Below are 72,089 nucleotides of genomic sequence, written 5' to 3'. Positions count from 1 at the left end.
TTGAATTTTGTAAATGAATTGATAAATTAATAAAGTGTTATTTGGCATTATTCATCATTTCATCTTCAAATGAACTCTTATATGATGAAGTCCTTAGGACTTATGTTATGATAAAGGAGGATTTATCTTTGAGTCCTTAAACTTGTTCGCGACCAAATGATATGTTGTTACTAGGATGACAGCATTATCGAGATTAGGTCGTTGTGTGACATATACGTTGGTTGTCCTCTTAACCAAGGAGTGTGGAGACACTGGTATGCCACACAGGTGAAGTGTAGGAATACATTTCACTGAACGTGACAATTCCGGAACGCTCTACTGTCGAGAGCTATTCCGAGTGGATATGGGTATAAGTTTGGCCCTCTGACCTGAGACCGCAACCTGTGACTAGCAAGCAACTCACTGTACTTTGGTACCGGACTACCTGAATGTCTAATTCAGTGACGGAAGGTCACTGGGTGCAGTCAAGTACTTGCGTAGTCAGTTGTGAGTCAAGATGGAATTGACCCCTCCTGAAAACAGGAGATAATGTCTTGTGATTAATTTAGCAAAACCTTGACCAAGGTAATCCCAGTGAGGAGTCACGGGATATCTAAAGTTAATCACATAATGGATGTACTAATTATAGGGTTGACAGTGAGCTCTAAGTCATCCTGGCATTAGGAGTCAAAGGGATTGAATTATACAATAACCATAGTTCAGGGTTCCAGAATATTTGCTTCGCATATATTCGGCCTATCCGCACGTTGGGTACCATTGCTAGATGGTCACATCAATTAGTGTAGGAAATTGTTCCTATACTACCGGCTTAGGTTCGAACCTATGAGGTCAAACGCATAGAAGATTTCTGATTGATCAAGAAAGCTGATGAATGATTAAAAATCATTCAGGGATAATTTGGTCAATTTGATTGGCAAATTATCTTATAAAATAATTAAAGTAATTATTAAAGGATTAATTAGTAATTAAATTACTAATAAACTCAATTTGATTGAGTAATTGTGCTAAGGATGAGCCAAATTGAATTGGATTCAAGTTTGGGCTCAATCAGGATTTTGATCTGATTGGATTAGGTTAGAACCAAAAAGGACTTAAGCTGATCAAATTAATTTTAAATTAATTTGTTCTTAATTGGGGATTGACCTAATTGGATTAGGTCCAACACAAAGTAATTAATTCAATTTGATTGAGTTTGCATGAGCCAAAATTGAATTGGATTCAATTTGAGCTCAATCAGGGTCTGACCTAATTAGATTGGGTTCAACCAAATTGCTTTATTTTAATTCGGGTTTGACCAAATTTGATTAGGTGCAACCCAAGGGGATTAGGCTCAGATGATGTGGCAATTATTGGTGACATAGAATTGGATTTCATGAATTTTAAATAAACCAAAATTATTGCATGGCACATGGACCCATTGCTTGACACATGGCGACATTGTTTGTTATTTGAATTTAAATTCAAACATTAAGCAATGTGTTAAATGATTTTAATCACTCAAACCATCAGCCAAGGTGGCGTATGAGTTTTTGAATGGATTAAATTCGAATTTCAAGAGGTGATTTCGAAATTATGAAGTGTTTTACCTTGCCGCATGGATTTCAAATTCCTTCCCTCTTGCACATGTGTTTAAAATTTGAATTTAAATTAGATTTGGTTGAGATCTGATTTGGGTTGTTCCTATTTCTTTGCATGTGCCAACTAAAAGAGGCTTTCTGAAAATAAATTTCGAATTTTGAATGAAAATTCGGAGGCCATTAAAAGGGGTCAAACATGGGCACCAAAAAGACATCCATTGCAGCCTTCCACCTCACCCGCCTCCTCTTCCTCTTCTTCTCCATTTTAGATAGAGTTTTCAGGGTGAATATCTAGAAGATTCAAGATCAGATCTGAGTCCTCTACTTTCTTTACAAACCTCATCTCCATCTGCTTCAAGACGATTGATCAAGAGTTGATTGAATCCCGACGGGCAGATTTCAGCTTTCAAGGTTCTGCAACTGCTAGCACTGTTGCGGAAGAAGATCCTTCAGAACTTCGCGTGTACTTCTCGTAGAGGCCATTCGTGTGCGTGGCTGCGAAGTCAAGAATCAGATTCACAACTTTCATCCATCATAAAAGATATTAATCTAGCATTAATCATTTATTATGGTGTCAAGGTCTAGGTCCGATTTCCCGAGGTTTTACCCTCTTTTGGGGCTCCTCACGGAGATATCTCCAGAATCCATTCGATGGATATTCGGAGATTAATTGGAATAGAGTTCTTAAGTTTCAGATCTGATAGTTAATCATGCATAAAAGTTTTAGCATAATTGTTTAAACGATTCCGGCATAATCCTATGTGTTCTTAATGTGCTGATTTCTAGATTTGATCTTGTAAGCATGCATGAATTAAATTGTTTGATTCATTTTTTTGCTGTATTTTTGAAATTTTCAAAGAACTACGTGTGGCTTGATTCCCCTTGTGAAGGGGTACGTAGGCAACCCGATCAGGTTCAGCCATGGTTTTCAAAAAAAAAAAAAATTCAGCATGCTAAACACCGAAGAACCTAGGAATAACTTTCATGGACATCACTTCGTCTCCTCAGTTCAATTTGTATTTCATTTTATTTATCAATAAAATAATATAATAGGTTTCATTAATTTGCTTAAAAATATAATGATATTTGTAATGTAGGATTTGAAGTTTGAGATTCAACTATATAGTCATACATGACCATAGTAATGGAGAAGCACCGATATTTGCTAATGAATTGATAGATAAACTTTTTTGTTGAAAGGAAAAGAGTTTAACAATCTGAGCTTGAAAATTTGCTAAAAAAGAAAATTGAGCTTGCAAAACTAAATAAAAGTTTGGGTTCAGACTGATAACATACTGGTCAATTAAACAAACAAGCCAAGTTTGGATTTCTATATATATAGCTAGGTAGATGTATAGATGGATAGAAAGATGGATAGGTATATTTAAATATATGTGTGTGTGTGTATACAAACCTAAGCAGTTTACTAATTTACTACTACTTGACTCATTTATATTTCTTCTCCCCAACCATCCAAGTTAGCTCTTGACCAAGGAAAAGACAACCATTGCTTAGAAGGTGGCACTCCTACCATATTTCCTTAATGAAAAATAAAATGAAAAAAAAGAACAATGCAGAAAGAATGTTGTATTATACTCAAGTAATTGCACAAAATCTCTTGTAGAAATCATAGTTAATAAAATTACAATGCACCAATAGTAATACTCAAGTTGTATTAAAATTAGAAAGAATACTAGTAAAAACACAATCCTATTACAGCTTTAAAGTGTCGCCAAATCATAATTAACGATGCTTTAAAGCATCGCTACGTCGTTGCTAATTAGCGATGCTACAATGCATCGCTAATTGCTGACGCTAATTAGCGTCGCTAATTAGCGATGCTTAAAAGCGTCGGTAAAGCGTCGCTAATTGCCGATGCTTTTAAAAGCGTCGGCAAAGCGTTGCTAATTGCCGATGCTTTTAAAAGCGTCGGAAATTATTTTTTCTACTCTTATATAGGTGACACTTTGTCGGAAAGCTTTTTACCAACGTTTATAAGCGTCCGTAAAGACCTAAAAAAGCGTCGCTAATGCCCCTTTTTCTTGTAGTGCATGATGTCTCTTTTGTTGTGGTGGTTGCCTTTGTGAGGGGGAGGGTGGAGGCAGGAGGAGGCTTGAGGGGTATTTAATTTTGTTAACCAATCCATAGTTTAGTTGGTAAGGCCCTACCTCTTTATGAGGCATGTCCTGTATCCCGATCACTATGATGCTAGGATATCCAATAATAAGTTTTGCATGAACTAGGAATGATTGTTGACTTCAAGATTTTAGTTTGGTCATACTCTGAGGTGGGCATGAGTTTGCAATGCACAAATTGAGTTAAATGGTGCAGTCCGGCTTCAGCTAGTGTGCCTAGACACATTCCATGTATATGGCTTGGAATGTGACCTTGTAATGGGATTTAAAAAGAAAAAATAGTCTCCTCATCTGAACTATATATTCAATAACAGAGCATAAACAATATATTCAACTATTGGCTCTTGATGATTAAAACTCTATAGGAAAATAGATAAAAATTATAAAACTTGTAAACATGAATTAAAATAATGAAAATTTTGAACTTGGAGATTAATATAGCATAAACTATCACAAGCCTTAGGAATGTGTATAAATATCTCACAAAATTTTATAGATAATACTATAACTTGAATATGATTTCGGAACTTAATATGTATATTAAGAAATAATTGATATCAAAGGGACAATGAGAATAAATTCAAATTGAGTGAACATTTGATAATGAATGTTTAACCAAAAAGGAATTGGAGCAAATAGCTAAATGTTAAAAATTTTTGTAGCATAAAAAGAAGAGGCAAGTGACAGGCCTAAGGTCGGGACTTGCCATCAAAAGGCATCTCAGGTTATTGGTCCCTTTGGCTGACAGGTGATTGGCATAACCTTTCAACCTTCTTAATGCAAGGCAGTTTATTGGCTGACAATTTTTGGACATCAGATCACAGGTTGACTGATTAGTGCATCCCGAAGCTTAAGCCACAGGATGGTGCAAGGTGAGAGCTCATTGAGGGTCTTGGGTAGCCGAAGATGCATGATACTTTTTGGTTGGCACTAGGGATAGGGAGGTCAGCAATGGCGGAATGCTGATGCTTGGAAATGGGTCAAATGGAAGATGTAGGAGATGATTTGCATACAATACTCAAGGATGGTATGTCGTACCGGCTCGAACTGGATAGTACCGGCGTACCATACCATATTAGTTCGGTACTGGTATCCGGTACAGGTAGCGTACCGACACTTGGTATGCCAAAAAAAATTTCATACTGTACTGTACCGACACCGTGCTAGTGTGGCACCGGTACGAGATCCGGTATCGAGACGACGAACCTTGCTTAAGACTTTGATATTGTGAAATGTGAAGAGCCTTATTAGATTCTGTGAGTTATTTTATTATAGCTGAGTCAAAACCAATATGCACATCATATGTGTTGGCACTTGTGAATGAAGAAACCACACCAAATTTATTGAACTCTAATATAAGACAATATATAGAATGTTGTGGTTCAAATTTGGCCCAAGTGTGACCATGCCGGAGGAGTCGGGGGAGTCGCCGGTGGTTGGAAGAAGACGGGGGCCACCTCCTACGTGGCAGCGGCGGGAGACCTGCACAAAGCCTCACCGGTGTTTCCGGTGAGGGCCCTCTGACAATCAAGTTAGTGTGGGGTAAATTTGGTCCAGCCAAAAGTTCCTTAGAAGTTACCTGACCGAGCTATTTATAGTTCCGGTGGAGAGGCGCAGGTGGCAGAGGTATCGTCCGCCCTCATCATGAGAGGGGGCATGGCTCTAAGCCGAGTGGCTCATAGCTAAGGCTGGCCGGTGGCGTGTGGTGCTATCCGTTCTCGAGAACGGTAAGGTATCGACAGTCGTAGCAGGGTATGGCCGGAGTAGTCATGGTGCTGTCCTTTGACTGTCGAGGGCCAGCTATCGAAGCGTGGTGTGGTGGTGTTGTAATGTACGACCACGTAGGAGGGCGTGGGCGCACACATGGGTGCGGTTGCTGGCGAGGTCGAACCCATTGAAAGGTCACATCATGCGTTTGGCGAGGTCGGCTAGACGGGTGCTGAGGACGGCTCGGCTTCTCGAGTTTTGAGGTGTGCTCGGTGGGGCGCCCTGAGCTTGGTCGGGCGAGTCGGCGAATATCCGAGGCCGATGGAGCTTTTGACGGAGTCCGAGGCCGAGCTGATTCTGAGCCGGTCCAGAGATTTAACTGGTCGCTGTTGGCATTTATTGGGCTAAAATTGGGCGGCCTTTTAGCTGTGGATTGGATGATCCATTTCGCCCCCTATCATTTTCCCCCCACTTCCGAGGTCGAGTTCCCCTTCAGCTCGGACGAAGGAAGTGGCCGGAGCTTTTGATCGTCTGGCTCTCTAGTCAAGCACTTATATAGATATGCGCTTTTCAAGGGCCAGTTACCTCTGGCCGCACTTCGAGAGACGAGCTTGCCACATGAGTTAGGTTGCCACATCAGCTGAAGAGGAAGTGGCTACAGGAGCTCTTTTAATGCATTGCGTGCGCGCTTCCTCTTCGAAGCGTCGCTGGGCAGAATGCGAGGGGCCTCATCAATGCCCCTCTTTTCGAAAGTGCCCGCCATAATGACTGGCCTTTAGTGCTACAATCTGGGGAGATTTACTGAGACGGTTCTGAGGCTTTGACAACTGTCGGGATCAGGCCCAGAAATTATGCCCCGGAGTTGACTTCAGCGGCTTATGCCCGTGTTTGGATGGTGACGCCGAGGTGGAGGTCGGAGCTGGAGCCGAGGTGGGCGAGTCAGTGGAAACGCATGAGTCCGCTGTCGGGACGGTGGACCTTGTTGAAACCACTTCAGAGGTCAAGGCGACGACTGCTGCTGAGGTTGAAGATGAAAGCCGCCCCCGAAGTTGAGCCCAAAGTGGAACAGGCCGGTTAAGCCTTTGGCTTATCACTTTTTCTTTTTCTTTATAAAGTTGGCCACTTGGGGGCCCTTTGTATTTTGTCCGAACTCGAGGTCGGCTTTTCTTGTACTCGGCCCTAGGCCTTTTGATATTAATGAAGTATACTCTTCCTTCTTCATTACCTTGTGTCTTTTGTCAAGTTTTTGAGCTCATGCTACCTTGCCTTTAGAAATCTAGCCGCGCATTTGAGCTCGTTCCATCTCATGCTCGGTTACCAAAAATCGAACCGCGCAGCTCAGGTCCATGCCTGGCTTGCACAGCATGAACTGCGTAGAATGTCCCCCGAAGTTTTTGTGATCGGCATTTGCTTTTAATTTTGTAGTCCGCTACTTCTGAGCTCGTCCGTTGGCGCACCCTAGGCGCCTGGATCGAGTTTTAGCCCTATTTTACCTTTCGTATTGTATCTTAGGGCACTTTCAACATAGGTAACCATCGCGAACTTTGACAATTCTCAGCTTTCAAAATTTCTGTAAGTCCTGTGGGGCATTTAGAACCAGGTCAGCCCGCATTCAGACTTTCTACCCCCCACTTAGATCGAGGGTTATTTATAGAAAACCTGCGGATGGGGGTGCTCTTCCTCGGCTCCCCGCTGACACCGCAGGGCATCCCGAGCCGAGCTCAAGGGATGACTTTGTAGATGCCCCCCACTCAGATCAGGGGCTTACTGACAGATTTCTGCAGATGGGGGTGCTCTTTCTTGGCTCCCGTTGACGCCGCAGGGCACCCCGAGCCGAGCTCAAGGGGTGACTTTGTAGATGCCCCCTACTCAGATCAGGGGCTTTCTCGTAGGATCCTGCAGACGGGGGTGTTCTTCCTTGGCTCCCCGTTGACGCCGTAGGGCACCCCGAGCCGAGCTCAAGGGGTGACTTTCTAGATGCCCCCCACTCAGATCAGGGGCTTACTTGTAGAATCCTACGGACAGGGGTGCTCTTCCTTGGCTCTCTGTTGATGCCGCAGGGTACCCCGAGCCGAGCTCAAGGAGTGACTTTGTAGATGCCCCCCATTCAGATCATGGGCTTGCTCGTAGGATCCAGCGGATGGAGGTGCTCTTCCTTGGCTCTCCATTGATGCCGCAGGCCACCCCGAGCTAAGCTCAAGGGGGGACTTTGTAGATGCCCCCCACTCAGATCAGGAGCTTACTCATAGAGTCCTACGGATGGGGGTTCTCTTTCTTGGCTCCCTATTGACGCCGTAGGGCACCCCGAGCCGAGCTCAAGGGGTGACTTTGTAGATGCCCCCCACTCAGATCAGGGGCTTACTCGTAGAGTCCTGCAGATGGGGGTGCTCTTCCTTGGCTCTCCGTTGACACCGCATGGCACCCCGAGCCGAGCTCAAGGGGTGACTTTGTAGATGCCCCCCACTCAGATCAGGAGTTTACTCGTAGAGTCCTGCGGACGGGGGTGCTCTTCCTTGGCTCCCTATTGATGCTGCAGGGCACCCCGAGCCGAGCTCAAGGGGTGACTTTGTAGATGCCCCTCACTCAGATCAGGGGCTTGCTTTGCTTCCGCAGTCGACTCTGTGGAGCGTCCTGGGCCGTCTTTATACTATAACTATGAATTCGCCATAAAGATGGCTACAATATGCTGAACTAGTCGGAGCATTCTGAAAATGCTTGGCAACTTTTTAAAGCCGCCTTTATTGATAATATATTCGGAGATTTTCAGAATGCAAAATCCGAGGAATTGAATTGCCGTCTAAGGATTCCAGCTTGTAAGCTCCCGGCCGCTGGATCCGGATAACTCGGTATGGCCCTTCCCAGTTTGGGGTGAGCTCCCTTACTCCAGAGGTCGGAAGGCTTCGGCCCACCTCAAGACAAGGTCGTCGACCTTGAATGACTTGGGTTTGACCTTGGAGTTGTAGTATTGCGCCGCTTTTCGCTGGTATCTCGCCATGTGAATCTGGGTGGCTTTTCTTATTTTCTCGAGTAGGTCTAGGTTTCCTTGAAGTCGTGCCGAGTTTGTGGTAGCGTCAAAGCTCTCGACTCGAGGCGAGGGCAACTCGACCTCAAGGGGGATGACCGCCTCCATGCCATAAGACAAGTTGAAGGGGGTCTCTCCGGTGGAAACTCGGAAGGTCGTCCGGTACGCCCAGAGGACGTTGTAGAGGTCCTTCGCCCACTGTCCCTTTGCCCGGTCCAACCTGGCTTTGAGCCCTTGTACGATGGTCTGGTTGGTAACTTCTGCTTCCCCGTTGGCTTATGGATGGGCCACTGACGTATAGTGGTGATCGATGCCAAGCTCGAAACAGAACTCGTCAAATTGGGTATGTCGAGTTGGCGGCCATTATCGGATATGATGATCCGGGGAAGCCCGAACCAGCAGATAATCATCTTTCAGACAAAGTTCTATACTTTTTGTTCGGTGATTTGGGCGACAGGTTCCGTCTCGACCCACTTGGTGAAGTAGTTGATGGCGACAATGAGGAATTTTCGTTGTCCCGTAGCCGGGGGGAAGGGTCCTAGGATGTCAATTCCCCATTGGGCAAAAGGCCAAGGGGCGCCAATCGGTGTTAACGGTGCCGAAGGTCTGCGTTGGATACTGGCGTAGCGTTGGCATCTGTCGTACTTTTGGACGAACTCTACCGTGTCTTTCTGCATAGTGGGCCAGTAATATCCCTGCCGCAGAATTTTGTGTGACAAGGCTCGGCCGCCTTGGTGACTCTCGCAAATTCCCTCGTGTACCTTTCGCATCGCATAATCCACCTCCGAGGGTCGGAGACACTTGAGAAGTGGCGATGTAAAAGACTGGCGGTACAGCTTGCCCTCGTACAAGATATAATGAGCGGAGGAGCGCTCAGGTCGTCGAGTCGCAGGCTTGTCCGTGAGGAGGATTACATCCCGTAGGAAGTTTATCAGGGGATCCATCCAGCTAGGCTCGATTTTTGTGCATAGCTCCGGGTCAGGCTCTAACGTGCTTGGCGCCTTCAAGCACTCAAAAAAGGTGCTCTTTGGGAGCTCGGCCGAGGTGGACGTCGCCAGCTTCGATAGCAGGTCGGCTCTTGCATTTTCTAACCTGAGAATATGCTGGATGTCGAAGTTGCTTAAGGTTGAAGTGATGGCCCGTACCTTTTGTAGGTATTTCATCATTGATGGCTCTCGAGCTTCGAAATCTCCCAGAACTTGGCTCACCACGAGCTGGGAGTCACTGAAGACCTTTAGGCTGGGGGCGTTGAGTTCTTTAGCCAATTTGAGCCCAACAATCAGGGCTTCATACTCCGCCTCGTTGTTGGAAGTGGAGAATTCGAAGCGTAAGGCTTGCTCTGCCACCGCTCCTTCTGGGCTGGTGAGGATGAGGCCCGCGCCGCTGCCCCCCGATGTCGAGGAACCGTCAACGTGTAGAATCCACGGCTGCTCGGGGGCGTCTTCTCCTATCTGGTTGAGCTCAGCTGGAGAGTCGTCTGGCAAAGTAGACTCCACCAGGAAGTCGGCGAGCACTTGGGCTTTGATCACCGGTCTGGGATGGTACTCTAGACCGAACTCTCCGAGCTCAATCGTCCACTTCGCAATTCTTTCAGCACGATCAGACCGCTGCAAAATTTGCTTTATGGGTTAATCAGTCAGCACGGCTATGGTGTGCGCCTGAAAGTATGGTTGAAGCCTGTGGGCCGAGGTGACGAGCGCGTAGACAGTTTTCTCTAACTTGGAATATCTGGTCTCCGCATCTTGCAGAATCCGGCTAGTATAGAATATGGGCTTCTGGCTTTTATCTTCTTCTCGGACCAGCACCGAGCTTACTACGTCTGGAGAGACCGCAAGGTACAGGAAGAGAATCTTCCCACACTTGGGCTTTGTAAGCAAAGGGGGAGTATCGAGGTATTGTCGGAGTTCTGTAAAGGCTTGCTGGCACTCCTCAGACCATACGAAGTCCTTGGGCTTCTTGAGGATTTTGAAGAAGGAGAGGCACCACTCGGCTGATTGAGCGACGAATCTTCCAAGAGCTGTCACCCGACCAGCGAGCTGCCGCACTTCATGGACTGTCCTTGGCGGTGTCATCTCTTGCAATGCCCGAATCTTCCCGGGATTAGCTTCAATCCCCCGTTGCGTCACCACGAAGCCGAGAAATTTTTCTGAGGTGACCCCGAAGGCGCACTTCGCGGGGTTGAGCTTCATTTGGTATCTCCGGAGAGCGGAGAACGCTTCACCCAAGTCGGCTACCGCCTGGCTTTTCACTAGCATATCGTCGACGTAGACCTTCATATTTTGCCCGATTTGGTTTTTAAAGATCTTGCTGACAAGCCATTGATAGGTCGCACCGGCATTCTTCAGCCCAAAAGGCATGATCCTGTAACAGTAGAGGCCATTGTCAGTAATGAAGGCAGTTTTCTCTTCATCTTCGGGTGCCTCCGGATCTGATTATATCCGAAAAAGGCATCCATGAAGGTTAAGAGCTAATGTCCAGAGGTGGCATCGACGAGTTGGTCGATCCTTGGGAGAGGAAAGCTGTCCTTCGGGCAAGCTTTATTCAGGTCGGTGTAGTCCATGCACATGCGCCACTTTTCGTTGGTTTTCTTCATAAGGACAACATTGGCGAGCCAATCGGGGTAGGTGACTTCCCTGATAAAGCCAGCTTTAAGGAGGCTGTCGACTTCTTAGGCTACCGCCTGTTGCCAGTCAGTAGCCAGGCTTCGCTTCTTTTGTCTGACCGGCTTGTGGGTCGGCTGTACTTTGAGGTGGTGGGCCATCAACTCGAGGTCTATTCCCCGCATATCGGCGGACGACCAGGCGAGCATGTCCGCATTAGCCTGGAGGAACTCGATCATATAAGCTTGAGTCTTTGGGCTCAAGCCAGATCCGATCTGTATAGTCTGCTTGGGTCTGTCATCCCTCAGGGGGATGCGAAGGAGGGGCTCGCCTGGCTCGCTCCGTTGCTGCCTTGGTTCATCCCACACTTCCATTCCCTCAATGGGTAGTGCTTGAGAGGGGAGCTTGGTTGGCCGCTTTCCTTTAAGCACAGTCATGTAACACTATCTTGCGGCCATCTGATCTCCTCGGACCTCGCCGACCCCTCGACTTATGGGAAACCGCATCAAGAGGTGGTAGGTTGACACCACTGCTCGGAAGGCATTCAGTCCCGGTCGGCCAAGAATGGCGTTGTAGGCCGAAGCGACTCGAACCACAAGAAAGTTTAACTTCATGGTGTTTTTCCGGGGCGCGCTACCGGCCGTGACTAGCAAGCTGATAGCCCCTTCGTCATAGAGTCTCCTGTAAACCCGACCAGGGGAGTGCTCATTCTTTCAAGTTGCTCTCGGCCATTTCCATCCTTTGAAAAGCATCATAAAATAAGACATCTGCAGAGCTTCCATTATCCATGAAAACTTTTTTTACATCGTTGTTTGCAATGGTAAGGAAAATCACTACAGCGTCATCATGGAGGATTTCAACACCCTTCAAGTCTTCATCGGAGAAGGAGATAGCCTCCGCGGTGCGCTGACGTTTTGAAGGGCTTTCTTCTCTTCAACCCGATGCCTCAGGCACTTTGGGTTGTCCCCTGCCAATGGTGTGAATAACACTTGCAACAGGCCGGCTGTTGTTTTGCTCCTCCGGTGGTTCACGGTTCTGCTCTTCGGGCGTCCTCCTTTTCGGTTGGCCGATAATGCTTTGTGTTCAATTTAGCAAAACCTTGGCCAGAGTAATCCTTATGATGAGTCACGGAATTTTTAAAGTTGATCACATAGTGGATGTACTGATTAGAGAGTTGACAGAACTCTGAGGTCATCCTAGCATTAGGAGTCAAAGAGATGAATTATACAGTAACCATAGTCCAGGATTCCAGAATATTTGCTTCGCATATATTCGGCCTATCTGGATGTTAGGTACTATTGCTAGATGGTCACATCGATTAGTGCAGGAAGTCGTTTCTGTACTACCGGCTTAGGTTCGAACCTATGAGGTCACACGCATAGAAGTTTTCTAATTGATCAAGATTGCTGATGGATGATTGAGAATCATTCAGGAATAATTTGGTCAATTCGATTGGCAAATTATCCTATAAAATAATTAAAGTAATTATTGAAGGATTAATTATTAATTAGATTACTAATAAACTCAATTTGATTGAGTAATTAGACTAAGGATGAGCCAAATTGAATTGGATTCAATTTTGGGTTCAATCAGAATTTTTGACCTGATTGGGGTCTACTCGAAGTAAAGAGGGGTCGACTCTAGATGGGCTGGGGTGGACTCAAGCTTGGCTGGGATCGACTCTCTTAGAGAATCCAGAGAACGTCTTTTTTCTGTTTTCCCAGGTGGGGTCGACTCGAGTTTCCTTGGGATCGACTTGAGCAAGTTGGGGTCGACTCGAGCTCTGAAGGGATCGACTCGCTGGGCATATCAGGGGAAGAAGCTCTCTGTTGTCTTAGCCCGTGTTGACCTGCGAAGCTCTGGGGTTGACTCGGGTGGACTTTGGAGTCGACTTGAAGGGGAAGGAGTCGACTCGAGGCGACTTGGAGTCGACTCGAGATCGGAAAGGTCGACTCCTTCTGAAAATCCTGGAACTCTCAGACGGGCTGAATTCGAGGGATTCGATCCGGACGTGGATTTTCAATAAAAAGTGATGGGATTTGGATCGTGGGACATGTGGGAGAATGGCTAGATGATGATGGAATATCAGCACCATTCATTGCGATCTTATCTCACTCGCATGAACCATATATTGTTTGAATTTTGAATTCAAACAAGATAGGATCTATCTTGTTACAACCAACCCCTTCATGCGCCAACAAGATCCTAGATTTTCATTTGAATCTCGAATTCAAATGATCAGATGGCGTGCCTTTAAAAGGATGATCTCCTTGTGTCACCAAAACAATGAAAGACCATGAATGAAAATCAGCCTTGTCCATCTCGCCATTTCATTCTCCTCTAAGTCCATCTCGCCATAGCTGATAGGGATCCCTGAAAAGAGCCTTTAGATCAGATCTACATCCTCTTTAATCCCTACAAACCATTCCTCCAAATTCTTCCAAGAAAGCAAATCAAAAGTTGATAGTGTCGGAAAGATCGAATTTCAGCAACAAAGGATCCTGCGCAAGCTAGCACTTTCGTGGGATTAGATCTCTCCAAGATCTTTGTGTGGATTACTCGTAGAGGCTAGACGACTGTGTAGCTACGGAGCTCGAGCATCGGATCTATTACCTTCTGATTTCATAAAGGTATGAATCTAGATCTAGAGTTAAATCTTATAGGATCCAATCTTTGAGGGTTAAACCTCTTTTGGGGCTTCTCACAGAGTAATCTTCAGAGCCTATTCGATGGGCATTCGGAGATTAGTTGGATCATAGATTAGTTAAATTTAGAATTTAATTTCATTTCAGATCTGATATTAATCATGCAAGTTTTTAGCATAATCGTTTAAACAATCCCGGCATATTGATCATGAGTTCTTGTAGTGGTATTTTGAGATTTGATTTCTTATGCATGCTAGAATTAAAATGTTTAATACGATTTTTTCGCTGCGATTTTCAAAATTAAAAGAACTACGTATGGCTTGATCCTCCTTATGAAGGGGTACGTAGGCAACCCGAACATGTACAACCATTGATTTTGAAAAATTTAAATTTCGGCATGCTATCACTACTAGACTGCACGGTTCGATTCACTTTCAGTGGTATCAGAGCCAGGTTGATTGTTTAAACTTTTATGTTTTAAACATTGCAATTAAATCTAAAATTATGAATATGTTTAGATTAGATCTAAAATAGATTTATGAATGATTTAATTGCTGATTATGCATGATTAACTAGATCTGAAATTTGGATGCATGTGATGCATGTTTATGTTAATATATGTAACATGAGTAAATCTGGAATCATAAAAAATTTTTTTAGATTAGATCTAAATAAAATTTATGATTCATTTAATCTCTGATTTTGAAAGAAATATCAGATCTAAAAATAAATGCAAAAGTTGTATAATGTTTAAACTAATTCATGACAGTTTATATATAGGATATATGAACATAAATCGTAATGATTTAAACATGAATTAAAAGGTGAATTGCACATGATTAATTATCAAACTCAGATCTAAAAAATATTTTAAGAACTGAAAGTTTATAATTAATGTGTAATTAAAAAGATTATGCAATGATCTAAACTTTCATAAGCTTACACTTATTTAAGAATTAAGTGATATGAAAATCTAGATCTAAAATTGTAACTCAATTAAATGACAATTGCATAAGTCTTTGGGCATTTGGGTTAGCTTGTATCAAGTTCTTAAGATTGGGTTAGACCTAAGGTTAAAATCAAACATGGTCTAATTAGAGTTAATTGATCAAATCTAATTAAGTAGTAACTAGATTAGATCAAAAAAACTCTAGGTCAAATACAATAGTTGTAGTTGATCAAATTTCATGTCTTTGATTAGACCAAGATGGAACTTGATTGAGGCTTAGAGGTAGAGCCCGAGTCATTTGAGTAATCAAATCGAAATTGATTAACTAGTCGGTGTCTAAGGTAAGTTTGGCAGACTTGACCAGTGGTTTTTAATTGGGAGCTACTCGCACTGATTCGTCTTTGTCGAGTTAATGACATATCCTTTTCATCGATCTCACTTATCTGGCTGACATGGTCAATCACATTTTGATTGGATCACTTAATGATTTGAGTTGACCCATGCCTTTAAGAAAAATCAGTATGACTGATTTAGGTGCCTCCTTAATCGGATTGAATCTAGTTCTTATTAATCTGACTTGATGAAGTCAGTGGGAAGATCTAGATTAACCGGTTCTTCTCATCTATTCTCAATTAAAACAAATCCTCTAAAATTATTAGGTTCTTAAAATAAAATAGTTATGGAGATAACTAGGTCATAGCCTCCCATTAAGTTGGGTGATAATGGGTCCAATGGCTAGATAATCATTGGAGGCGCCACACGCTTGGTGATTATTTGACCATTGGGATTGTCATTCAATATATGATGAGTCGAGTGTACCTTCAATAGGTGATTAGGTGGGCCGAGCCATACTCAGGCTTGGTCATCTATTAGTAGATTACACAGAACCCTGTCATTTAATGGTTGGACCTAACCAGAATTTTCGGTGGAGGCGCCACACGTCTGCCGAAGAGACTGGGGCAAAATTATCACTAAAAATTGTTTGGTGAAACAATTGGTTCAGAACCTACCAATAGGTGCATATGGGTTGGCCGAGCCACACTTGGGCCCATATGCGATCTATTGGGTTCTAGTGCCTACTAAAGAGTTAAGTGTAATTCTTTGAATTGGAGGTAGAGGCTACCAATTTGTATAAAATAGTGGAAAAACCTTTAGACTAAAGTTCAAGTCTTTAGGGTATTGTCAATTCATATACTGATAGTCGATTTTCTTTTTATGCAGAAATGGCCACTAGTTTATCATTTCGTTCATTGTTGGATAATGACAAGTTGACTGGACCCAATTTCAACAACTAGCTTAGAAAACTTAAGATTGTGCTAGAGCATGAACAGTTTCTTTATGTGATAACAGATCCGACACCTGAGCAGCCCGCTGCTAATGCACGGGGTACAGTCAGAGACACTTATCAGAAGTGGCTCAGTGACCGTATCACTGTCTGTTGCATTATGCTCGCTGCAATGAATGATGAGTTCAGTCGTAGGTTTGAGAATGCCTAGCCTGAAGAGATCGTTCAAGTGTTGAACGAATCTTTTGGCACTCCTGACGACGTTGAAAGGCACAAGACTAGTTGTGCTATTTTCAGCGCACGGATGAAGGATGGGGCGTTGGTGACCCATCATGTATTGTACATGATTGGGTTGATCAAGCGCCTGAGCACTCTCGGTTTTTTCCTTCATGATCAATTAGGGAAAGATGCTATACTGAACCCTCTTCCTGGTTCTACCGCCCATTTCTCACCAACTTTCGTATGACGAAACCGATAGTAAATTATCACCAATTGTTGGGTTTACTACAAACTTTTGAGAAGGATCACCAACTCCTAAAAAGGTCGGTGAATTTAGTGGGAGGTTCATCCAGGGGTCGTCGTCCCTTTAAGAAAGGGAAGAAGAAAAATAAAACTCAAAAGAAAAAGGTGCATCATGCTGAGCCGAGTCAGACAAAGAAAATAAAGGCTGATAAAAGTAAGGCAGAGTGCTTCTACTGTAAGAAGCAAGAACATTGGAAGAGAAACTGTCCTCAGTATATTGCCTCTCTTGACCCAAACAGGCAAAAGAGAAAGATGCAGTCAGTTGCTGATCAAGGTACTTATATTATAACACTTTGTAATTTCTCAATATGTGATAATTCAACCTGGGTATTAGATACTTTAAGCCCATTTAATATTTGCCATTCGTTGCAGGAACTTCAGGTCAATAAGAGATTTGGAGAAAGCGAAAGATTTCTGAATGTTGGAGATGGAAGATCAGTTCTAGTTCTAGCTTTAGGAAGTCTGAAACTTGTATTCAATTCTCAAGAAATTTTCTTAGATGATTGTCATTTTTGTCCTTCTTTCCTATTGAACATAATTTATGTAGGCCTTTTGGCCATTAAAGTTATGAGATTTCAATAAAAAGAAATTATTGTGATATCATTATGAATGGTGTTACTATAATGCATGGACATTTGAGCAATGAAATTTATATATTGTCACAGCCTGTTAATGTAATGTACAAGTCAAGTAAGCGTCTTAGAATAGATAATGTCACACATGTCTACCTTTGGCATTATAGGCTAGGACATATTAACAAGAACAGGATGAACAGGTTAAGTAAAGAGAAAATCCTCAATGTTAATGATTGTGAATCATTGACAACCTGCGAGTCATGTCTTCTTGAAAAAATGACCAAATCACCTTTTATTGAAAAAGGTGAACGAGCCAGTGATTTATTGACCCTTGTACATTCTGATGTATGTGGGCCAATGAGCACAAATGCTAGAGGTTGATATTCATATTTCATTACGTTCACAGACGATCTTTCGAGGTATGGTTATGTCTATTTAATGAGATATAAATCTGAATCATTTGAAATGTTCAAATTATATCGTATTGAAGTAGAAAAACAAACTGGAAAGAGTATTAAAACTCTTCGGTCAGACCGAGAAGGAGAATATCTCTCCAGTGAGTTTCTGACATATCTAGAAGAAAATGAGATTCTCTCCCAATGGACTCCTCCTGGTATACCGCAATACAACGGAGTATCAGAAAGAAGAAATCGAACACTGTTAGACATGGTTCGATCCATAATGGGGTTTGCAAGTTTGCCCATATCCTTTTGGGGATATGCACTTGAGTCAGCCTGTTATATTCTTAATAAGGTTCCAAGTAAATCTGTGAATAAAACACCACATGAAATGGGGACGGGATGGAAACTGGTGCTTTCTCACCTTAGGATTTGGGTTGTCCGGCTTATGTCAAATGTTTGAAAGTAGACAAACTTGAAGCCAAGTCTGACAAATGTTTCTTTGTCGGTTATCCTAAAGAGACTAAAGGATATTGTTTCTTCCTTGCTGAAAAACAAAAGCTGTTCGTAAGCAATAGAGTTGTTTTCCTGGAGAAGAAATTTCTTGGAGAAGGAAGTAGTAGCTCTAATGTAGAACTTAGGAAAATTCAACATATAGAAGACCCAACACCATCCACTGAACCAATTGAGTCAGATTTGATTAGATCAGATTTCGAACCCATCTTAGATGCGCCATTAAGGCGATCAAGTAGAGTACCACGTCAGCTAGACAGATACTACGGTTTCTTGGTCCGGGACGGGGATCCTGTCGAACTTGACGAAAATGATGAGGATCCGATCACCTATATGGATGCAATGCAGAGGTATGACTCTGATAAATGGCTTGGAGCCATGCAATCCGAAATAAAACTATGAAGGTCATGATGTATGGACATTAGTTGACCCACCCAAAGGGATTAAATCCATATGGTGTAAGTGGATTTTCATAAGAAAACGGAGCGCAGACGGAAAGGTGGAGACCTATAAAGTCCGTCTGGTTGCCAAAGAATATCGTTAGCATTATGGTATTGACTATGACGAGACATTTTTTTTTGTGGCAATGCTCAAGTCCATTCGGATTGTGCTTGCAATAGCAGCACATTTAGATTATGAGATCTGGCAGATGGATATTAAAACCGCCTTTCTAAATGGAGATTTAGAAGAGGAAGTGTATATGATACAACCTGAAGGTTTTACATCTGCAGATGAGTTTAAAGTGTGCAAGCTTCAAAAATCTATTTATGGATTAAAGCAAGCTTCACGAAGTTGGAATATACGTTTTGATAAGGTGATCAGAACATATGGCTTCATTAAGAATGAAGAAGAACCCTACATTTATAAGTGGGTCAATGGTTCAGTAATTATGTTTCTAGTTTTGTATGTGGATGACATTCTATTAATTAGGAATGATGTCCCTACATTACAAGGAATAAAGGTCTGGTTATCATCTCAATTTGCCATGAAAAATTTGGATGAAGCATTTTACATCCTTGGGATGAAGATCTATAGAGATAGATCTAAAAGATTGCTTGGATTATCTCAATGAGATCTATAATATACGCCATGACATGTACTAGACCAGACGTGGCATACTCACTAGGAGTAGTAAGTAGATACCAGTCTGATTCAGGTAGCAACCACTGGAAGGTTGTAAAAACCATCCTTAAATATTTGAGAAATACTAAGGACCAGTGGCTTGTCTACGGTGATTCTGACTTAAAACTTGAGGGATATACTGATTCCAGTTTTTAGTCAGATTGAGATGATAGCAAGAGCGTGTCGGGTTATATCTTTACTCTTAAGGGTGGTGCTATCTGCTGGAAGAGTTCCAAGCAGCACACAGTGGCAGATTCTACAGAAAATTGATACAGAAGAAAATCTGGCTAACCCATTTACCAAAGTCCTCGGCATCAAAGAGTTCAACGAATACAAGTCGAAGATGGGTATTAGATACTGTTCCGATTGGCTTTAGGCTAAGTGGGAGTTGTTGGGAATTGTATCCTAAGTGTCAATCGTCAGTATGTTGATGATCGAATTTTGTAAATGAATTGACAAATTAATAAAGTGTTATTTGGCATTATTCATCATTTCATTATACATCTTCAAATGAACTCTTATATGATGAAGTCCTTAGGATTTATTTTATGATAAAAGAAAATTTATCTTCAAGTCCTTTAACCTGTTCGTGATCAAATGATATGTTGTTACTAGGACGACAACATTATTGAGATTAGGTCATTGTGTGACATATACGTTGGTTGTCCTCTTAATCAAGGAGTATGGAGACACTGATATGTCACACAGGTGAAGTGTAGAAGTACATTTCACTGAACGTGACCGATTTCGAAATGTTCTACTATCAAGAGATGTTTCGAGTGGATATGGGTGTAAGTATCCCTCAGACCTGAGATCACTACAGTGATTAGTAAGCAACTCCTTGTACTTTAGTACCGAACTAGCAGAATTTTTAATTCTAGGATGGAAGGTTACTGGGTGCAGTCAAGTACTTGCAAAATCACTGCGTGAGTCAAGATGGAATTGACCCCCCCTGAAAACAGGAGATAATGCTTTGTGTTCAATTTAGCAAAACCTTGGCCAGGGTAATCCTTATGATGAGTCATAGAATTTTTAAAGTTGATCACATAGTGGATGTACTGATTAGAGAGTTGACAGAACTCTGAGGTCATCCTAGCATTAGGAGTCAAAGGGATGAATTATACAGTAACCATAGTCCAGAGTTCCAGAATATTTGCTTCGCATATATTCGGCCTATCTAGACATCGGGTACCATTGCTAGATAGTCACATCGATTAGTGCAGGAAGTCGTTTCTGTACTACCGGCTTACGTTCGAACCTATGAGGTCACACACATAGAAGTTTTCTGATTGATCAAGATTGCTGATGGATGATTGAGAATCATTTAGGAATAATTTGGTCAATTCGATTGGCAAATTATCCTATAAAATAATTAAAGTAATTATTGGGGGATTAATTAGTAATTAGATTACTAATAAACTCAATTTGATTGAGTAATTGGACTAAGTATGAGCCAAATTGAATTGGATTCAATTTTGGGTTCAATCAAGATTTTTGACCTGATTGGGGTCGACTCAAGATGGGCTCGGGTCGACTCTCTCAGAGAATTCAGAGAACGTCTTTTTTCTGTTTTTCCAGGTGGGGTTGACTCGAGTTTCCTTGGGGTTGACTCGAGCAAGTTGGGGTCGACTCGAGCTCTGAAGGGGTCGACTCACTGGGCGTATCAGGGGAAGAAGCTCTCTGTCATCTCAGCCCATGTTGACCTGCGAAGCTCTGGGGTTGACTCGGGTGGACTTTGGAGTCGACTCAAAGGGGAAGGAGTCGACTCGAGGCGACTTGAAGTCGACTCGAGATCGGAAAGGTCGACTCCTTCTGAAAATTCTGGAACTCTCGGACGGGCTGAATTCGAGGGATTCGATCCGGACGTGGATTTTCAATAAAAAGTGATGGGATTTGGATCGTGGGACATGTGGGCGAATGGCTAGATGATGATGGAATATCAGCACCATTCATTTCGATTTTATCTCACTCACATGAACCATATCTTGTTTGAATTTTGAACTCAAACAAGATAGGATCTATCTTGTTACAACCAACCCCTTCATGCGCCAACAAGATACCAGATTTCTATTTGAATTTCGAATTCAAATGATCAGATGGCGTGCCTTTAAAAGGATGATCTCCTTGTGTCGCCAAAACAATGAAAGACCATGAATGAAAATTCAGCCTTGTCCATCTCGCCATTTCATTCTCCTCTAAATCCATCTCGCCATAGCTGATAGAGATTCCTGAAAAGAGCCTTTAGATCAGATCTAAGTCCTATTTAATCCCTACAAACCATTCCTCCAAATTCTTCCAAGAAGGCAAATCAAAAGTTGATAGTGTCGGAAAGATCGAATTTCAGCAACAAAGGATCTTGCGCAAGCTAGCACTTCCGTAGGATTGGATCTCTTCAGGAGCTTTGCGTGGATTACTCGTAGAGGCTAGACGACTATGTGGCTATGGAGCTCGAGCATCGGATCTATTACCTTCTGATTTCATAAAGGTATGAATCTAGATCCAGAGTTAAATCTTATAGGATCCAATCTCCGAGGGTTAAACCTCTTTTGGGGCTTCTCATAGAGTAATCTTCAGAGCCTATTCGATGGGCATTCGGAGATTAGTTGGATCATAGATTAGTTAAGTTTAGAACTTAATTTCATTTCAGATCTGATATTAATCATGCAAGTTTTTAGAATAATCGTTTAAACGATCCCGACATATTGATCATGAGTTCTTGTAGTGGTATTTTGAGATTTGATTTCTTATGCATGTTAGAATTAAAATATTTAATTCGATTTTTTCGCTGCGATTTTTAAAATTAAAAGAACTACGTATGGCTTGATCCCCCATATGAAGGGGTACGTAGGCAACCCGAATAGGTACAACCATTGATTTTGAAAAATTTAAATTTCGGCATGCTATCACTACTAGACTGTACGGATCGATTCGCTTTCATTTCTCACGCCGGGAGGATCGGCTCCTTGGACAGGAGTGCTCCTCGAGGTGCTTCTTCTGCATTTTGGCTGGCTGCTCGGCCGCCTCACGCCGAGAGGCCCTGGCTTCTTCAGCCTTGGCATACTTCCGAGCTTGGATCAACATTTTTGCAAAGTTGGTAGAGAAGCTTTTCTCGATGGAGAAGAGAAATTTGTAGGACCGAGCTTCAGTCTTTAGCGTCGACATGGCGATAGACTGATCGAGATCGCGGACCTCTCATGTAGCTGAGGTAAAGCGATCGATGTAATCTTTCAGAGGCTCCCCTTCCCTCTGCTTGATAGCAAAAAGAAAGTCTGAGGTCCGGCACTGACGCCGGCTGGCAGCAAAGTAGGTGGCGAGTTGCCTTTCCAACTGTTCGAAGGAGAAGATCGAGCTAGGTTTCAGCCTGAAAACCAGAGGCGAGCTATTTTGCGGAGGGTTACTGGAAAGACCCTACAAAGTAGGGCATCTGTGGATCCTTGGAGAGCCATGAGAGCCTTGTAGCTCTCCAGGTGGTCCAAAGGATCGGACGAGCCGTCATATGGCTCCATTTGTGGCATCTTGAATCTCTGGGGGATCGGCTCATCTGTAACCGACCGAGAGAATGGAGACTCGGTCGTGAAGTCGACGTCCACGTCGCGCCTGGGAGCTTGGTCTCGGAGCGTTTGGATCTGTCGTTCTAGCTCCTCGACCTTTCTGTTTAGTCTCGGTCGGGATGCCATCGCCTGTAGTCGGCGGGGCCTCTCCGGCTCTTGGTCAACACTGCAGGCGCCTCGACACGGAGCATACCCCGCCTCCGACGGTTGCTCCCGTGATCGGGGCGTCAGACTTCGGCGCCGGCTCCCAGGATAACGACGGTGCGGCGAGCTCTCCCGACTTGGGGACCGCACTCGATGGGGGCTTCGATGACGGCAGGGCTTCCTTTCGCCCGCCGTACGCTGCCTGGTAGGGGAACGACGCCATGGGTGGCATCCGGTGGACTCACACCTACGGAGAGGGGGCGCAGATTGGGCCTCGCTTCATTGTAGACCCTGGACAGCCGCGGTCAGTGTTTGGACCTGCTGAAAAAGCAGGTCAAATCGCTCTGGCTGGACTTGTGGGACCTGGTCCGCTGGTGCAGGTGCTGCGGAGAGTGGATTTTGTCAAGAGCGGCCGGGTGGCGATACCCGGCTGCTCGACACATTCGGAGCTCCGTGACTCCTTAGCCTCATGATCATGACTCAGGCCCTCTCTCTAGCGCCAGAAATATTGTGGTTCGAATTTGGCCCGAGGGTGACCATGCCGGAGGAGTCGGGGGAGCCGCCGGTGGTTGGAAGAAGATGGGGGCCACCTCCTGCATGGCAGTGGCGGGAGACTTGCACAAAGCCTCACCGGTGTTTCCAGTGAGGGCCCTCCGACGATCAAGTTAGTATGGGGTAAATTTGGTCCAGCCAAAAGTCTCTTAGAAGTTACCTGACCGGGCTATTTATAGTCTCGATGGAGAAGCCCAGGTGGCAGAGGCATCGTCCGCCCTCATCATGAGAGGGGGCGTGGTGCTATCCGTTTTCGAGAACGGTAAGGTATCGACCGTCATAGCAGGGTATGGCCGGAGTAGTCATGGTGCTGTCCTTTGACTGTCGAGGGCCAGCTATTGAAGCGTGGCTCGGTAGTGTTGTGATGTATGACCATGTAGGAGGGTGTGGGCGCACACATGGGTACGGTTGCTGGCGAGGTCGGACCCGTTGAAAGGTCGCATCATGCGTTTGGCGAGGTCGGCTAGACGGGTGCTGAGGACGGCTTGGCTCTCCGAGTTTCGAGGTGTACTCGGTGGGGCGCCCCGAGCTTGGTTGGGCGAGTCGGCGAATATTCGAGGCCGATGGAGCTTTTGGTGGAGTCCGAGGCCGAGCTGATTCTGGGCCGATTCGGGGATTCAACTGGTCGGTGTTGGCGTTTATTGGGTTAAAATTGGGCAGCCTTTTAGCCGTGGGCTGGACGATCCATTTCGCCCCCCATCATAGAACATGCATATTTCATATATTTACTATGATGGTTTTCTATTCCTTTCTGTTCTAGGAATCCTGAAGAAGTATTCAGTGACTTTTGTGTTTATGCTGGTTAGTTTATAGCCATTATGTTCTTATGAATGAAAATTTACAAGATGTTTAATGAATATTTGACCTATTTTGCTTTTAATTATATAGGATATTTCTTCTTCTCTAGCTCATAAGGATGATTCACTTCCTCTCATGGTGCGATAGTAAATGGATGCCAGATTTGCAGTCAAAAAAATGGTAAACATTATCTCCACAATCACAACAATGCATTTTACTTTCCTCCTCCCTCTTTATATTCTTAATTACCATGGTTTTGCATTTTTATGGATAATGAAAAATAAGTATTAACAATGAGTATTGGGTTTTTGAGTATTTGCAATTGACAATAGTTGTCTTATATTTTGTTTTAGAACACCAAAAGATGGCCCTATGCATTCTTATCCTTTTTCTCAAATGACATGATCATAAAACTTACATGTAAACAGAAAATTTAATCTTACAAGGGACAGATAAATATCTCCTAGTACATTTCAAATAGTAGAACTTTGTATAAGAAGAAATAAAGGAGGGATAACAACATCATACACCACTTCCTCCAAGAGACATGATTTATCATCTAACCAACTGATAAATAGCCTCCTTATATGCTTGGCATTTTGGATCTAATAGTCATCAAGGGAATGACTGTTGAAATTATAAAGATTGTTTTGGTCCTTACGACTCCCTTTGATAATGAACAATAGATGTGGATGACAATTATCAGTCGTAGCATCCAGCTGAATGACTTTGGGACAAGCTCTAACCCTAGAATAAGGATTTTCAACTTGGTCTCTTTCTACAGAAAGCCTTGAGGCCCTTGACCAGATTACATGCTCTTGCCCTAATCTGTCTCTTCATACCTGTATGGTCTTGGGACCAAACTAAAGCCCAAACTAAATTGCAAATCATAAACCAACCAAAGTTGGCATTAACTGCTGGCTTTCAAAAATTTTTGAATATATTGATGAGCATGGTCCTAGACAAGGATTTAAGTACCACATCATACCACCAAGGTACCGATTACAATCCCTGTACCAGTGCCTTGCCAATACCTGTAGTAACCTGATCTTTGCCATGCCAACACATGGAGGCATTAACATGAATTGGAACACTACCACACTGTAGCATACCAATCAATACCATATAAATAAGGTACCCGGAATATAGATATCTATGCTGGTGCTCGTAACTACAAACCTTGATCCTTTATTTAATGGTACAGTGGAAGTTAAGTTTCAATTGGTAAGTTTTGCAGGTATCATGTGTAAATATCGGGCCAGATGGGCCGACAGAGACCATAGTTGACGGCCCATCTGGAGTAGCCTGCGAGGCGGTTATAACCGCCTAACAGCTGCGGATACGGCCGATCTCCCTCCCCTCTTCCCTAAAGCAGGCTATAAAAGTCGAAGGAGTTCTTCACTGAGGCATCTTTCCCTCCTCAATGCCTCTTTTCTTCATGCTTTTCCTTGGATCCACCGCTGAGCCGCTGGAGGAGGCGACACAAGCTACCGGAAGAAGCTCCCCATCTCCTTCTCAGCTAGGTAAGCCCTTAATCCTTTTATTCATGCTCTGTTAGATTAGATCTAGCCTAGCTATGAAACAAAAAAAAAAAAGGAAAAGGAAAGAATGAAAACAAAAGAAAAAGAATAGGAAGAATAAGAATAAGAAGAAGAAGAAGAAGAAGAAGAGGGAAGGGGAAGAGTTTACCTGGTATACTCAGCCGCAGCTGTCGACGGCCGGAGGCTCTTCCTCCCCTCCTTTGGTCGCAGCGAGCTCGGCCGCTGCCGTGGCCGCATCGATGGCCACGGCCGTGGGTTATTTCTCCTACCCCAATGGGAACGAGGGATGAGTCCCCGGCTCCAACTGCAGGCTCCATCGACCCTCGGTCGGAATTGCGGCGGGCCGGAGGCCCCTTCCTTTCGAGAGGGTGGTCTCGACACCCCATTTCCATCAAGGAACAGAGGGGGCCGGCCGCCGCGGGCGCGGCCACGGGTTTGGCCGCGGGCGCCGCCGGTCGCGGTCGACCTCTTCCGTGAGGGGGAGCCACCCTTATCCCTTCTCAAGAGAAGAAGGATGATGAAGAAGGGGGGATGGGCCGCTACAAGCCGAGCAGCGGGCGATGTTGGCCGGCCACCGGCACCATCGACCTTGGACCCGGCTCCTCCGAGCGCTCCACGAGCCTCCTCGCTTCAAGTGAGGAGGAGAAGAGGAGGGGGAGGAGATCGGGACGGAAAGAAGAAGGAAGGAGAAGAGAGGAAGAAATGGAAAAAAAAAAGAAGAGAAAAAGAAGGTTCGGGAAGAAAGGAAGGAAAAGAAAAGAAGAAAGAAGAAAGGAAAAGAAAAGAAGAAAGAAGAAAAGAAAAGAAAAGAAAAGAAAAAGGTTGTGCGCCGATTTGGGCCTGATTTCGGGGTGGGCTTCAAATAAATTGGCTTTAGAAGCCCGAGGTCGGGCTAGGCCCTGGTTCGAGCCCAACATTCTTAAACCCATAATTAACTGAACCAGTATACAATTGACCCAGACTTGAACCAGTAATTGGATCAGATCTCAACCAGTATGCAATTGACCCAGGCCTAAACCAGTAATTGGGTCAGACCTGAACCGGTATGCAATGAACCCAGACCTGAACCAGAAATGGAATCAAATCCGAACTAGGAATTTGCTTAGACCAGAGCCAGAAATTGAATTAGGCTATGAACCCGAAAATGAAATTGAGTCCTATGAATGGGCTGTAAATGACTTTAAGATTATAAATAAATAGAAATTAAATGTGCAAGTGACATGTAATTTAATGATCTTGCTAGGTATTGGAGAATTGGCATTTGGTGAGCAAATTAAGGTAAGTAACCTATCTTAATCTTATTATGGATCATGTATCACATTTTATATGATGAAAAAGTATTATTTATGGAATTGAAATTGTGGAAGATATAAGTAACCCTGATATAATCTTATGTTTTATCAAATACTTGTAACTATTTGATTATGAAATTATATATGATTATTTATATTTTCACAAAATTAGGATCAAGCATGTGTTAGCAAATGATTGCATGATTTTGGATAAATAGCATCCATCATGATTATTATATTATTTACACATGATTATGATGATGTAGAAAGATGCATGGAAAGAAAAATAAAGTTTTCAGTATGATCATAAATTTTATTCAGCATGATGCCATTATTCACTTTTCAATGTATCTATGAGAAAAGATTTATGAAAAGCATGATATGTTTTAAAGAACTCTCAGATTACTATGTACGACCCCCGCCAGTGGGTAACAGTAACTAGGCATACGACCCCAGCTAGTGGAAAAAAATAACTTGGCTTTACGACCCCCGCCAATAGGTAATAGTAACTGGAAGATGACCCTGCAGTGGTAAAGGCCTTGCCATGAGAATAAGAGCGGCCATAGCTACACTACCATCTGAGAGTATGAATTTCAAAGTATGGAATAATGGCAAAAGTTTTACGATGCATAAATGGCAAAAGTTTTACGATGCATAAATGACAAAAGTTTTATGATGCATAATCATACTTATGAAGTTGCATGAATGGACTTGCATAGTTTTATGACTGGTTGGATTATATGAAATGTTTACTTTATTACAAGCACAGATTTCAAAGCATGAATAATAACAGTACAGATTTCAAAGCATGAATAATGATAAGTACGGCTTTCAAAGCAAGAATAATGACGAGTACGGATTTCAAAGCATGAAATAAAGACAAAAGGTTTACGTCTGGTTTGATTATAGAAAATGCTTTCTTTATTACAATCGTTAGTTTCTTAAAATAATGCACTAGTATGAAAAATATTATGCTTGATCTGATAAGATTATGCATGGTTACTTACTGAGCTTTATAGCTCACCCATTTATTTATGTTCTTACAGATGAATAGGAAATGTTAGGAACAAGGAGCATGACATATATGCTTCGGGATTATGGAAAAAGTAGAACATTAAATGCTGATATTTTTAGAAGCTCTGTAACAATTCTTAATAATGAAACATTTGATTTCATTCATTGAATGAAATTGTTTATAATTGATTTGAAGTTTTAAAGTGGCTGCGTGTTATTGCGGGCTAAGATTTGCAATAGCACGGCCATGTCATGATCCGAATTTGGAGCGTGACATCATGTCTATCTTAACTTATACTTTCTTGGTTGCCAAGAAAATCATCAAAGCCCTCTCAGGATTATTACCTTTAAGAAGCCATATACTTGCTTCAACACATGAGGATCACACTTGCTTATTGCATTTGGATATACTTGCTTCAACACATGAGGATCACACTTGCTTATTTCATTTGGATGTATCTTTTTCCAAACACAATATTCATGAACTTGCTTTTTGTAGCTCTTGGATATTCTGCTTTGTCCACTAAATAGATGAGACAATCCAATCTGGTCCATATATCAATAGAAGTCGCTTTAGGAACTGTCTGATGATCGGTTACTTCCTTTAAGATAAAATGGGCAAATCTAATCTGTTTATTTAGTAGAGAAACCTTTTGTCTACTAATATGGACAAAGTGTGCTGATCTAACCTGTTTATTTATTAGAAAGGCTTTTTTTTTTTGCAGCCATTGGGTAGTCGGATTTGTCTATTAAATAGATGAAACATGCCATTCTAGTGCATTTATCTATTTGAAGGACTTGTAGCAGTTGGATGATCAAATCTGTGCATAAAAAGAGAAAGTAGCCAGATCTGGTCCATCTATCCATTATCGAAAGGAGGAAAAGGGTTGATCACACCCGTTTGTTTACTGGAAACTATTATAAAGACTTACGACCATTAGATTTCTGGCTTGTTTATGATTTATGGTGATCAAATCACCCCAAACACATATGCTACTAAGACTTACAGTTACATTATGATATTTACACACTACATGAGAGGGTCAGTTATTTGCATTTAGGATTATTGGATCTTCAATGAATTATTTCATTTACTTACAGCTCAAGTAGCCTTGCAAATTAAGTTCCATGCTATTGCAGTGTTGGATCATCTTTCCAAAACCAGCACAATAACTTTGGAGATGCTTCTAGATGAGCAATATATGAGAGAAAATATAAAGAAGGTAGTAGTGGAAGCGTGGAACATCAAATGATATTATTATCTGCCTACTCAGCTCAACTGTGGGTGCATAGATCTAGCACTGTGGTAACAAAAAAAATTAAACTGAGTGACTAATTGGCCCTCTAAATATAGTGAAGATTGCATAGTATAGCGATATAGTGAGCAGTCAAGGAGCATTATGACGCAATTGTACATCAATTATCTAGAAATCAATCTTTAAAAAAAAAACCATGATTAAACATTTTCATAAGTTCACAGTCATCTACATATATTTATGAAGCCATGCATTATAATTTCAACACTGGATTCAGAAAATTGTTTCTTATAGGTTTCTATCCTAAAATGGATCGCACATCCTGGTCCCACTTATTGCACTATTGAACATTGTGATAACCCATAGTGATTGGACTGATGCAAAAAATCGCTTCTTTTTTCCGGTTTCGGAACTTGGTCGAAATGGGGTTCTACCGTCACCTGTAATCCGCGCAGGTGTGTCCGCACCTCCTGGAGTGGACGAGAAAGAAAGGATTTCTCGAAAAATATGGAAAGTACTTCTGCAAGCGAATCCCTTCTTTCTTTGGCTTGCTTCTGAAGCCAATAAGTCCTGTGCCTGGTAGGTGCTTTTTCGTGATGATTTCGAAATATACAATCCCTGGATCTCTTACTTTCAAATTCAAAGGAAAGATTAAGTCGAACCGCTGTCACCATATTCCCTCACTGCCGCGTACCTTAACCGCTGCTTTTATTTCATTAAATTTTGATAATAGAAAAAAAATGAGAAAGAAAAAAAGAAGAAAATTCGTAAAAGAAGGGCTTGCATGCCATCTAGCGAAAATATGTTTTGCAGCGAGGGTCTTGACATCTTTCTTAAGGATTTTTTTCAATGCCTTACAATCTGTTCTAGTATTATTTTTTGAGTTTAAGTGCCACATTTAAACTATTGCATGAAGAACTTGGTGCCTCCCTGCCAATTTTACTGCTTTTAAAAGGGAATGCTTGGCATTGACAACATAGGGAAGGAGATTCTCTTCTAAGTGCAAAGCCCTTGATGATTAAACACTCTAATGAGCCTAGGAACTATGCATGGCAGAGATACTTTAAAATACAAAAACTCAGCTTTAACTATACATAATTCAAGTAGAGTAAACAAATCCTCCCTATGGTGTAGCTTGAAACTCATTGTTCATTTTAACCAATAGAAGATGTAGTTCCTTTCACAACTCAAGGCCATTTTTCAGTATCTTTTTATAACAACATGAAAGCATATCCATAAAACCAATTTTGAAATGAAATGTTATATTGTGTGTTTGATGCAAATGGTTTTTAGGCATGGATTCCAACATTAACATATAAATCTGATTAAATGGATAAGACTGCATTGGATATTCTCTAATAAATAAAATTGAGGTAAATATAACCTAGATATTTGTGGCAGAACATATAATAAATGATATTTTGTGATATTCATGCTATTTAAATCCTAGGATTTTTTCCCAATAAATGGAAATTATTTTGTCCTTTGAGATATTCTTTTGCACTTAAAAATGAGATTATTTTATATAAATTCTAGAGCTTGATGCAATATTAATCTTTTTATTATCTTCAGTGGCTTCTTTGGGTTGTTCTTGCCGACCATTTTCTACCTTAGTTCCTTTTGTGAGATTGTTCTTATGTACATTATGTATGCTCTGGACACATCTTGCACTATCAACATATTCTTCATCACATGGACTGCAATCTTGGTTAAAGTAATGGTGATTGTATCACTACATTCTAAGGTATGCACCATGGAAAATTTTCAACAGCACTGTTTTCTATATTTCTGTAGACACGATGTTGTTATTTAATCCCTTACTTTCTTCAAGATAGGTAGTTTATTTAAGAATGATTGCATTCTTGAGCCAAATTTTGTATTAACTTGAATTTTATTTATTTAAAAATGGTGAATCTCAATCCAGATATGAAATTCCAGGCTTCAAACCTAGGTAAGAATTTCCTCTCACACTTAGTAGGGATATGATCTGGCACATGACATAAATCCTAGGCAGCTATAGAATAGTAAATAAGCACTTAAAGAACTTTTCAACACTAGTTACATGCTTCTACGAACATTCTCTTTATCACTTCATTTATATGAACTGTGAACTGCAGCAGGAATTTCTTTTACTGCTAACACCCAAAGATCAAATATGCTTACGATTCACTCATTAGCTAAATAAGATTTCCAAGATACGTGATAATTCTTATATCTCCTAAGCCATATCACTGGACTTCAATATAGGAAGGGTGTTGAAAGTGGAAACCATCATATCCTTAATTAAAGGGTGGTGATGATGTCAAAGCTAGTTTTGTTGTTTCTATAGCAACAAACTACTATCTGACTCTTATACCTTTTAGTGCAACATTAGCATTCAGTAGTGAGGGGCATAAGAGTCAATCCATAGTTTATTTCTCCAAAACTAACAGAACTAGCTGAAGCATATACTGCCTTAACTAAGTAGTAGTTATGATGCATAACCTACTACACATGTCAGCACCATTCTATTGCTTTCGTAGAATAACGTAGTAACACTAAATCAGTTATATGCTTATACGTATGTTTGAATACATAAATTCACATTGAAGTGCTACATAATAGTTGATTAATCAGAATGGTAAAAAGTAATGATTCAAAATTTATATGCTTATAGGTATGCAACAAGTTAATCAGGGCCTTTTATCTTCTGGAATCATGGGTTCATACATTGTTTTCCTTTGCTGGTCTGCAATTCAAAGGTATGCTTTCATTTTATAGACTTAGTTCATGCCCTTAATTTTGCAGTATCTTTTAACTTATTATACTATTTAGCTGTCATCATCTCCTAAAGCGTCATGTTAATGCCTCAGAAGACCATATGGTCATCTTAGTACTTCAGAAGACTAGAGTTCATAGAGGATGCTTCTTAACTGTAAAAGATTATCCAAGTAATATACCATGATAAAAGTATAGCAGATCGGGCCTTCGCTCAAAGATATCTAACATGCCATGATCTGCTATGAAAACCCTTTACTGATATAGGACATTTTAGTTGCTTTAAGATGGCAAATTGTCATGTTCTAGAGAGAAATCGAGGGCTTTAAGTATTCAAGATAAACTTGACATTTATTGTCATTAATAATACAGTATTGATACTTGATGCTAATACCAGATCTTAAACTATGTGGTAAGACCTTTCGTATATATATTTATATATAATATATTCATGCGTGTCCTAGTAAGACAGTAGCAATTTATTTTGTATAATGCACTAAAGTACTTGACAACGTGACTTGCACCATTACAGTGAACCTCACACTCAGAAATGCAGCAAAAAAAAGATGATGGCTGAGGATGGCGACTGGACTACCATACTGGTAAGAAGGATAGATACTTATCTTTGCTTTTGTTTGATTGTATAATGAGGCCGTTGATGGCCATGGTATGTCACAGTTATTGGATATTTACTCTTTAGAGATCTTGTAAGACCTCCATTATTGCTTGCTCCCACTGCATTGTGCCTCGGTCTACTGCTGCTTGTGATCAACTCATCATGTAACTCCTAAGTAACATCATCTACTTTAGTCCCTCTCCTTCATGCTGACGCTCTCCATTCACTCACTAGCATCATTTTTCCTTCCTGACACATAGTCTCCATCAGTGAATCCTCCTGTTTATGATCCCTGCTCCATTAAAACATGCTTCCATATATCAGCATCCCATTATTAGTATCCTTCATCAGATAACCTTAATCACATCTTCCTTGCCCCTGTAACTGATTCCGTGCATGTTGAACAGGTTAATTCCTGGAAATTTTTAAACGTTGCTAGTTTCTGACGCATCAGTATCCTCCCAAGATGATAAGTCTTATTACTGTGACTCGATCTTCATTTCTCTGATATACTACTACCTTAGAACAATTCCTAGCATCAGCCACTTATAATTTATCAACCCATTTAAAACAGAAGTTGATATCCAATGAAACCTTAAAACAGTAGTTGCAGCGTCAATGTTCAATTAGTGACGAGGACGGATCTGAAGTTTTCTTTACAACTGCTATTTTTGATTTTCAAGAATGTGAGAAAAGAAGGAACTGTTATCTTTTTATCTAAGATTAAGCATCAAATTTGAAATCATTTAGTAAACAAACAAAAGTTACGAGCTCTAGCTAGACTTTGAACTACTTCTGTAGAAATCACTACTCCAAAAGCATCATTACGGGAATTTGATCCTATGATGAAAAAAGATGGCTTTATATCTAATGAAGAAGGTCAATACTGCTATAGAAGGAATCTGGCTTTCTAACTCCGACGGGCATTGCGACAAAATTTGAATGTAATATAAGGAATGAATGATTAAATATTCGAGAACATATTAAACAAGAGATTTGATGTATGTTTCATTGTACTGGCTGCGATATCAATTTGATCTGGGAAGGAAAAATGGAAAACCAATTTATGCTTCTATAGTTTATGTATATCAATATTTAAAGAAATTGTAAACTAAGGAACTTAGTGGGGTGCATCATTGCAGGATATTGAATATAATTATGATTCGTGCTCAATCAATCTTTCTTTTGAATTAATTCTAATATATGATTATCTGGACAAATTTCATCATTCGGGATGATAGATGTTGTAGTTAATTAAATGTTTTGTCTTTCAACTGTTGAAACTCACGCTGAGTGTAATACTTTTTCCATGATTCTTATCCTGTAGTGCTTTCTAATTGCTATCCGTGCAATTGTAATGGCAACATTTTCAACTGGGATTGATACAAAATCTTTTCAGGTGAGTATGACCATCCAATTTCCCGAGCAGTATTATGCTATTGCATATAATATCCAAGTGCAAGAAACTGTGAAGTAATTATCTTTAGTTTAATTAATTATTCGATGGATTTTTAACAATTCGCTATTCAGTTTCGTAAGGATGACATTCAATCAGAAGACGATGATCCATATGGTTATGGGATCCATATAGACGATGTATTTTGCAATGCTATTCATTAGCTGGGAATTGGATCAACCAACTAGAAAGTAAGATATCCTTTACCGAGATGTGCTTTCAATGTATCCTAATATGTTTGAAGATTGGCTTCGCTTCATTTGGATTTTTGGCATCATTGTCATTGTATCAGATGGAGCATCGATGTTGGTTGGGCAAGTACATGGGTAAAAATTATCAGAGCCGAGGACGACTCTTGTCTGATGGTGGGAAGGGTGTGAGGCCCAATAGTCCCACATCGGAAAGACTCGTTCTAGAGCCTGGGCATATGAGGCGGGTGCCTCCTAATCCTGCAGACGCGTTTTGGATGGAAATCAAAACCGGGAAGGGGTGAAGGACGCTTGCGTGAAGCCCCGGAACCGAACAATATCTGGCAGGGGAGCCCCGTATTTGTTAAAAAAAAAAAAAAACTTAAATGCGCACGCGGCCAAAATCTCGGGCCGCGTGCGCGTTTGAGAAAAGGTAACGCCCAGCGGGCGTTACGCATTTGAAAACGGACGCGTTTGAAAACGCGTCCGCAAATGACCAAACGGCCCCTGTAAAAACCCCTATTTAAACCCCTTGATTTTATCTCTTTGGAAACACGAAAAATTTCAGAAAAATAGTGAAAAAATTCTGGAAAAATTCTTCTTCCTCTTAGCCACTTCCAAATTTTATTTTTACATTTTTTATTCAGTTTATTTAGTTCTTTTCATTCCGTTCTTTGCTGGATCTGCAAGTCCGATCGGGTTCGCTTTGACTTCTTCCGAGACGTGCCGAAGAAGAGGTTGTAGGGTCGTCGTATCTCCGAGAAGGATTGCCGGGTGACCCGTACGTGGGGGCAAATACTTCTTTGGGACAGCGTCTACGCGCTTCGACCTGCTTTCAATCAGGCTACTTTCTTCTACCTTTATTTTTAATTTAATATTAGTAGATTGGTAGGATTTGAAATTCTATGATATAAACTTATTAAATGCATAGATTTACTTTGTGCTAGAATAGATTTATTTTGTATTAAAATAGAATTATTTGGATGCCGAATGATATGCATGTATATTATTTCCTTTAAGATTTTTTATTAATTGAATTTATAGATTTATTTATTTAGTTAGGAGATATATTGCTAACAATCCAAAGAAGTATTTATTTTTGTTAGTAATATATAATTAATTAAATTCTTTATTACAATTGTGGCATATTAGATTTTAATTGCAATAATTGTTTTTGCTAGCACATCATCAATAATAAATTATTCTAAAGAGTTAATAATTTGGTTAACCTCCAAGAGGTTTATTATACCTCCATTTGGACTTCTCAAGGAGTAATTTCCAGATCCCATTCAAACGGGTAATTCGGAAATTGGTTGATACATAATAGTTAATCTATTGAATTGACTTATTAGATCTCAATAAATTATTCTAATAAAGAAATAAATATTTTAATTCGCTGAATTGACATTTTAGATCTTAATTACAATAATTGATTTGCCATAAAATTAGTAATCAATTATTTCAATAAGGCAATAATTCAAATCTAACATATAATTCATTAAATTGATATTTTAGATCTCAATTAAAATAATTGATTTGCTACTACTAAATTAGTAATCAATCATTGCTAATTCGGAAAATTCAAACGAAAAATTTTGAAATTAGTTAATCCACAATATCTAATTTAAATTTGCATTTAGGTTATTTTAAATATTGAATTTGTGTGATTTCTAGTGATTATATCCACTAACTAATAGTGTCTAAGAAAAGCTTGTCAAAAAGGCATACGTGCCTAAGAAAGGTTGGTACTTAAGTGAGCCTAGTGCTCCACCACCGATCTGGAGCTGATCTGGCTATTAGTTTTTTGGATATATCAATTAGACATCCAAAGTTCAATATAAATATTACTGCAATCTTTTGACATAGATTTTTTTGATTTCAATCAGGTTTCTGTCACTATTCTGTAACCCTGATCCTATGGCCTCAAACACTAGTGACCATCTTAGTGCCAAACCTGAAAAATTTGATGGCCATAACTTTAGGAGGTGGCAGAACCAAATGCGGTTCTGGCTCACCACATTAGGGTTAATCTCAGCCATAGGTGAAAGTACGATCGAAGTTGATAACGGGTCCAACCCAACTACCTCTTCCAACACTGAACATTCTGCCTCCACTAGCACACCCTCTAGGACACCTGATGAGATAGATTATCATTGTATCCATAGAATTCTAGGTGCTCTTTCTGAGAGGCTGTATGATATCTATTACACAGCCAAGAGTGCCAAAGAACTCTGGGACACCCTAGATAGCAAATATGGTCTTGATGATGCTGGGGTAAAGAGGTTCAAGGCCTCCGATTTCAATAAGTTTAGGATGGTGGACTCAAAGCCTATGAATGACCAAATTCATGAATTTGAAACCCTGATCCACCAGCTTAGGGCTAATGGAACCAATTTGGATGAATCATTCCAGGTAGCTTGTTTGATAGATAAACTACCTACTTCCTGGTCTGATTTTGCTAAGACCCTGAGCCATACCCAAGGAATTCTCACCCTAACCCAAGTCTTAAACTCCATTAGGATTGAAGAGCAGCATAGGCTCAGAAATAATACCTCTACTGGATCTAAAAATAATGCATATAATGTAGAAGCTCCTCCTAAGAAAAATCAGAACCGACCCTTCCGTAAGAATTTCAAGAAGAAACCCTACAACCCTAGAAACCCTAACCACCACTACAATGGGAAGCCTATTCAATCCCAGGAGCAGAAGAAGAAGAAAGAGGAAGGTGGTGCTCGTTTCTGTTATGTGTGTGGTCGGACCAACCATTTGTCTCCACGGTGCTTCTATAAGAAGACTGCACCTCTTCAATCTAAGAAGAAGGGTCCACACACATCCAGTGCTCAAGTCAACATGGTGACTTCCGGCGCTGGCTCCTCTGAGACAGCTTTCAGGTCTGTTTCCTTCACTCCTGAAGTTAACATGACTTTACAAGCACTAGATTGGTGGATTGATACCGGAGCTGGTATTCATATTTGTTCGGATCGTTCCTGGTTTTCTTCTTACCAGATCTCAAGTGGAGGAGCTGTGATCATGGCAAACAGCTCGGAGGCACGTGTGTTAGGAGTAGGACGTGTGGACTTAAAGCTTACCTCTGGAAAAGTCCTGTCACTGCACGGCGTCCAACATGTTCCAGTTGTTAGGAGAAACCTCATTAGTGGTTCTTTGCTTGTCCAGCAAGGCTTTCGTCTTGTCTTTGAGTCCAATAAGGTTGTAATTTCTCATGGTGTTATGTTTATTGGAAAAGGATTCCTTAGTGAAGGATTGTTCAAATTGAATGTAATAGCTCCTTCAATAAATGAAAATCCTTTGATTATGAATATAGAGCCTCCTTCTATTTGGCATGGTAGATTAGGTCATGTAAATTATAATTCAATTAAGCAACTTATGAACCTAAATCTAATACCAAAAAGTGATCTCAAGAACCATGAGAAATGTCAAACTTGTGTAGAAGCCAAACTCCCTAGGAAGCCTTTTAAATCTGTTAATAGGGATTCTGATCTATTAGAGTTGATTCATAGTGATGTTTGTGACTTTGGTAGAACTTCTAGGGGAGGTAACAGATACTTTGTAACATTTATAGATGATCTATCGAAGTTCTGTTACATCTACCTAATTAAAACCAAGGATGAGGTGCTCAGCAAATTTAAAATTTTTAAGATTGAAGCTGAGAACCAACAGGAAAAGAAAATTAAAATTCTTAGATCAGATCGGGGAGGTGAATATACATCAAATGACATAACTCAATTCTGTGAAGATCATGGAATCATTCATGAAGTGACTGCACCCTATTCTCCCCAATCAAATGGAGTAGCAGAAAGGAAGAATAGGACTTTAATGGATATGGTGAACTCCATGCTTATAAGCTCAGGAGTACCAGAAAATTTGTGGGGGGAAGCTCTTGTTTCAGCCTGTTATATCCTTAATAGAATTCCCTCTAAAAATAATGATCTAACCCCATATGAAGTTTGGAAACATAGAAAACCTAATCTTAGCTATTTAAAAGTGTGGGGGTGCTTGGCAAAAGTAAAAATACCTGATTTTAAGAGAAAGAAAATAGGCCCTAAAACAGTGGATGCCATATTCATAGGTTATGCAGCCAATAGTAATGCCAATAGATTTCTGGTAATAAGTTCAGAAATAAATGATATTAGTAACAACACTATCATAGAAGCCAGAGATGCAACATATTTTGAAGACACCTTTCCACTTAAGACTAGAGTAGATAGCGGTATAGCTAGTAGCTCTAGTAGAATAAGGACAAGAACAATAGAAGTAGAAGCAGAACCTAGGAGGAGTAAAAGATCCAGGGTAGAGAAAACATTTGGAGATGATTTTTATACCTTCCTAATAGAAGACTCTCCAACTACCTTTGAGGACGCAATGAAATCTTTGGATTCACCTTTTTGGAGAGAAGCTGTGGACAATGAGATGCAATCAATTATCCAAAACCATACTTGGGAATTGACTGATCTTCCTCATGGTTGTAAAACAATAGGATGCAAATGGATCTTTAAGAAGAAACTTAGGCCTGATGGCTCTGTAGATAAATTTAAGGCTAGATTAGTTGCCAAGGGCTTTACTCAGAGACCTGGGGTAGATTTCTTTGATGTTTATGCACCTGTAGCTAGGATAACTACTATTAGGGTCCTTATAGCATTAGCCTCCATTCATAGATTAGTGATTCATCAGATGGATGTTAAGACAGCTTTTCTAAATGGAGACTTAAATGAAGAAATTTATATGGACCAACCAGAGGGATTTAAAACCCCAGGCCAAGAAAATAAAGTTTGCAGACTAGTCAGATCTCTTTATGGTCTTAAACAAGCACCTAAGCAATGGCATTTGAAATTTGATGAAACCATAATGACATTTGGATTTGAAATCAATAGCACAGACGAATGTGTATATCCTAAGAGAGTTGGACACAAATTTGTGATCTTGTGCCTTTATGTAGATGATATACTGATCTTTGGGACAGATCTTCAGATAATTGATGAAGTAAAACAATTTTTAAGTCATAAGTTTGATATGAAAGACTTGGGACAAGCTGACTTAATTTTAAATACCAAAATAATTAGAAGTGCAAATGGAATTGAGTTATCCCAAAGTCATTATGTTGACAAGATACTCAACAAATTTAATTATTCGGATTGTCAGCCTGTCTCTACTCCCTTTGATCCCTCTACACATCTTAAGAAGAACTTAGGAACTCCTATCCTTCAAAGCCTATATGCTCAAATCATAGGCTCACTAGGATTCCTAACTAACTACACTAGGCCAGACATAGCATATGCTGTAAATAGACTTAGTAGATATACTGTTAATCCAAATAGAGATCATTGGACAGCATTAGAGAGAATTCTTAGGTATCTTAAGGGTACCAAGTCCTATAGTTTGCACTTTAGTGGGTTTCCTGCTGTTCTAGAAGGCTATAGTGATGCCAACTGGATCAGCGATACCTTAGATGTTAAATCCACCACAGGATACGTCTTTCTCCTAGGAGGTGCTGCTGTGTCTTGGAAATCCACCAAACAAACCTTAATATCTAGGAGTATCATGGAATCTGAACTGATAGCTTTAGACACTACTAGCACTGAGGCTGAGTGGCTCAGAGATCTACTTATAGACCTTCCTGTAGATGAGTCACCTTTACCACCTGTCTCCTTACATTGTGACTGTAAATCTGTAATAGATAAGTGCAACCAAGAAAATGCCAATGTAAAAATGAACAGGCACTTAAAAGTACGTCATAAATCATTGAGATATAAATTGAAAAATAATGTTATTGCCTTGAATTTTGTAAAATCAGAAAATAATTTGGCTGATCAGCTTACAAAAGGTTTATCTAGAACAGTGGTTCTAGAGTCGTCGAGGGGGATGGGGCTTAGCCCATAAAGATAGATCACCACGGTGGGAACCCAACCTTAAAAGGTTCAATGGGTAGAAACAAACCGAAGTGTGACTAAGAGGAGCACTATTTTATGTTGTCCTCATCCTTATGGCGCTAGTGCTCATAAAAGCAAGCGGTAGGATGAGTTCGTTTGTATAACTCTTAATGAGTCCGAGACCCAAGAGGCAGGAGCTTCCTTGCTAGCTTCCTTATTAGGACTCACCTATATGTGCAGTCGTGAGACCGCGATTATGGAAAATGGGCGATTCTCTAAAAAGCACATGATAGATATCTGCGCATGGCCATAACAGCGCAACCCGCTTAGAACCCAGATCGGGCTATATTATGTGTGTTGTTGATTTAATCTGAGCCATGGACCGAGGTTCAAGGTTAAGACCACCTTGGCTCCACAGATGTAATCAATTGTCACTAAGTGAAGGTTCAAACCGAAAGGTACCTACACCTATTACATAATATAAGATATCCAGCATTTTATTTTGATTTTAAAATTATTTAAGTTTTTTTTTGTGGGGGATTGTTGAAAAAAAAAAAAACTTAAATGCGCACGCGGCCAAAATCTCGGGCCGTGTGCGCGTTTGAGAAAAGGTAACGCCCAGCGGGCGTTACGCATTTGAAAACGGACGCGTTTGAAAACGCGTCCGCAAATGACCAAACGGCCCCTGTAAAAACCCCTATTTAAACCCCTTGATTTTATCTCTTTGGAAACACGAAAAATTTCAGAAAAATAGTGAAAAAATTCTGAAAAAATTCTTCTCCCTCTTAGCCACTTCCAAATTTTATTTTTACATTTTTTATTCAGTTTATTTAGTTCTTTTCATTCCGTTCTTTGCTGGATCTGCAAGTCCGATCGGGTTCGCTTTGACTTCTTCCGAGACGTGCCGAAGAAGAGGTTGTAGGGTCGTCGTATCTCCGAGAAGGATTGCCGGGTGACCCGTACGTGGGGGCAAATACTTCTTTGGGACAGCGTCTACGCGCTTCGACCTGCTTTCAATCAGGCTACTTTCTTCTACCTTTATTTTTAATTTAATATTAGTAGATTGGTAGGATTTGAAATTCTATGATATAAACTTATTAAATGCATAGATTTACTTTGTGCTAGAATAGATTTATTTTGTATTAAAATAGAATTATTTGGATGCCGAATGATATGCATGTATATTATTTCCTTTAAGATTTTTTATTAATTGAATTTATAGATTTATTTATTTAGTTAGGAGATATATTGCTAACAGTATTCCCCCCTCATGTGGCCCCCACATGGGCACTGGGTGCCTCACGTGCTCTGCGCAGGCAGGGGCGTGACATTTGGTGTGAGGCCCAATAGTCCCACATCGGAAAGACTCGTTCTAGAGCCTGGGCATATGAGGCGAGTGTCTCCTAATCCTGCAGACGCATTTTGGGTGGAAAACAAAACCGGGAAGGGGTGAAGGACGATTGCGTGCTCTGCGCAGGCGGGGGCGTAACATTTGGTATCAGAGCAATAGGTTTAATCAAGAGTAAAATAAAAAAAATAAGTTTTAGTAAGGGAAATGGGTAGTTAAGTCTCGTTCAATTAAATTCGGCATATTCAAAAGAAAGAAAATTAGTTAATTGAATTATGCTAATATTTTGATAGGTGAAAATGAGGAATAGGGAGCTTGGTGTTATTCAGGGTTGGGGTAACTGAAAATGTTATGTAATAATTAAATTTTAGGAACTCTGTACTGTTCCAACTTCATGAATAATATTATGGCATTAGTAAATAAAACTATTTATTTTTATTATGAAATTTTAAGTGGCTTCGTATTATTGTGTGTATAAGATTGCAATAGCACGGCCGTGTCATAATCCGGATTTGGGGCGTGACAAAAATTATAAACGAATGGTTTGCTGCCAGCATATATTGTAAGTGCTCATATATATTCCTTTGTTTTTCACTTGGATTGGATCTTATCTTGGTAAAAAAAAAATTTTTTACTAATCACACCAGATAAAAACAGAGCTTGTCAAAACTCCTATAGGTTCGTCAGTGGGACTCCTACATGAAAATAATTAAGATAAAATAAACCTGTGAGAGATTTATGTACTCAGATTGCAGCTTGTCACCTTGTAAATGGTAATGAAATAAAGAAAGGTTATTGGTGATATTTTGCTAGCAGAATGTTTATTTTGTAAGGAAAACTCACCTCCCTTTTGTGATCCTTCAAAATGTAATTTCAAAACTAATCTGTGAAATGCTGCTCCAAAGCACATCCAAATTTCAGCATTTTCTTTAACTGTCAAACTTTGAATTCTTTTGTTTAAAAGAATAAGAACAGGATTAGTGTTTTGTGATCCTTTAATTTTTAGAAAGATAAAGAACATAGGTCCACCAACTATATATATGTGTGTGTGTGTTGGCTACAAGCAGCATATTGCTCATTATTTTCTCATACATCCTGAATTTTTTCAATCATATTTGAACTATCTTTAAACCACATTTTCTTACAATCCAAAAAAGAAAAAGAATTGTTATTTCTCAAATAAAAAAATATTTGATAAACCATAATTTTCGTGAAATTTTTAATCGAATCAAATTAAGTAAAACAGCATTGGCCTCATTGTTTTGGTACTATAAATTGATTTCATTCTATTTGAGTGTTTGATCAGACAAATTCAGTATTTGAAGTTCCATTTCATACTGATGTTGTTGTTCGGTAACTAAACTGACACTTCATATCTTTCACCATGTAGTGTGGAAACTGATCTCCCCTGTTGTAATGAGGGACAAAGCCATCAATCAGGAACAACATGTGCAGAATGTTCAAGTATCAGTATGATATCCAGATTAGTCCGGAACACGTTCTGTTCCAGTGGGACTTCGGTCTCAACTTAGCATTGTACATTCATAGCCATGAAATATTCCTTATTTCTTCTATATATAATTGCAATTTTTCAAGCCCCATATATTTGTTTCATATATAATTCAATGGTAGAAAAACTTTTCCCCTGATGCTACTATAATTCATTCACATGCATGTAATCATTTTATGGAACATCTTTTCCTATTCTTTTAGCAAGTAATATAAGAATTAGAATGTGGATGTGAAAGTTAAGCTTTGAGTTAAGAATCGTGATAGGAACACGCTTATTTCACTCTACAACATTAGTGAGAGGCTGCAGAATCTGAATCGAGTTCATTGAGCAGACAAACAGTGGGATTTTTGAATCACAAGACAAGATTATGCTACAGTTTGTTCGACTACTATAAAAAGTTTTGGGTGCATCATAATATTAACAAGGATGGATAGGAAAATGTTATCGATGAACCCTACAAAAAGCAGCAGATTCATCTGACTTCCTTCCACCCAGTGTTCACCTGTTTGTTGATCCTGGCCTGCTGGCCAGATGTGATACTCTTTCTCAGGATTTCCTGGTCCCCCTCCCATGCTGGCTTGGTTCAAGTGTCTCTTCTATATTATACTAATCTTCTAATTTCCTTCTATTTGTTGTTTTACAATAGAAGGTTTTACAATAACAGCCTTTGTAATATTATAACCAGTATGACTGTTGTAATTGCTAAAAAATTACTATAACTGTTTTAGAAGCCTCCTATAACAGTTCTTATGTACTACAAAAAAAAAAAAAAAAGTTGATGAGAAGTTGTTGCTTGGTCAAATTGTCATTTTTATTTTTATTTTTATTTGGTGAGAAGTGGATCAATTAAATATTCTCATTATTTTCCTTCGTTACTTCTCATTGAGTAGCTAATAATAGTCGTTAGCCTTCCAATCAAACCGGGTCTAGTGTCGAATTTGAAAAATATTGGCATTTTTATGTAATGTAAATAACAATTCTCTAGCTTTTTATCCAATTTAGAAATTAGAGTGATCTTGACAATAAACGTAGTCATTGTTCTGACGGAAGTAACAATTGTTATTTTCCTAATTTAGATTTTGATCGGGGTTTTCATGTTTTAGATATTGATTGGGCTCTGATGGGCTTGGTCTTGGGTTTGAAGTTTGAACCATCACGATATTGGTGACATTCAACTGTTATCATTTCACAATAGTGATATTTTTTAAGTCCCATGGCTATGCTTCGGCTTACGGAGACATCGTGCATTCAGGACAGAGTTCTGTAATCGGTGAACTAGCATACACAAATAGGACTATTCGATAAATAGTGTTCCCACAGAGCCATCTTTGATAATAATACCTGCATGTTATTTTATATTTCTCCTAACGACTAAATGAGTTGGTGGACCGTGAGATAAACAAATAACACGGAAGCAAAGTAATCTAACTTTTTTTTATGGATCACAAATTTCTAATTTAATGCCCAACTTCACTGACTCAACATTTCTAATTTAATGCCTTTGGGAACCAACCCGACCGAGATGCCGCGTTCGTTGAGGTCGCTAGAGATCTCAGCTCGTTTGCCATCTGAATCAAAGAAATCGGTGGGATTGCTACATACCTCTATGGTGAAGTTCCGGTGACCAATGCGGTCGATCAGTGGTGATCCTGATGTCACCCATAAGCTAGTGTTGGACGGTGGAGGAACGGTTTTGGACGGTGCTCCAATGCTGGCTCCAATATGAAATAGCAAAAACAAATTGTTAAGTACATTGCTAGGTAGCGACTTAGGCATCTAAGATTAAAGCTTAGCAGAAATTTACTAGACAGGCTGGTTAGAGAAACTTGCAGGAAGGATCCTCGCAAAATCATGTCGGATTTATTTTTTTCCCCCTGAAAAGAACCCCGATTTATTAAAAGGAATCGAACACATGGAACATGAAGTACTGAAGGAGGATTGCATTATCTGACTAAGAAAATGAACCAGAAATTATAAGTATCAGCTCATCTATTAGAGCACAAGCTGCCTCAATAATTGAAGGAACTGATTACTGCCTGCCGGTGCCGAGTTACTTGTGGTTTGATGATTGCGGAATAATCTAGCATTACGCTCTATCAAAATTTGCAACCAAGCACTAATTCCAAGTGCAGCATACAACGAGTTCAATAACCTTCTCACACAAGCGCGTGAAACGAATAAATGGTTTACAGAATCAGCACTCTTACAAAAGATCCCTTGGTATCAAGTCCATCATGCAATGCCAGCCACATGAAAATCCTAATTTTTTTTGGAGCATTGGCCTTCCATAGTAACTAGTAATAAGGACAGCATCAGCCTCCATTGTTCATAAACTGAAAACGAGTTATCCTTGCTAAGCTTCCATGGTGGAATATCCTTTGATCTAGAAGAATAAATCTGTTGAGAAGCTCCATCTGATCAGAGTATTCTTTGTCTTCCAAGTGAATATCCAATGGTCATGTCAGATATTAAGTAGTAGTTAACCTGGCATTTGGCACTAAGGATGGCCCTAATCTCTTGGTCCATAGCATAATTGCACATTTCGCATCAAGGAATTAATTTGTTAGAGGTGGAGGTTCTAAATTCACAAAAAATGTGAAATTTTAAGCCAGAAGTTCAAACTGAGTTTTAGTAACACAAATTAAAAATATTGAAATATTTGGTTTAATGAAAACAAGCACAAGAGAGGTAGTAACCAATGAAAATAGCTACCATTAGCTAATATACACAACATTACTACTTTGTAATTCATAATTCTTTTAGATCATTTATGCATATTACAAACAAATTATAAATTAGCCTCTTGAATAATTTATACTTCTTGATTAATTCTTTAGCAAGAAGTATCTCAGAATTAATCCAAGACGTTCCATGATTTTCTCGGTATTTAAAGAATATTGTTAGTATAGACAAGAGCTATTGTCACGCCCTCCGCCTGCGCGGAGCACGTGAGCCACCCAGTGCCTACGTGAGGGCCACATGAGGAGGGACCGCGGTGCTTCCTTGCCAGATATTGTCCGATTCCGGGGCTTCACGCAAGCGTCTTTCACCCTCCCTAGTTTTGTTTTCCTCCCAAAACGCGTCTGCAGGATTTGGTGACACCCGCCTCATATGCCCAGGCTCTGGAACGAGTCTTTCCGATGTGGGATTATTGGGCCTCACACTTTTCCCACCATCGGACAAGAGCCATCCTCGGCTCTGATACCAAATGTCACGCCCTCCGCGTAGATACCAAATGTCACGCCCTCCGCCTGCGCGGAGCACGTGAGGCACCCAGTGCCCACGTGGGGGCCACATGAGGAGGGACCACAGGGCTCCCTTGCCAGATATTGTCCGGTTCCGGGGCTTCAAGCAAGCATCCTTCACCCCTTCCCGGTTTTGTTTTTCTCCCAAAACGCGTCTGCAGAATTTGGAGACACCCGCCTCATATGCCCAGGCTCTGGAACGAGTCTTTCCGATGTGGGATTATTGGGCCTCATAGCCATCTTACTCTGTATATCGTACTAGCTAGAGTCCGGTTCTCGTACATGTTGGATTCGCTAACAAATAGGTTTCTAAAGGCCGACCCCGGTCATGTAGTAGAACCTGATGATGAGAACTAATAAACTGGGATGGTTACCAACCTAACCAAGAAAGACGTGACTTCTAGGCTCTAGCCTTGTACGAGCTGTGCTTGATGAACCAATATGAGCTTGGACCTCCTCATTCAGGATCACATGGATCCATGTTAACTAACTAATTGATCTCAAAAATGTAGTTAAATGTAAGCCGATAGGAAATAAAACAACAATGAATGGTAAACTTAACATCTTCTCTCATATGCATTTCGAACCTTTATTTACGTGAAAGGACTTCAATTAATCATTGAAATGAGTCGTTATTAATGAATCAACGTAAGGACAAGATTATTAAACAGATAATTGGTATAAGGGTAAAAATGTATATCAAGTTTAACAAAATATTTTAGTATCCAACTACTTGCGAGTTCTAATTGTAGAGCAGGCTTAGCTAGAATTATTTCCAAGGTACCTAGGGTTTTGATTTGGTGCTTCTCAATGACCTATTGTATATAGCTACCTTTGCAAGTGTTAGGCCTAATGATTTAGTATAGCAGTGTCCATGCTAGGGAATAGGGTATTTTCCAATTTAGTATAGCCATGTCCATGCTAGAGAATAGGGTCTTTTCAACATAGATATAAGAGTAAATTACATAAATTCTCTTGAAGTTTATATTTATTATACTTACGTCTAATAGTTTATAAAATCTACACTTATACCATATTAAATTAACAGCATTAGCGAAACCATTTATCTCATCTAAAAAGTCGAAATTATCCTTAGGTGGGGAGGAGGATGCACATATTTTCTTATATCCTTAGATGGATGTTATGCCACTTAAGATTATTTTGGTTATTTTAAAAAAAATTCTGATGTGGCATTTGAATTAAACAAATCTAGGCAAATGTAAAAAATGTCATGATATAGAGTGTTTAGTAACGCAATATTGGAATAAATGATTTTATTACTATCATTGTTCTCAAGATTTTTCAGTTAATTATTTTGAATATAAATGTTGCTGATATTGATACTGAAAATAAGCTACTTATAAGTCATAATAGCAAGAAAAGCTCAACAAACGAATTTTGACTAGGTTGCAAACTTGATTTGAGAAATGTTGGCTCAGCAGGCCAAGATTCCTTTTGTCCCGATGAATTATAGCCTAGAAGACTTACTAGTCTTCTAAAAATGTGGCCCCATTAATCTGTGACTTGGTGCTGCTCATGGTGACCATCCTAAAAAAGCAGAAAACTATTGACAGTGCTGTGGTTTAAAGGACAGGAATCTCTAGATTATTGTCGACTTCTCCGTTGAAGGAGATGTTACAACTGCTTCCCTTGATATTCGAGCCTTTAAAATATATATAGGTTTCATTTTAATGGCCAAAGACACTATGAAAATAGCATCCTCTTAAATACACATAACGAGGCTTATTGTCGGCTGCATCAATGTGTTTTTTTTTTGCAGGAGCATGAATCCTCTACAATGCGCAGATTGCACCGCATAGTATTGACCGTGCTCGATAGCCACCATCAGATGGACGACTATCATATGAAACGGTTTTATGTATCATACATGGCTCCGTCGATAGCTGTCCATTTTTGATGGCAACCATCAAATAGGGTACAGCACTCTGCAATGCAATCTATGTCCCGTGAGAGATACGGGGTCTTTTCACGGAGGTTTGCTGGTGGTGGATGCGAGCATGGAGCGGTGTTCCAAAGGCTTGCTCAAGGACATGCCAAACTTCATGGGCATGTGTGAGACCAAAAATAAAGGGAAGAACAGAATTGGAAAGAGATGCAGTAATCCAAGTCAAGTCTTTCAAAGCCCAATCCTCAGTAGTCAGGACTGGGTTCGTCCTGATTAATAATTGAATACATCTTCATTAATTCCCTTGCAAGAAAATTTCTAAAAACTAATCAAAAACATCTCATGAATTTTTTAATCATACAATGAATATTACTAGGATAGTCAAAAGTCATCCTAGTAGCATTAATTGTGAAGCCCAATAGTTCCATATCGGAAAGATTCACTACAGGGAAAGTCGGTTTTACCGACGCTTTTTTGCATTTTCGGTCTAACGTCTAAATGTGGCGACGCTTGTAAAAAGCGTCGGCAAAAAACGACGTTAATACGTGTTGGTGTAATCGCAGGCCTAAGACGACGCTAAAAAGCGTCGTCGGAAGCCAACGACCCAAACAATCCCTTGTCGGAAGCCACCCTCACACGCCGTCGTAAAATATTTCGGGATCAGACCGCATTCCCATGGGGCTCCTTTTCCTTGCCATGACCTTCTCCCCCCTCTCCCCCGATCCCTTGAAAAACCCCTCTCCATCGCCTCTTCTCCCCTCCACGGGCCGCTCAAAACCCCTCCCCCTCGCCGCCCTCCCGCTCCAGCCACGAGAAAGCCAGCTCCGCCCTGGCTCGGTCGCCGGATCCGGCAGCGGAAGCAGGGAGGGGAGGTGCGGAGGGACCAGCGGCCAAGGCTGATGCTGCCGCCGCGATGGTGTCGCCGGCGAGGCGGGTGAGCCGGTGCGCGGGTTGCCGAAAGAGGGTGGGGCTTGCGGGGTTCCGGTGCCGGTGCCGAAGCAGGGAGGGAAGCCAACGACCCCCCTCCAAACAACCCCTGTCGGAAGGGGTTGCTTCATAGAGATAGAGGTACAGAGACCAAACCCTTCTCCAATCCCTCTTTTGCTCGATCTTTTCGACTTTTTTTTGGTTGTTTTCTCATATTTTCTTGGGATCTGTTCTACCCTCAGATGTCGATGAGTTCTATGCGATGTGCGATCCAGGTGAGTTTTTTTTTTGTTTTTTTTGGTAAAGATCGGTAGAAGTTTGAGATCAGGGTTGTTTTGGTGTTGGATCTGGTTCTTGGAATCGAGGGATTTGGGTGTGGGTTGATTTGATGCAGAGAAGGAGAACTTGTGCTTGTATGGGCATCCTGGAGGGATGTGGGAGGTGACGTTGCCGGCGAAGGAGGTGCCGCGGGAGCTGCCCGAGCCGGTGCTCGGGATCAACTTCGCGAGGGACACAGCGACAGAAAGGAGCCGGTGCACAGCGACTCGTGGCTCCTTTCTGTCGCCTTCTTCTTCGGAGCTCGCGGTTAAATTGATTTTTTTTTTTTGGCCTCTTCCGATTGTAATTTACAGAGGCAGAGGGAGAGGGAGCTGGAGTTGGAGGGGAATGAGGCACTGGAGATTGTGTCGGTGGAGCATTTCCCGGCGGAGACGTCGCCGGAGGCCACGAACGACGACGACGGGTCGCCGGGGGCGGCGGTGGAGGAGGAGGAGGACAGGAAGCAAGCGATCGCAGTCGCGGCGGCGACGGCAGCGGCGGCCGATGCTGCGGCGGCGGCCGCAGAGGCGGCGGCGCAGGTGGTGAGGCTGGCAGGGTACGCGCGGCTATCTAGGGAGGAGAAGGCGGCGGTGCGCATCCAATCCTACTACCGCGGCTACCTGGTATGCTTCCCCCTTCGTTTCCCATGGATTCTAATTAATTGAAAATCCACTCTTTTATCAAAAAAAAAAGCACTTTTAATGAGCTAACCTAGGTTACGTGTGCGTGAAGTTTTCTTTTTTTTTATAAATCTTCAAGAATGCAAGTGCGGCCTCGGACCACAGCTTGCAGCTTTTCATGTGAATCCGACGAACATTTGTATGGCATAAAGGCCACATTTGCATGGCAGCATCCTCTGTAGCTTTTCTAAGCGGTGCTGTTTCCCGCCGCGCGGCGTCTGCGGGTGGAGACGGAGTGATGTGCCAGGTGGAGACGGCGGCGGGGCTGGCGGAGATCGAGGCGATCGCTGGCGTCGAGGGGGTCGACGTGGTGCAGATGGATCTGAGCGCGAGCATGGGGCATCTGTGGGATCTGAGGGATGCGATGAAGGAGGCGGAGAGGAAATTGGAGAGGAATCGAGGCTCTGATTCAAAATTTTTTTAAAATATTTTTTTTTAAAAAAAATGTTTATAACGACGCTTTAAAGCGTCGGCGAAAACCCAAAACTGGTTTGGGCTTTCCTGACACTTTAAAGCGTCGGCGAATGTTGTTTTTGCCAACGCTTTTATTAGCGTCGGAAAATCCCTGTTTTTACCGACGCTTTCTCTTAGCGTCGGCAAAAACCGGACCCACGCCCACCTGCCCGACGTCTGACCCACGCTTCGGGGTGCGTGGGCTGGAAATTCGCCGACGCTTAAAAGCGTCGGTAGAGACTAAAAAAACCGTCGGGAGATATCCTTTCTTTTGTAGTGACTCATTCCAGAGCCTGGGCATATGAGGCGGGTGTCTCCAAATCCTGCATACGCGTTTTGGGTGGAAAACAAAATCGGAAAGGGGTCTGAGCAGTGTGTGCGGCACGCGTGCAGGCCTCCAAACCGGACAATATCTGGCAGGGAAGCCCCTTGTTCCCCCCTTATGTGGCCCCTACGTGGGTATCAGGTGCCACACGTACCCCGTAGAGACAGGGGCGTGACATTTGGTATCAGAGCTGAGGACGGCTCTTGTCCGATGGTAGAAAGGGTGTAAGACTGAATAGTCCTATATTGGAAAGACTCATTTCAGAGCTTGGGCATATGAAGCGGGTGTCTCCAAATCCTGCAGACGCATTTTGGGTGGAAAACAAAACCGGAGAGGGTTCTGAGCGGTGCGTGTGGCGCGCGTGCAGGCTCCGGAACCAGACAATATCTGGCAGGGGAGCCCCGTGTTCCTCCCTCATGTGGCCCCCACGTGAGCACTAGGTGCCGCACATGCCCCGCGAAGATGGGGGCATGACAGGGCGAATACAAGAACAAATTGGGGGTTGCAACAAACTCTTCCTGCTTAAGATGACTAATAATGTGTTGGATAGAACTATTCCACATCAAATTGGTAACCTGTAAGAATTACTCCATCGAAGCAACAATTTCTTCATGGGTATAATATTCCATTACAACTAAGCAAGCAACTAACGCTAAAACACCTAAATCTCTTGCATAACAAGTTAGGAGGTTCCATTTCATCATCTCTTCATGGCATGATTAGCTTGTCATCCATAGATTTATCATACCTTTTGGAGGGTCCTTTTTCCTGATAACCAGTGTTTCCAAAATGCGAGTTGTTTGTACATGATAGAGGCTTGTCATGCTCTTGACAATTATATCTATTCTGGGCTCGTTATTTCTTTTATTTTTGCTTCACTAAAGTTTCTATAGCCTTCTTCAAGAAGCACAAAATACAATTGGAAACAGATGTGGCTAATGGAAATTCATTCTTGCACTACAACAAATTTGGGTTTTGCCGACTGTCTTTTTCCGACGCTAGGAGAAAGCGTCGGTAAAGTTTGGTTCAGCGCCAACCTTTGCCGACGCTTTCGCTGTGCGTCGGTAAATCTTAAAAAACAACGACGCTCTAAAGCGTCGTTAAAACTTTTAGAAACAACGACGCTTTAAAGCATCGTTAGAAAACATAAAACCCCCCAACCGCTCCCCCGGCCCCCTCTCCTCATTTTCTATCGGTCGATGCCCTAGCTACGCGCGCACCGACTTCTCACCTCCATCACCGACTTTCCCGCTGCCGTCGACCTCGCCCTTGTTTGAGGTAAGCCTCCTCCTCCTCCTCCTCCTCCTCAAACTGATCTCACCTCCATCCCTAGCCCGGATCGGCGATCGAAGATTCCGCTTCTCCACCGCCGTCGACCTCGCCGTCGTCTGAGGTAAGCCTCCTACTCCTCCTTCTCCTCCTCCTCCTCCTCCTCCTCTTTGTTTTCTTCTTGTCTTTAACGCTCGCCCGGCCCCCTCTCCTGATCCTCTGTCGGTCGATGCCCTAGCTGCGCGCCGACATCTCATCTCCATCCCGAGCCCTAGCTACTCCGCTGCCGTCGACATCGCCGTCGTCTGAGGTAAGTGATCCTCATACTCTCCGTTAACATTTATTATTTACTAGTTCATAGGACTCATTTACTAGGCCGAATGGACTCTTGATGTGTGCTTTTCTTTCACTTTTTTTTTTGTTATTTATGACAGGTTAATGCTATTTTAAGGTTCTCTACCTATGTGCATGTTATCTTCAACTTGTGATGGTATTTGAGGCGTTTAAATAAAAATAGATTTTGTATTTTTGGGTTTTTCCTACTTCTGAATAGCTAGAGGCTTGGTGACACGATTTCAGTTCCTTGATTGGTTTTGGAATGAAAGGGGAGTGCTTCTTCCAAGCGCCGCCGCGCGAGGGCGCGCCACTCCCCACTGGTCCGTGGGATCGGTGGTTCAGGGGGTCTCTCCTGCGCAGGGACAGCTCAACCCTTAGGCAACTGAGGCGGTCGCCTAAGGCCCCAGCCCAAAGAAGGCCCACCGTAGAAAATGCCTCAAAGATAAAATGAAAAAAAAGGCCTCTTGTGAATTCGCCTTAGGCCGGCCCACTGTAGAAAAGGCCTCAAAGACAAAATGGCCTTAGGCTCCCAAATACATTGGGCCGCTCCTGCTCCTGCGTACCATCTCATCCATCACCGCACTGATAAATGGTGAGGTGAAGTGAAAGGGTGGTTGATTGCTGAGGCTTGAGAGTAGCATTGGATTAGCTATTTGTCCGTCTCGGTGTATGCTTTTCAAGATGATGGTTGGTCAGGCAGTGTAAGATCTTAGGCTCCTCTGGTTTCTTGGCTACTGTATATATCGTTAGTTCTTCCAGTGTGCAATTGTAATTGCTGTTGTGAATGCTACATGCCTAGTAAATCCTGTAGGGAAAATTGTTCACCAGTTGAGGGTGTATAATTATGTTGTTTTAGATTTTTTTTTTAATCTGCTTAAGAGCCCTAGTAACCTTTACTCGGTTATTATGTTGTTCACAAATGTAGCTTTATTATTTGTCCCCTTTACTCGGTTTAACCCGCTTTCCTGTTCTTTCCATGTTTATTTTAGTTTTAGGGTGGTTCGCAATACCATCCTGAAACCCAAGTTAAAGGGATAGTGAGAACTGAAATGAAGTAGCACTTTTACAAGGTAAAAAAGTAGGCAGTGGAGTAAAAAAAAAGTTAAAGATGACTGTTTTTCTAAGTCATCTTTAACTTTCTAAGTCTTCCTGCCTGTCGGTGTCAATCTATGACTGTTTAAACTTAGTATAATTAATAGGAGAAAAGAACCCAGGCCTCCAATCTTTAAGTCCTCAAAAATTGCACCGAAAAATTCTGGACACTGAAGAAAGGGAGAGCACCAAGATTTAAGCAGAAACTTCCAACTTCACCTTATGTCGTGCCCTCTGTCCTATGGAACTCACGCCAAGTTCAGTTCAGCCCAAAGTTGGGCAGCTGCTGCAAACTTGTCTGCTTTTCGTGCTATTGTTTGTAAATGTCTCTGAATTCAAACAGGACCTTGTGATGAGTCCTCGGTGCATGCAAGCAGCACCTAATAAGGTCAATGGGTTGTACTTTATGCTAAACTTGTAATACTTTGGTTAGGATGGATGTTGAATAAGAGCCGGCTAGTTTCTTAATGGTAAGAAAAACATTACTTTTATGCATTAAATTATGTTGCAATTTTTAAATTATTTCTATACTTTTAATATTTAACTAATATTGATTCTTTTTTGTGCATAATAGATTACAACATGCCGTGAGGAAAACGTTTCAGAGATATTGAGTTTCAGCACACATCCGTGGGATCTACTGCTGATCGTTCCCAGCAGCCCGACGAGCCCCAGCAGCCCGATGAGCCCCATACTCAGTTCGGGTCCCAGTCTGAGCACGCGCCACCTGCAGATTGTCCAGACACGGATGACATGGACGTCCTGGATAATTTGCATTACAGTTTTTATATTAATTTCTCTTACAATCTAATTATTTTAAATCATTTGTCTTTAATGGACTTCTTATTTTATAGATGGACTGGGGAGAGTGAGGAGAACACGAGGGCCCACCCGAGCACGAGACGTGTGGATCCTACGTGAGGATGAGAAGATTATCGTCCATTGCAACGAACTGGGGCAGCCTATCAAGAAGGCTGCAAGCATTTTATCCACTTTTTTAGGATCGGTTGCGCGGAAGGGACAGTTATTTCCGCTCAACTATACGAAATGGAATGAAATGCTTTCTTCGTATAAGGTTGAGCTTCTTAGAGTTATTGAGGTAAAAAATTGAAGTTGCTTACTATCTTCAATTATTTTTTGATTTAACATTGATATAACATTTTTGACTTTGATGTAGAAAAAGTTTGTCCTTCCTGCAAATAGCCATGATTGGGTATTGAAGTCCGTCAACCGCAAATGGAAAGAATATAAGGCGAAGCTAAAGGCAGATTGGAAGCACGAGGGCATGACTGAAGAGGAGGTGGCCCGTGTTTGTCCTCCAGATGTAATCTCTCATCAGTGGAGGGAGCTTGTCCACTACTGGTTTTCCGAGAGAGCTCAGGTTGTGTATATTTTTTCAATATCTTAGATTGTATTTACTATTATTATAGACTAGAAATTTCCGACGCTTATAAGCGTCGGGAATTTCCGACGCTTATAAGCGTCGGGAAAAACCAGGGCAAGACCGTGACGAACTTGGCCGTTGGGTTATTGCCGACGCGTTGTAAGCGTCGGCAAATCCCGGTTTTTGTCGATGCTTTGGTCCTGCGTCGGCAAAAAGTTTTGCCACCCCGGTATCGCCGACGCTTTGGCGATGCCTCGGTTTGCGTCGGGGGGTTCTAGCCGACGCTTATAAGCGTCGCTAAAGGTCCCAAAAAGCGCTGGGATAGGTTGTTTTTCCAGTAGTGTTGGTTTGGCATTTTGATGGGAAAGATACATGCAATGACATCATCTTTGCCACAGAAGATTTTGAAGACATATTTAGCATTGGCAAGTGTTGCCCAGATAGACAACCCAAGAGGGGGGGGGGGGTGAATTGGGTTTTAAAATAATTTGAATAATTAAAACGATGTGGTTGACTAATTAAAAACTATTGCAAGTTATTTAATTAATGCTAAGTGCTGTGAGTGATGTGAGGGGAAGAAGAAGAGAGACAATCCAACGCAAACACAAGGTTTTATAGTGGTTCGGAGCTAACCCTTGCTCCTACGTCCACTCCCCAAGTCTCACTTAGGAATTCACTATAACCCCCTTGGATTACAGCCGGTTGTTTTCCAAGCTCACAACCAAACTTGTTGTTTTACGAGCTCACAACGAACTCGGTCGGTTTTCCCAGGCTCACCGACTAGAACCGCTCCGATTGTTTTCCCGGGATCACAATCAAACCCTTACACACGTTGGTTTTAACTCGGCTCACCAACCAACCACAATCCCCTTGATTCAATCCCCGATTGAACCAAGTAAATACAAGTTGTAGAAAGAAAACAGAAAATGAGCTTCTCAAAAAGCAGATGAAAACAATATGAACAATAAATGAAGTTAAGAAGCCTCAAACGCTTTTAGATTGGAGATGAGGAATGGCTTCTTAAACTTCTGGTCTCCTCTTGAAAGAGTAGTCGACTTGAATGCAGGAGAAGGAGGCTTTAATTGCTGGGAAGATGTAGTTGGAAGCAGTAAATGCAGATCTTCCTCTTTTTCATTGAAGAGCACGTTGCAGAGCTTGAATGCTTGATTAGTTGGAGTGGAATGGTTGTTCTCTGCCTTGCTACAGTCCTCTGTGGCTATTTAAGCCAACCCCCACGGAAACTAGCCGTTAGAGTGCTTTTTCTGCCCATTCTGAACACTCTGCACAGCCTGACAATATGACCGTTGGTGGGTTGGAGTCGACTCGCGCGATCAGGAGTCGACTCGGCTGTAGCGGGAGTCGACTCAAGCTTTTCCGGAGTCGACTCGGCAACTGTTCCAAATTTGAATTAAAGTTGCCTTCACGACTGGGAGTCGACTCGTCTTGACCTGGAGTCGACTCGTCAACTTCTGGAGCTGACTTGGAAATTTTGGAGTCGGCTCATCCACTGAAGTCCGTGGATCCAATTTTGAATTTTGTCCACTCGAGTCGACTCGACTGTCCTGGGAGTCGACTCGAATCTCAGAGCCCGAACTCTCGATCCTCTGTCTTTTGGCTCGTCCAGTCTTGGAGTCGACTCGAACTTCCTTGGAGTCGACTCGGCTCTCAGTTTCCGAAAGATGGTCTTCTGCCTTTTGACGTGAAGCTGTCTTGGAGTCGACTCGAGCTGTCTGGGAGTCGACTCGAATCTCAGAGGCAGTAACTTGGTTTTCTGTCTGTCTTGGGGTCGCGGTGTCTTGGAGTCGACTCGCGTATTGCGGGAGTCGACTCGAATCTCAGAGTCCATAAAATACTCTCTGACTTTTTCTTTGTGTACCGCTGAGAGTCGACTCTTGCTTTCTCTGGAGTTGACTTGCCACCTATCGGAGTCGACTCGCGTTCCACTGGAGTCGACTCGAATCTCAGACCCGAAAACTGTTCTCTGACTTTTCTGCTTGTGACTGCTTGGAGTCGACTCTTACTTCCTTGGAGTCGACTCGGTGAACATCGGAGTCGACTCGCGCACTTCGGGAGTCGACTCGCTGACAGGTTCTGAGTTGAAGCTTTCTGTCCTTCTGTCTGTTCTCAGTCGGAGTCGACTCGTACTTATCTGGAGTCGACTCGAGCTCGTGCCAGTGAACTTGATACGCTTGGAGTCGACTCGTGATACTCGGCAGTCGACTCGAGTCTCAGACATTGGTTCAAACAGACTCCTTAACTTATCCAAAAATTATGAACCAAGTCTTGGGACACTTAGACAGGATTTTCACTGAAACACTCAATTGAATTCATTAGTAATCAAAAGATATACTCAAATGCTTTGAGCTCATCAAAATCAAATGGGGTTTTAATCAATCACTCCACAATCTCTCCCTTTTTGATGATGACAAAACTTTGAGTATATGTAAAATGAATTGCTCAATAAATATTGAAATAAAATCCATAAATGAATTCAAATGTCTGGTAATTCAATTTATCCAAGCTTGAAAGGAGTGAAACAATAAATTTCGGAGTTAAAGCTCCCCCTTTCATTTGGAATTATATAAGCCTTCATATTATGCAATCAATTATTTGGCTTATATGTCATTAATGATTTAGTTTGATTAAAATTCAGATTCTCCCCCTCAACATATGCATTCAACTATGTTTTGATTCTCTGAATTTCCTTTTAATGCTTTGAAGTTTTTGAACTGAATTTTTTGTATTTAGAGGAAAAATCTGTCAATTTGTTCTTGTGTAGGATTCAGCTAATCTCCGAATATCCCTTGAATAGATTCTGGAGATTACTCCATTAGGAGCCCCAAAAGAGAGATAATGAGCCTCGAGGTACCGAATCCACTTAGAACAAATTTGTGTGTTTTTAAGAGTTTTATGTTTTTATTGATTTCCATTGATTTCTTTTACATATTTCGTCCCTTTTACATACTTTATACATATTTCTCCCCTTTTTTTTTACATATTTTATTTCTCCCCCTTTTTGTCATCATATCAAAAAGGAGGTAATCACACACAATCAATGGAACAACCAATCATCAAATGGCACATAATTGAAGATAAAATGTCTACTCATTGTATTGATATGAATGTGAATACATGTGAGAATACAATAAGTAAAGTAAAACAAGACAAAACACAAAAACATCTATGGCCTCCTCGAGGATTAGGCACCTCCTCTCGAGGATGTGGGTCCTCCTCTCGTGGATGTGGCTCCTCCTCTCAATCGGCTCTACTCCATGAGGAGGGTGACTGCATCTGTAACATGGCCAAGCTGCGTGATAATAGACGTAGTGGCTCTGCTATGTGTAGTGGAGAGCTCAGTCACCGACGTCTGAAGCCCAGTCACCGACGTCTGAAGTGCGTCCAGCTTGTCGATGAGTACATTCGACAAGCGCTCGGCCCCCTCGGTGGTGGTGTGCATGTCACGACCTATGTCCTCTCGCATCTGTCGAGTGGTGCTCGTGACCTCACTCATGCTGTGGAACTGGGCCTGGACCAAACTCCGGACATTGTAGATCTCTTCCCGTACATGAGCCGTCATGTCAGTCACGGCTGTCAAGGAAGGGACCAACTGAGAAGATACGGGTGCAGGAGTGGAAGCAGGCACCGCACCTCGGAGCTCCCGAAGCAGCTCATCCCTCACATCTCTGACTATCTCCTGTCGCAGCTCCCGGAGCTGCTCAGGATCAATCCGGACTTCCATGGATGGTGGAGCCGAGGAGGAAGGTCCGGCGGAGGTGGTAGGAGCAGGAGGAGTGGATGGAAGGTCTGGATGGTCTGGAAGGTCTGGGTAGTCTGAATCGGGCTCAGGATTGGGTGAAGGTCTGGTGGTCTGAGCGGTGAGGGTAGACTTCCTAACCCATACCCCCTCTCTCTTTCGAAACCCCATCCTGTGTAGGGTCCCCGCACGCGTGCGATCAGTCCATCGCAAAGCGCGAAAGGGCTCCCCCTCAGGAATGGGAACCTCGTACTCCCTAAAAAGAAGGGTGAAAATCATGCCGTATGGGAGGGTGAGCCTAGGTCTATCTAGGGGCTCACACATATACCTATAGATGAGCTTAGGGAAGTTGATTGGGGTGTCCTGAAGGATATAGAACATAAGAGCTAGGTCTCTCTCATTTACAAAATCAAATCTCCCTGTCTTAGGGAAGATGGACCTAGACAAAATACTCAAGAGGATCCGCACCTCAATCGGTAGTGAGCTCGCGGATACCTCGTCTAGAGGTGACTGGGGTGGATGTCCTAGAACGGCCGTAAGGGCCTCAACCCTATCCTCAGGGTGTGCGGGAGCCACCCCTGCTAATGGAAGGTGGAGGATGTGGGCAATAAGATCCTCCGTGACACGCAAAGGGACACCGGCTACTGTGCCCTCGATACCTCCATCTCCCCGATGGACGGTACCATAGAACTCTCTAATAAGGCCCGGGTAAGTGGGGAGGTCCAGTGTAAGGAAGTACTCTAGGCCCTGGGCCCTAAGTCTATCACCTATGGTGAACCCTTCCCGGGAGAGGAAGTCGAAATCGACATACCTCCCGGTGGAGACGACCTTCCCGGCCAATGGCCTCGCGGGAACCGCCCTAGGCGGGGAACGAGCCGGAGGTGGTTGCCTCGCGGGATCGTGCCGCGCCTTGGAGCGCCGCTCGGGACCGGCCTCGGGTCGGGACCTCTTCCTAACTACGGTCTTACGCGGCATTTTGACCTAAACTGAGAGGAAAAACCTAGAGGACGGTGAAGGACCGACGGAAAAGACTCGGAACCGACCGGGAATGACCTAGGAAGGGAGGAGAACTCAATGTCCGGCGAAGAATCGACGGGAAAATGGCTTGGAGACGATCGGGGACGACCTAGGAGTCGGCTCTAGGGCTTTTTGAACAGTGGCGGCTTGAAAGAAAAGTATTTTCGAAACGACAAATCTAGGGTTAAAAAGTCGGATCCCGACTGCGAGTCGACTCCACTGAGTCGCGAGTCGACTCGACCTCGAGTCGACTCTCCTTATGCGCCTGTGGACCTCGAGTCGACTCCCGACAGTATGCGAGTCGACTCCCCCTCTGCTGCCATCTTTGCGAGTCGACTCCCGCCAATGCGCGAGTCGACTCCCCCTTAGGAGCCGGCTCTGAAACTTACTCGAGTCGTCTCTAACCTTGGCACGCACCTAAAAATCATGCTATAATCGTGCCAAATGAGGGAAAATCACCTAATTAAGATCTGATTTGATGATCATTGAAAAGGAACTCTATTTTAACCACATTGTAATCATCAAAATCAATGAATCTAGTAGAAACTACCACTAGGATGGATCAATCACTCCTAATCCCCTCCTAAGCACACTAAACCTCTCTTCACTTAGGGGTTTTGTAAAAATATCTGCTAATTGATTATCAGTACAAACAAATTGGAGTGTCACATCACCATTCAATACATGATCTCTTATGAAGTGATGTCTTATCTCAATGTGTTTAGTTCTTGAATGTTGAATTGGATTTTTAGTTAGGTTTATGGCACTTGTATTATCACAATTAATGGGAATTTTATCTTGTTTAATGCCATAATCTTCTAATTGTTGTTTAATCCATAAGATTTGAGCACAACAACTCCCGGCTGCAACATATTCAGCTTCTGCAGTGGATAATGCAACCGAGTTTTGTTTCTTGCTAAACCATGAGATAAGGTTTTCTCCTAGAAATTGACACGACCCGCTGGTACTTTTTCTATCAAGCTTACATCCAGCGAAGTCTGAATCTGTGTACCCTATTAAGTTTAGGCTAGATTCTTTAGAGTACCATAGCCCTATGTTCTTAGTTCCTATTAAGTATTTAAAAATTCTCTTAACTGCAACTAGATGTGATTCTTTAGGATTAGCCTGATATCTAGCACACATGCACACACTAAACATAATATCAGGTCTACTTGCAGTAAGATACAGTAAAGATCCTATCATACCTCTATAAAGTTTTTGATCTACAGATTTACCTGATTCATCTTGGTCTAACTTGCATGATGAGCTCATGGGGGTGCTGATTGACTTGTTTCCCTCCATGTCAAACTTCTTGAGCATCTCCTTGATATATTTGGTTTGATTGATGAAGATGCCTCCTTCAGACTGTTTGATTTGAAGCCCGAGAAAGTAGTTCAGCTCTCCCATCATGCTCATCTCAAACTCACTCTGCATCAAATCAGCAAACTCTTCGCAGAGGCGATTGTTAGTAGCACCGAAAATGATATCATCAACATAAATCTGTACTAATAACATATCTTTATTTTGCTTTTTCAGAAATAATGTTGTGTCTACATTTCCCCTAGAGAATTCATGTTCTAATAGAAATTTGCTAAGCCTCTCATACCATGCTCTAGGTGCTTGTTTTAAGCCATAAAGTGCTTTGTTTAGTTTATATACATGATTAGGGTATTGATGATTTTCAAAACCAGGAGGTTGTTCTACATATACCTCCTCATTAATATACCCATTTAAAAATGCACTTTTTACATCCATTTGAAATAGTTTGAAGTCCTTAGAGCATGCATATGCTAATAGTAGTCTAATCGCCTCAAGTCTAGCTACGGGAGCAAAGGTTTCATCAAAATCTATACCTTCTTCTTGATTATACCCCTTTGCTACTAGTCTAGCCTTATTCCTTATAACAATTCCATTTTCATCAAGTTTATTTTTATAAATCCATTTAGTACCAATAATTGGATATTCAGAAGGTCTCTCTACTAGATTCCACACTTTGTTTCTAGTAAATTGGTTTAGTTCTTCTTGCATTGCATTTATCCAATTTACATCATTTTCGGCTTCTTCTATATGTTTGGGCTCAAAGTGTGAAACAAAAGCTAGATGGTTATTCAAATTCCTAAGGGATGCTCTAGTCCTAACGGGTTGAGATGGATCATCTAGAATTAGTTCCTTAGGATGCCCATGAGCATACCTCCAAGCTTTAGTTAGCCCATGATCCATAATAGCCTCTTGGCTTGATGATTCTCCTTCAATCAACTTTTGATTATCATCTTGTAATCCCATCTTATCTATCTTTTCTTCAAGTATTTCAACATCATCATCAAAATTAACCTTCTTACTAGACGAGATGTCACTAGAGTCATCAAAAACAATATGTATAGATTCTTCTATAACTAAGGTTCTTTTATTAAAGACTCTATAGGCTTTACTAGTTGTAGAATAACCTAAGAATATTCCTTCATCAGATTTAGGGTCAAATTTTCCTAGATTATCTTTCCCATTATTATGCACAAAACACCTACATCCAAAAACATAAAAATAATTAACCTTTGATTTTCTGTTTTTCCACAGTTCATAAGGTGTTTTCTTTATAATGGGTCTCAATAGAACTCTATTTAGTATGTGACAAGAGGTATTAATGGCTTCTCCCCAAAAGTACTTAGGGAGGTTACTTTCACATAACATAGTTCTAGCCATTTCCTCTAGTGTTCTATTCTTCCTTTCCACCACTCCATTTTGTTGTGGTGTCCTAGGTGCTGAGAAATTATGGGTTATCCCTTTCTTACTACAAAATTCATTAAATGACTGATTTTCGAATTCGGTACCATGGTCACTTCTAATGGCTATGACTGAAGACTCTCTAGCATTTGTTACTTCCTTATGGAACTTCTTAAACATAGAAAATGCTTGATCCTTATGCACTAGGAACATGACCCATGTGTACCTAGAGTAATCATCTACTATAACTAGACCATATTTATTTCCACCTAGGCTTGTTGTTCTAGTTGGACCAAATAGGTCCATGTGTAATAATTCTAGAGGCCTAGAGGTAGAGACACATTTTATGGATTTAAAAGAGTTCCTAGATTGTTTGCCAAATTGACATGCTTCACATATTTTGTTCTTTTCAAATTTTAATTTTGGCAAACCTATCACGGAGTCTCTTTTAACTAGTTTAGTTATTGTGTCCATGCTTGCATGACCTAACTTACGATGCCATAACCAACTAGCATCATTATCTTTAGTTTCATTTACAACTAAACATTGGTTATGTTTTGCAAGATCTTCTAGGTCTACAACATATACATTTCCACGTCTAATCCCTTTAAAAACTAAACTATTATCATTAGGGTTTGTTATAATGCATAGTGATGGCTTAAACATAACATCATACCCTTTATCACATAATTGACTAATGCTTAATAAGTTATGCTTAAGACCATCAACATATCTAACATTATCAATAAAAGTAGAAGGGATGATTTGAACTTTACCAATACCAATGATGTGACCTTGGTTGTTGTCTCCAAAAGTCACAGCACCTCCCTTCTTAGCTTCAAGGGTGAAAAATTGATCTTTGTCACCCGTCATGTGCCTTGAGCAGCCACTATCCAAGTACCAGCAGTTTTTGTTGACCTTGGCTGCAAGACACTCCTACACAAGCAAATCATGTCATCTTAGGTACCCAAGTTTTCTTGGGTCCTTCATGGTTAGTCAAGTTGGTTCCTTTTGGAACCCATACCCTTTTAATTTTCCTTTTTGTTTTATTTTTCCTAAAATTACACACATTTGCTTTATAACCTATAGTACCACAGCAAAAGCAAGTTATTTTCTTAGTTTTAGTTTTCCCAGCTTTAACAAAGAAGTTACTAAGAAGTTTTTGTTTATTTCTTGGTTTATACCCTAAACCCGCTTTATTAAATACGGCTCGTTGACTATTAAGTATCATGTTTAATTTTTCAGAACTATATGTAAATTTTTCAACTAAGGGTTTGTATTTGTTAAGTTCTTTAGTTAGAGTTTGATTTTCTGCTTTTAGGTCATTAAGTTCTTTTGTGAGATCCTTATTTAAGATTTGTTTATGATTTTTAAGTTCTGAAAGTTCCTTAGTTAGTTTTTCATTATCTTTAGTTAAGGTACTATTCTTTTGAGTTAAAAGTTGGTTGCTTGTCTTAAGTTCTATATTTTCTTTGATGATTAAATCCTTATCCTTAACTAATTTATCGTATTTATGTAGGTATGATTGATTAGCTATTTTTAGTTCTTTATTCTTAAGATTTATGGCCTTATATTCTACCATTAATTCATTAAATGCATCATAAAGTTCATCAAAAGAAAAATCAAGATGCGTATCGGAAGTTACCTCGTTTTCGTTGGCCATGAAGCAGAAATTGGCCTTCTCTTCTTGTTCATCATCTGATGAGGAGGATGATGAGTCGGAGTCGGATAGTGTAGTGACAAGAGCCTTCTTCTTCTTGTACTTACTCCCCTTCTTCAGTAGGGGGCACTCTGCTCTTATGTGACCCGGCTTCTTGCACTCGTAACACCCAATCCCCTCATTTTCCCTTTCCTTACCTTTGTCCTTGCGGTAGGAATTTGAGGGGCCTCTCCTATGATGATACGCCTTCTTGTGGTTGATAAATTTCTTGAACTTGCGCACAAGAAGTGCCTCACCATCATCTTCCTCATTCTCTTCTTCGTCACTGCTGCTACTGCAAGACAAGTCCTTGTTAGATGAAGTAGACTTAAGAGCTATTACCTTTTTCTTGTGGGAGGACTCCTCTTCGCTGTGTTGCTTCATGGTTAGCTCGTGAGTCATTAGGGATCCAAGGAGCTCTTCAAGTGGAAGCTTGTTCAAGTCTTTAGCTTCTTGGATTGCCGTCACCTTGGCTTCCCATGACCTTGGTAGGCAGCGAAGTATTTTCCTGACAAGATCACTGTTAGTATAGCTCTTGCCAAGGCTTTTTAGGCCATTGACAATGTCAGTAAACCTAGTGAACATGCTAGTGATTGTCTCATTAGAATCCATTTTAAATAGTTCATACTTATGAACCAATATATTAATTTTGGATTCTTTAACTTGATTCGTGCCCTCATGGGTCACTTCAAGTCTATCCCAAATCTCTTTTGCAGAGTTGCAAGTAGAGACCCTATTGAATTCATTTCTATCCAAGGCACAATAAAACACATTCATAGCTTTAGAGTTTAGTTGTGCCTTCCTCATGTCATGTTCATCCCAATCCTTTTCTAGTTTGGGTACCTTGACACCCTCTACATATATGGATGGGATGTATGGGCCATTTACTACAATGGTCCACATCTCATAGTCTTGGGCTTGGATGAATATTCTCATCCTAGCCTTCCAGTATGAGTAGTCGGATCCATTAAAGAAAGGGGGTCTTTGGGTGGACTGACCCTCAATGTGGGAAGATCCAAATGGGGTTGTCATTTTGATCTTTTAACTCTTGGGTGGAAGAGTTTAGGCTCTGATACCACTTGTTGCCCAGATAGACAACCCAAGAGGGGGGGGTGAATTGGGTTTTAAAATAATTTGAATAATTAAAACGATGTGGTTGACTAATTAAAAACTATTGCAAGTTATTTAATTAATGCTAAGTGCTGTGAGTGATGTGAGGGGAAGAAGAAGAGAGACAATCCAACGCAAACACAAGATTTTATAGTGGTTCGGAGCTAACCCTTGCTCCTACGTCCACTCCCCAAGTCTCACTTGGGAATTCACTATAACCCCCTTGGATTACAGCCGGTTGTTTTCCAAGCTCACAACCAAACTTGTTGTTTTACGAGCTCACAACGAACTCGGTCGGTTTTCCCAGGCTCACCGACTAGAATCGCCCCGATTGTTTTCCCGGGATCACAATCAAACCCTTACACACGTTGGTTTTAACTCGGCTCACCAACCAACCACAATCCCCTTGATTCAATCCCCGATTGAACCAAGTAAATACAAGTTGTAGAAAGAAAACAGAAAATGAGCTTCTCAAAAAGCAGATGAAAACAATATGAACAATAAATGAAGTTAAGAAGCCTCAAACGCTTTTAGATTGGAGATGAGGAATGGCTTCTTAAACTTCTGGTCTCCTCTTGAAAGAGTAGTCGACTTGAATGCAGGAGAAGGAGGCTTTAATTGCTGGGAAGATGTAGTTGGAAGCAGTAAATGCAGATCTTCCTCTTTTTTGTTGAAGAGCACGTTGCAGAGCTTGAATGCTTGATTAGTTGGAGTGGAATGGTTGTTCTCTATCTTGCTACAGTCCTCTGTGGCTATTTAAGCCAACCCCCACGGAAACTAGCCGTTAGAGTGCTTTTTCTGTCCGTTCTGAACACTCTGCGCAGCCTGACAATATGACCGTTGGTGGGTTGGAGTCGACTCGCGCGATCAGGAGTCGACTCGGCTGTAGCGGGAGTCGACTCAAGCTTTTTCGGAGTCGACTCGGCAACTGTTCCAAATTTGAATTAAAGTTGCCTTCACGACTGGGAGTCGACTCGTCTTGACCTGGAGTCGACTCGTCAACTTCTGGAGCTGACTTGGCAATTTTGGAGTCGGCTCATCCACTGAAGTTCGTGGATCCAATTTTGAATTTTGTCCACTCGAGTCGACTCGACTGTCCTGGGAGTCGACTCGAATCTCAGAGCCCGAACTCCCGATCCTCTGTCTTTTGGCTCGTCTAGTCTTGGAGTCGACTCGAACTTCCTTGGAGTCGACTCGGCTCTCAGTTTCCGAAAGATGGTCTTCTGCCTTTTGACGTGAAGCTGTCTTGGAGTCGACTCGAGCTGTCTGGGAGTCGACTCGAATCTCAGAGGCAGTAACTTGGTTTTCTGTCTGTCTTGGGGTCGCGGTGTCTTGGAGTCGACTCGCGTATTGCGGGAGTCGACTCGAATCTCAGAGTCCATAAAATGCTCTCTGACTTTTTCTTTGTGTACCGCTGAGAGTCGACTCTTGCTTTCTCTGAAGTCGACTTGCCACCTATCGGAGTCGACTCGCGTTCCACTGGAGTCGACTCGAATCTCAGACCCAAAAACTGTTCTCTGACTTTTCTGCCTGTGACTGCTTGGAGTCGACTCTTACTTCCTTGGAGTCGACTCGGTGAACATCGGAGTCGACTCGCGCACTTCGGGAGTCGACTCGCTGACAGGTTCTGAGTTGAAGCTTTCTGTCCTTCTGTCTGTTCTCAGTCGGAGTCGACTCGTACTTATCTGGAGTCGACTCGAGCTCGTGCCAGTGAACTTGATACGCTTGGAGTCGACTCGTGATACTCGGGAGTCGACTCGAGTCTCAGACATTGGTTCAAACAGACTCCTTAACTTATCCAAAAATTATGAACCAAGTCTTGGGACACTTAGACAGGATTTTCACTGAAACACTCAATTGAATTCATTAGTAATCAAAAGATATACTCAAATGCTTTGAGCTCATCAAAATCAAATGGGGTTTTAATCAATCACTCCACAGCAAGGAGCTTGTGAGGACTTGTGCAGGTATGTATTTAGTTCTGCATTGGCTATACATTAGGTAGATCTCCGGAGTTTATACAGGGCTAAAGAAACACCCTCTAGCTAACTTTTTATATGAGATTTTCGATTGTGTCAAATGATATTAGAGAAGATTCAGTCCATAATCTATGTAAGATACTACAACAAAGGTTTTTTTGGAGTTGACTACGGATCCATCATGATATTTGTGATTGAAGTTGAATGGATTTAGGCCCTTAGCCGGGCGAGGGTGCTTCAGCTTTAAACAACCCAAATTTGGCACCAGAATATCATGATGCTTTACGGAAATTTACTCCACTACGAAATACAAGTTTCTTGTATATTAATATATGAAAAAAGGAAGTTTGGCATCTAGACTTTTAGAATGAGGAAGGAGCCATTGAGTTTGGCTGGGAAAAGAGACTGAATATTGTCACTGATGTTGCTGATGTTATATTGTATGCGCACCATGATTGCATTCCACTAATAGTACATGGGGACATAACAAGCAATGACATTCCACTTGATTCAAAATTAAATACTTGCATCACAAAAAATGGTATTGCCAAATTGTTGTTGTATAACTATCATGTCTCCGACCTGAGATCGCGAGCTGAGGGTTACGGCAACTGCTGCACACTTATATAAAACCTTCCCCACAAGCATGCAAGACAGCTCATCATGATATCATAATCAGGCAGCAGAAATAATTTAAATAATAACGTTCAAATTCTAATTAAATGATAACATTAAAAGTCTTACAAAACCAATAATATCTCAAAATATTGCATTAACTCTAAAATAAAAATCTAGTCTAAATAAAGATGTCAAAAATCTTGTCTCTAATCGCTCTTCCATAATAAATCCCCGAGTTAAGCTAATACTTTAGATCTATAAAAATAGTAAGAAATTGTATAATGAGCTAGACAACCCAGTAAGCAATTAACACTTTAGCTAGATAAAATAGACAATAAATTAAATAATCAATTACAGAAAATAAGCATATGAATTTCATCAATTTAAAGCCAAATCCAGATATGCAGCATTATTGAACATTACACATGCCAAATTTAATTTTTCCCAAAAATCTAAATGTCGTTCATTAATCATTTTCTTTCATATCATCAAATTCAACTCAACAGCCTAGAACTATGATCACATTAAAGTGCCACCACATAACCTCCAATAGTAGGGTATCAAAATGCCAATGTACGACCCGCACTAGCAGGGTATAAAAGTACCAACATACAACCCCTACTGATAGGATATCGAATTAAGTGCCAATGTACAATCCTAACTGACAGGATATCGAAGAACCAACGTACAACCCCCACTAGTAGGGTATCGAAGTGCCAACGTACAATCCCCACTAGTAGGGTATCGAAATGACAACATACAACCCCCACTGGTAGGGTATCGAAATATAGTTTGGCTGCGAGTCCAAATCCATTTCACTTGAAAACTCTTTTTCTCAAAATATGTTCGGTGTTTCAAATCGTAAGATGCGATATTGAAATCAATCAAACATAATCCATCTTAAAACCCATATGTTCAACCAAGAATCATACAATATTTTAGAAAAGACATATATAATAATAAAACAACATGCAGCAAATTCATAAATAAAAAATAATTTAATTTAAAAAATATTTATAATTTATCAATAAATCTAGAAAAAGAGTTACATTACTTACCTTATGAATGCAATCCAACTAATAGATCTAATTAATTATAAAAATCTTTCTCAAAGCATAATATCCAAAAATTATATTTTTTCTTAGAATTTCATCATAATATATAAAAAATTAAATTCTAGTACCCTCAAAGGGCAGACCAACAGGAGTGCCCAACACTCCAGTCTGTCTGATTAAAAGTGAAATTCATCGAATTATGCTCGGACAAGGGCATAGATGATTTAACAAAGATCGGGGCGATCAAATCTGACAGCATTTGGCAGGGGTTATGGTTGGGACTGACATACTGCTCGATGACTATCATGCCCCGAACCCAGCACCCGGGTCCGGGACGTGACCGGCCGCATGAGCCCTAGAGCAGTGCCCTAAAGATCATGCAAGGCCTATGATTAACAAAAATTTCAATAAATCCACAACTAATTTAGTAATTCAAATAGACAAATCCGACATGTCCAAATAAACAAATTAGTTCAATTACATGATCTTCAAATGTTCTTCGACATCAAAGAAGGATAAACAAACTAACTACTCGCACTCTGCGCCCATCCCATCCAAATCTATGCATCCTGCAACTCTGATAAAAAAAAGAAGAGAGGGTGAGCTTTACAGCCCAGTAAGAATTCTTACACATCCATACCAACACAATAATAATATGAATTTGAAAACCACGACAAATCAATGTACATATCATAAAATCATATACCGGATATCAAAAGCTCGAATAATCAGTATAAATATGCAAGTCAAATGTCAACAAAAATCCAGCCACTCAAGTGTAATACGTCATACAATATCTCAAAATCTTCAATTAATGTTTTCAATGCTTTTTCTTTCCATTCTCTATTAACTTGATCCGGATCAATTATCTTTTCGATTTTGGGCTACATCCCGGTCACGTTTCCGGCCCGTGACGGGGCAATCGATAGTATCACATTTCCAGCCTGTGACGGGGCAATCGATAGTATCACATTTTCAGCCTGTGATGGGGCAATCGATAGTATCACATTTCCAGCCTGTGATGGGGCAATCGATAGTATCACATTTCCAGCCTGTGATGGGGCAATCAATAATAACGAGATAAGCCCAAAGTCCCTGTTCATTTAATCAATTCGCAAACACACATCAATTCCTTTTTCCACTTTATTTCCGACCTAGACTAACCATGGTCACGTTTTCAGCCCGTGACAAGGCAATCACTATAACATGGTTAGTCCATACTACCACATCCATAAATTTAATTATGCAGGTATAAGTTATACACATACATACATCCATCATACTACCAATCACAAGCCAACACGATCAAAATATAATTAAATATAAAACTATTTTGCTTTGTCTGGATCATAGCATATCAAACATATATAGTGCAAAAATATTTATATCATGTAGGATTGGCGTACAAGGATTCTTACTCTTTGTTGAAAAACTCAGACAAGCTATTCACCCGTCCTCACGACGATCTATGAACCGGAATGCGCAGGACTCTGTTCAGTGTCCTCTCGTCCAATAGATTGTTCCCCTACAGAACCAAGTCAATATTAAAATTTATCAAAGATATATGATAATCTAGGATCCCTGTTTGATCCTCTAAAGGATCCTCTAAAATCTAACATCCTAGGACTATCTAGAGTCCACAAAGCAATGCTCTCCCCAAATCTAAAGGGTAGAGAGAGAACCCAACTAGAGAGAGAAGGAAAATATAGTAAGAGAAAGGGAGTGGGAAGACCCTCTCTCTGTCTCTCTTCTTCCTTCTTCCCGACGGAAAGGGAAGAAGGGGGGTTCGGCAGTAGGTGGCCCACGGCCAGCGACGCCCCCTGGTCGTCGGCCTGTGGCGGTGCCAGCGGTGCCACGCCCGGCGACGGCCGGCCGGAACGGAAGAGGAGAAGGCCGAACAGGGCTCGGCTTCTCCATCAACCCGGCGGCTTCCCGGCCACATCCCCAAAGAAGTAATGGCCAAAGATGGAGGAGGAGGAGGAGAAGGTGCTCACCTTGCTTTCGGCGAGATCCTCCTGACCGGATCGATGGCGAATGCTCCGATCCTATCCGCGACAAGGTAGAACTCCAATCTCCCTCCTTTCTCTTTTTTTTTTTTGTGTGGAAGGGCTCTCGGTTGATGCCCTAGGGAGAGAGAGAGAGAGAGAGAGAGAGGAGATCTTGCCTGATTTGGTAGGGTTTTATCACCCTATAACCTCCCCTCCGGTGGATTCGGGAGGAGGGGAAAAGAATTTGAAAATAGGGGAGGGAGCCAATCGGGAGTCTCCCTCCCCCCTTTCTCATGCGTTGGGCCGCTTTGCTTAGAGGCCGGCCCAAACCACATCCGGGCCTTTACAATGACCCTGAATCAGGACCCTTCACCAGGGTCAATTCAAATTCTTTGCGAAGAGTCCCTACTGGACCCAACTACCTTGGAGAGGGTAGAAAGAGAAAATTCAGTAGAGAAAAAAAGTTCTATAGAGAGAGAAAGTCTAGTAGAAAGAGAAAGTTCAGCAGGAGAGAGAAAAGAAAAGGAGAGAGAGAAGAGAGAGAAAGAAAAGAGAGACTCTTTTCTTCTCCAAAAGAGTTGAGTCCATCTCTCCCTTCCTTCTCGATGGGATCCAGGGGCGGTCGTAGTGGCCATCCCTGACGGCAACAGGAGGAAGCTTGGCTAACCTTGGTGGTTGACGGTGGCGAGCAAAGGGCGACGACATGAAAGAATGGACCAAAACAGGGCTCCCCTATTTTGGACTGTTTTCCAGTGATTCGCCGTCCAAATCTAAGCCAATCGTCCTACAACAAGAGAAGAGAGAAAGGAAGAAGAAAGGGGAGTGCTTAGCTCGGTTCGATGAGGGTTCTGATGACTCCTTCTGGTGACAAGACAAGCGAGAAGGTTGGAGGAAGGGCTCGAAACTGATGGCTTAATCTTGAATCAATTCGAAGGAGAAGGAAAGGAGATCTTAAATAACTGATCGTAGGCCTTATCTGGTCGATCTCTAGATCGCGATGAACTTCTGATTCACCGCAATCAGGGAGGGAGGCTGGAGTCTTCTTCCCAGTGCCCTCATGTGCGACGCTAATGAGGCCCTAGTTAGGTGGCCAGGCTGGTCAAGTAGACTGGGCCCAGTCCAGGGTCTCACAATAACTCATCTAATTTTCATGAGACATAACAAGGTAGCATGGTAAAAGAATTACAATTATTCAGCACTTAATATCATAAATCATTTATAAGATCGTATTGCTAATGCTCACACTAATAATCTA

The 72,089-nt window shown here is 41.5% G+C and overlaps 2 protein-coding genes, 1 long non-coding RNA gene and 1 pseudogene across 3 annotated transcripts; all 4 read left to right on the top strand.

Annotated features, from left to right (window-relative positions):
• The first annotated feature begins 22,966 nt into the window (after nt 1-22,966).
• On the top strand, nt 22,967-34,441 carry LOC149753401 (uncharacterized; annotated as a pseudogene).
• A 1,168-nt stretch (nt 34,442-35,609) lies between these two features.
• Nucleotides 35,610-37,351, top strand: LOC149753400 (uncharacterized). The gene is made up of 2 exons (XM_089923985.1): nt 35,610-37,106; nt 37,222-37,351. Exons 1-2 carry the CDS (start codon nt 36,133-36,135, stop codon nt 37,241-37,243), a joined length of 996 nt encoding a protein of 331 aa, XP_089780111.1. The 5' UTR covers nt 35,610-36,132; the 3' UTR covers nt 37,244-37,351.
• Nucleotides 37,352-41,972: 4,621 nt separating this feature from the next.
• Nucleotides 41,973-42,918, top strand: LOC149753399 (uncharacterized). The gene is made up of 2 exons (XR_016395780.1): nt 41,973-42,010; nt 42,839-42,918. It is a non-coding gene; the product is annotated as an uncharacterized LOC149753399 (long non-coding RNA).
• A 6,127-nt stretch (nt 42,919-49,045) lies between these two features.
• LOC149753398 (uncharacterized) lies at nt 49,046-68,358 on the top strand. Its single transcript, XM_089923984.1, has 6 exons — nt 49,046-49,180; nt 49,282-49,314; nt 49,672-49,980; nt 54,087-54,210; nt 54,367-54,611; nt 54,690-68,358. The coding sequence occupies exons 2-6, from the start codon at nt 49,282-49,284 to the stop codon at nt 54,918-54,920; spliced, it is 942 nt and encodes a 313-aa protein (XP_089780110.1). The 5' UTR covers nt 49,046-49,180; the 3' UTR covers nt 54,921-68,358.
• The last annotated feature ends 3,731 nt before the right edge of the window (nt 68,359-72,089 follow it).

The sequence above is a fragment of the Phoenix dactylifera genome, chromosome 6, assembly GCF_051530095.1.
Source record: "Phoenix dactylifera cultivar Ajwa chromosome 6, Ajwa_hap1_PhDact_Kaust_v1.1, whole genome shotgun sequence".
Classification (NCBI taxonomy): domain Eukaryota; kingdom Viridiplantae; phylum Streptophyta; class Magnoliopsida; order Arecales; family Arecaceae; genus Phoenix; species Phoenix dactylifera.
Note: the sequence above shows the minus strand (reverse complement) of the source record. Positions and strands in the feature narration are given on the sequence as shown.

Coding starts and splice junctions, on each gene's coding strand:
- LOC149753400 (XM_089923985.1), top strand. CDS start 36,133: ATGGCCTCAAACACTAGTGACCATCTTAGTGCCAAACCTGAAAAATTT. Junction 37,107..37,221: donor TCCTCTGAGACAGCTTTCAG/GTCTGTTTCCTT, acceptor TCTTCTTACCAG/ATCTCAAGTGGAGGAGCTGT.
- LOC149753398 (XM_089923984.1), top strand. CDS start 49,282: ATGTCGATGAGTTCTATGCGATGTGCGATCCAG. Junction 49,315..49,671: donor CTATGCGATGTGCGATCCAG/GTGAGTTTTTTT, acceptor TGTAATTTACAG/AGGCAGAGGGAGAGGGAGCT. Junction 49,981..54,086: donor CCTACTACCGCGGCTACCTG/GTATGCTTCCCC, acceptor TGTGCATAATAG/ATTACAACATGCCGTGAGGA.